Source organism: Triticum aestivum, chromosome 7B, assembly GCF_018294505.1.
Source record: "Triticum aestivum cultivar Chinese Spring chromosome 7B, IWGSC CS RefSeq v2.1, whole genome shotgun sequence".
NCBI lineage: Eukaryota > Viridiplantae > Streptophyta > Magnoliopsida > Poales > Poaceae > Triticum > Triticum aestivum.
The window spans coordinates 9,766,853-9,838,941 of record NC_057813.1 but is presented as its reverse complement, the minus strand read 5'-3'; positions in this window follow the sequence as shown (position 1 = coordinate 9,838,941).

Below are 72,089 nucleotides of genomic sequence, written 5' to 3'. Positions count from 1 at the left end.
ATCCGAGGAGGAATTAGAGCGTCGTGCCGCGAAGATTGCTTCGAAGATCACCACCCAAGGCCATCTCATGGAAAATGTGGTTGGAAGCCTAAGAAAGGGGGTAAGCACTCGTAGACAATTAGCAAACTATTGTGAACATCCCGCGTTTGTCTCTTGTGTTGAACCCCAAAAGGTCTATGAGGCGCTGGAAGACTCGGATTGGCTCAATGCCATGCATGAAGAACTCAACAACTTCGAGTACAAAAAAGTATGGAGATTGGTGCCAAGGCCATCGGGAGACCACAACGTCATTGGAACCAAGTAGATCTTCAAGAACAAGCAAGATGCTCATGGGAACATCATTCGCAACAAGGCGAGATTGGTAGCACAAGGCTACTCCCAAGTCGAGGGTATCGACTACGGTGAAACCTTTGCTCCCGTTGCTCGTCTTGAATCCATTCGTTTGTTGATTGCTTATGCTTCCCATCACAACTTTAAGTCGCAACAAATGGATGTGAAAAGTGCTTTTCTTAATGGTCCTATTAATGAGTTGGTCTATGTCAAGCAACCCCCCGGGTTCGAGTACCCCTACTTCCGGATCATGTGTATCAACTCGATAAGGCACTCTATGGCCTTAAACAAGCCCCACGTGCATGGTATGATCTCCTTACCGAGTTGCTACAAGATCGTGGATTTGAAGTAGGACAAATCGACCCCACTCTTTTTACTAAGAAGGTCAACGGGGAGTTGTTTGTATGCCAACTATATGTTGATGATATTATCTTTGGTTCTCCTAACAAAGCTTTCAATGAGGAATTTGCCGCTCTCATGACCTCCAAGTTCAAGATGTCTTCGATGGGAGAGTTGAAGTTCTTCCTTGGTTTTGACATCAAACAAAGAAGAGAAGGAACCTTCATCAACCAAGCCAAATACACTCAAGACATGCTTAAAAGATTCAAGCTAAGTGATGTCAAGCCGGCTACTACACCATTGCCTACCAAGTGCCAACTTGACATTGATCCCAATGGTAAAGCGGTGGATCAAAAGGTATATCGCTCCATGATTGGCTCCTTGCTTTACCTTTGTGCATCTAGACCGGATATCATGTTGAGTGTGGGGATGTGTGCATGTTTTCAAGCCGCACCAAAGGAAAGTCACTTTGTGGCGGTCAAGCAAATCTTTCGATATTTGGCTCATACCCCAAACTTTGGCTTATGTTACCCAAGAGGAGCAAACTTCAAGCTTGAAGGTTTCACGGATTCCGATTGGGAGGGAGACAAAGTGAATAGGAAGTCCACTTCCAGAGGGTGCCAATTTCTTGGTTGCTCTTTGGTAAGTTGGTCTTCCAAGAAGCAAAGTTGTGTGTCTCTCTCGTCCACCGAAGCGGAGTATGTGGCGGCCGGTAATTGTTCTGCTCAACTCCTATGGATGAGGCAAACTTTAAAGGAGTACGGTGTCATTTGTGACAAAGTGCCTCTTTGGTGTGACAATGAAAGTGCCATCAAGATTTCTCTCAACCCGGTGCAACACTTCAAGACGAAGCACATTGAGATTCAGTATCACTTCATCCGGGATCACATTAGGCGTGGGGAGATCGAGCTCACGTATGTCAACACTCATGATAACCTTGCAGATATTTTCACGAAGCCCTTGGATGAAGCAAGATTTCGCGAGTTAAGGCATGAGCTAAATATCATTGATTTGAGCAATGTGGCTTGAAACCGTGCACCCCCTACCACACTCAACTTGTTGTCTAGTTTAGGTGTAGGCATGGACATAGGGGGAGTGTTGTTCTCTCAATGAACTCTCCCTCCCCCCCCCCCCATTATGCATAAATCGATCACCTCTTTCACATTAGCCATTTTTTATGGTACTTGTGCTTCAAAGACGAGTTTTGGTCATGGGCCCAAGGATAATTCTTCGCGGTGCCATACCATCCAACTCAAACATAGGTGGCTTCGGCCACCGCACTCTCTCCTCGAGAGGCTTTGTCGCTTGGCGGTTTCTTGTTGTCTTTTTACCTCTGGTCTGTGCGTGTTCTTGTAGCTTCTTGTGTGTGAAAAGTTCACGTGCAAAGGCTTTTTCCACTCTTGTTGAAACTTGCGGTGACTTGAGCTCACGGTACTACCGCGGCCAGCTACGGTACTACCGCAGCCAGCCATGGTACTACCGTTGGCGGGAGCACGGTACTACCGTCACCACGCGGTAGTAATTTTTTACTGCCGCCTGGTTGAGCGGTACTACCGCCTCGGCGCCGTACTTCCGCCCGAGCGGTACTACCGCGATGATACGCGGTACTACCGCGCCGGTTCGAGCGCGTGGGGATAAGGATAGGCAGGGGGAGTTCTAACTCCCCATACCCATTCGTTGTCCTCTCTCTCCACATCGTCTCCTCCTCTCCCTCGCTCAAGAACGGAGCCGGCGTTCGTCGCCGGATCTCCTCCACCGGCTGCCCTCCCGTGATTCCGACCGGTGGGATCGTTCCCCACCACATGCTCTTGCTATGGACCAAGGTTTTTCCCCAACTCCCTCTCCGTGTTGTTAGTCTTTGGTGTTTTTAGGTTTTGGGGGAGGCTTGTGTGTTCTTGAGATTCATAGGCTAAATCTCTGCAAGAATAGGATGAAGGAGTGTGGTATTGCATAGGAATTGTACTTGCATTGTTGTCTTGCGCTAGATCTGATCACCGTAGCACCGCCGTTGTTTCGCGGTTCTTTTTAGATTCAAACCGCCCGTTGGATCTGACGCGACGCGGTACTACCGCCCGTCCGGCATGGTACTACCGCTCGCACGGTACTACCGCCCTTCGGGAGCGGTACTACCGCGCTCTGTGCGGTACTAAAAGCTTACTTCCGCTCCAGCCACGGTACTACCGTGACCTCGCACGATACTACCGCGTTTGGAGCTGTACTAACTTTTTAGTACCGCAGACAGTGGCAGTTCTACCGTGGCTCACATCTATCGCATGCTAACTTTCTCGTATGCCTTCTATGTGTTTCTTGTGCTTTATCGTGGCCTTTGCATTGATCTTCTTTGTGTCTTTGGTGCTTTGCGTGTGTGTCTCAGGTGGTGGCTCTCGTCGGTCCAATCCCAGTCGTGACACTGGCTCCAAGCGTCTGCGCAACCCAGGTGAAGTACCAGAGGGATCGTCTGCCTCCAAGCGCAATGTCAAGACCTCAGCTAGCAAGCACAAGGAGCCCGCTAAGGGCATGGATGAGATAGCCCCCACTGAGTATGTCCATCTCAGGCAGCTTCACCCTTATGTGCATCCGCGTTCCACTGTCAGAGGCTGTGAGCTGTTCTGGAACAAGGCACAGACCAACATCTATTTGGATGTCATCAAGAACAAGCAGAATACCTATGTGGAGGTGAAGTGGATTGATATGCACCACATGAGGAAGGACAAGTTCCGTGACTACTTTGGAGAGGCTCTGGACTTGGTGGAGCAGTTTGGCATTGAGCATGTGATCTCCTTTCACCTGGACTCTGACCCTGAGATTATCTGTCTGTTCTTTGCCTCAGTGTACTTTCACCCTAATGAAGAGAGGAGGATGACTTGGATGACAAATGGCCGCCAACTGTCTGCTACCTGGAAGGAGTTCATGGATCTGCTTCAGGTTCCTGATGATGGGCTTAACACTCCCGTGGGTGTTTGCCCTCATGGCAATGCGGAGTCTGCCAACAAGGACAGGCTTACTCCGTTCATGGTTGAGAAGGCACTCGCCAATGGCAAGACAACGTTGGTGCTCAACCCCTTTTTGGATATCATGTATCGCATCTTCCGCAACTCCTTGTTCCCTCGCATAGGTGACAAAGGCAAGGTTCATGCCTATATGGTGGACATGATGCTCATTTGCCAGGAGGCTCGCTCGTCTCAGACTCAGCCACTTGATGTCTCTCACATCATGTGGTGTGAGCTTCGGTTTGCTGTGTTCAACCGCAAGGTGCCTATCTATGGGCCCTATCTATTTCGGCTGATTTCGAAGACTTGGGAGAAGATGTACCCTGATGAGGAGTTCCTTGCTCCAGACTGGATTCGCCATGAGCCCATTTGTCTACGTATCAAATCCAACTGGGCCAACACAGCTACTCGTGCCGAGGCAACTGCTGCTAGGGCTGCTGTTGATGAGGAGGATGTAGGCGCCAAGGATGTTGCTGAGGGCCGTACTGCTAGGCCCTCCCAGAGTGCCTCTAGGCCATCATGGGCCAAGAAGTTGAAGGATAAGATGAAGTCTCTTTTCTGCATGCAAGCCAAGGGGCAGTACAGGACTCACGTGGAGTCCAAGGAGAGTCGTCGCCGGCACAACAAGATCTTGCAGCTCTATGGTGAGGACATGTCTGGCGGGTCTGAGGAGCGCATCACTCCTGAGGCCAAGTGGATGGAGAAGCAAGGCTATAGGTGGACTGATTCTGAGGAGGATGTCGAGGAGACCATTCCAGCTGCAGAGGAGTCCGACGGAGAGGATTTGGACGAGTTCTCTACTTGAGCCACCTCTTGTGTGTGTAGGTGTCCTCTCTGCCTTTTTGGCGTCTCGATGCCAAAGGGGGAGAAAGTGTAGGGATTTGCGAGTTTGCGAGTCGTGTGTCTCGTGTGTTTGCTGCTTTCTCGGTTGAACTATTTGTTGCTTTCGCGTTTGAACCTTGGTTACTTTACTTCGTATGGTATAAGACATATGCACTCTATCTATCCTAGCAAGCTTGTGTTATATTGTGCTATCTTCATGCTATGCTATGCTTATTATCATGCCTTGGTCTCTAAAATAAAGGGGGAGTGTTGATCCTAGTCTGTGTGCTATGCAGTCCAAAGCATTCATCTAAAGTGCACACATCTAGGGGGAGCCCGTCTATATTTTAGAGAGGTGGGGTTTGCCCCTGCTCTCAATTATCTTATCTTTGTGCAAATCCCGTGTTGTCATCAATCCACCAAAAAGGGGGAGATTGTAAGGGCATATTTATCCCTTAAGGGTTTTGGTGATTGATGACAATGCTTTTGCGGACTAATCGTGTGCCTTGAGTTTCTCAGATACTTCATCACTAGGCACGAGACGATTCGGTGCCCCTCGGAGACTATTGAAGTCGGTGTTGTTCTACGTTTCTCTTTGGTGGATTTGAGTCGTAGGAGAGCCGTACTATTAAGAGGGGGTCCGCATCGGAAAGGTTTGGGTGGAATCAACACGTACACTTGTCCCTCCTTTCCCTGCACTTTGGAGCTGCCCTTCGTTATCTTGGTTGTGCGGAAACCTGACGACTACTGCTATACTTGCGGTAGTACCGCAAGTACAAGCGGTAGTACCGCTGTGTGTCACGGTAGTACCGCCCCTCTGGAGCGGTAGTACCGCGGTACCCAGGCCTTGTGCCGCTCCGGTCCGGTAGTAGGGGCGGATGTAATTTTTTACATCCGTGCCCCCCACGGTAGTACCGCTCGTCCAGCACGGTAGTACCGCGGGGGCCCATGGTAGTACCGCTCCCTAGGAGTCGTAGTACCACCTAGTACCGCAGTGTCATGGTAGTAGGCACGGATGTAATTTTTTACATCCGCGCCCACCACGGTAGTACCGCGCCTCACGAGCGGTAGTACCGCGTCGGGTTTTTGTACCACCCCAGTTTCAGCGGAAGTAGGTACGGATGTAATTTATTTCATCCGCGCCCTTCCCAGGCTGTGAATCTCCTGCCTTGCGGTAGTACCGCGAGGGGGAGCGGTAGTACCGCGCAGGCGGTAGTACTGCCCCCTAGTCAGGCAAGTTCCGGCCTGTGTTGCTATCGCGGTAGTACCGTGGTCCTCCACGGTAGTACCGCGCAGCCTTGCGGTAGTACCGCGCCCCTGGAGCGGTAGTACCGTGTGTCGCGGGCTGAACATGTGGATAACGGTTGGATTTTTCCCACGACTATATAAGGGGTGTCTTCTACCTCTAGTTGACTACCTCTTCCACCTCTAAGCTCCATTGTTGCTCCAAGCTCCATTTTCGCCCGATCTCTCTCCCTAGCCAATCAAACTTGTTGATTTGCTCGGGATTGGGTGACAAGGGCCCGATCTACACTTCCACCACAGGATATTTGATTCCCCGCACTTATCCCTTGGGGATCTTGTTACTCTTGGGTGTTGAGCACTGTCGGTGTCAAAACCGGCGGATCTCGGGTAGGGGGTCCTGAACTGTGCGTCTAGGTGGATGGTAACAGGAGACAAGGGACACAATGTTTTTACCCAGGTTTGGGCCCTCTCGATGGAGGTAAAACCCTACTCCTGCTTGATTGATATTGATGATATGGGTAGTACAAGAGTGGATCTACCACGAGATCAAGGAGGCTAAACCCTAGAAGCTAGCCTATGGTATGATTGTTGTAATGGTTGTTCGTCCTACGGACTAAAACCCTCCGGTTTATATAGACACTGGAGAGGGCTAGGGTTACACAGGGTCGGTTACAATGGTAGGAGATCTACATATCTGTATCGCCAAGCTTGCCTTCCACGCCAAGGAAAGTCCCATCCGGACACTGGACGAAGTCTTCAATCTTGTATCTTCATAGTCTTGGAGTCCGGCCGACGATGATAGTCCGGCTATCCGGACACCCCCTAGTCCAGGACTCCCTCAGTAGCCCCTGAACCAGGCTTCAATGACGATGAGTCCGGCGCGCATATTGTTCGGCATTGCAAGGCGGGTTCCTCCTCTGAATAATTCATGGAAGATTGTGAACACCAGGATAGTGTCCGGCTATGCAAAATAAATTCCACATTCCACCATAGAGAGAATAATATGTACACAAGTTCAATCTGCTGACGTGTTTTGTGGCATGACGTCATACCACCACCAAGCCTTTACTTGAATCATTTTTTTATTATACCACGAGATCTCGGGTAGGGGGTCCCGAACTGTGCGTCTAGGCGGATGGTAATAGGAGACAAGGGACACGATGCTTTACCCAGGTTCGGGCCCTCTTGATGGAGGTAAAACCCTATGTCCTGCTTGATTAATATTGATGATGTGTATTACAAGAGTGGATCTACCACGAGATCAAGGAGGCTAAACCCTAGAAGCTAGCCTATGGTATGATTGTTGTAATGGAGGTTATGTCCTACGGACTAAAGCCCTCCGGTTTATATAGACACCGGAGAGGGATAGGGTTACACAGAGTCGGTTACAATGGTAGGAGATCTACATATCCGTATTGCCAAGCTTGCCTTCCACGCCAAGGAAAGTCCCATCCGAACACGGGACGGAGTCTTCAATCTTATATCTTCGTAGTCTTGGAGTCCGATGGACGATGATAGTCCGGCTGTCCGGACACCCCCTAGTCCAGGACTCCCTCAGTAGCCCCTGAACCTGGCTTCAATGACGATGAGTCCGGCGCGCATAATGTTCGGCATTGCAAGGCGGGTTCCTCCTTTGAATAATCCAGAGAAGATTGTGAACACCAGGATAGTGTCCAGCTCTGCAAAATAAATTCCACATTCCTCCGTAGAGAGAATAATATATACACAAGTTCAATCTGCTGACGTATTTTGCGGCGTGACATCACACCACTACCAAGCCTTTACTTGAATCGTTTTTTATTATACCACCTCAGCGCGTTCAGCGAAGCGGTTTCCTTGGCACGTCTTGTCGAAGCAGAGATCGTGTTCCCCTTATTCCGGGATTCTCATCAATACGGACGTGGGTAACCCAACCGCGCCATTGATGGTGGCGCTTGGGAGATAAGCGAGTTTTACCAGGCTAGTGGGGACGCATAGTCTTCGTCTGCCTATATATAAGGGATAAGGATTCACCTTCTCACCTTCGCCTTCTTCCTCCTTTGCTTATCCATCTCCGCGCACTCGAGCTCCAGCGCCCAAGTTTGCGCATCTCGCCTCAACCTTCTCCGACCATGTCCGGAGCGGGAGGTAAATGGCTGGCCTCCACTGTTAAGGAGGAGCACATCACAAAGTTGCGCAGCGCCGGATACCTTTCCGGCGACGTCGCGCACCGGCTGCCCGACGAGGGGCAGCTCATCCCCACCCCCGGGCCCCATGAGAGGGTCGTCTTCCTCCCCCACTTCCTCCACGGACTGGGCTTTCCACTTCACCCCTTTGTCCGGGGGCTCATGTTCTACTACGGCCTAGATTTCCATGATCTGGCGCCGAACTTCATCCTCAACATCTCGGCGTTTATCGTCGTGTGCGAGGCCTTCCTCTGCATCCAACCCCACTTCGGCTTGTGGCTCAAGACCTTCAATGTCAAGCCGAAGGTAGTGAAGGGCACTCAAGCGGAGTGCGGAGGCGCCATGTTGGGCAAGATGCCCAACGTCCTTTGGTTTGAAGGGGCCTTCATGGAATCCGTCAAGGGGTGGCAGTCGGGGTGGTTCTATATCACCGAGCCGCGCGACCCTACGTGGGCAGCGCCCCCCGAGTTCAGATCTGGTATCCCCACGCAGCACACCTCCTGGAAAAAGAAGGGCTTGTTGTGGGGCAATTCGAAGGAGCTGACGGGACTCCAAGCCTGTATCCAGAAGCTGGTGAACAAGAAGCTCAGGCTGGTTAACGTGGTCCAAGTCATGCTCGTCCGCCGGATTCTCCCATGCCAAGAACGGGCATTCAATCTGTGGGAGTTCGATCAGGAACAGCACCAGGCGCTGCGCGGGCTCTTCGACACGACGTACGAAGGCGCCTGGAGGGTGCTGTTTAAGGGCGCCGAAGCCCCCGCATCCGCGACGGAAGATCGCGGATTCCACTCGCAGCGTCCAGCTGACGAGGTAAGTGATTCTACCCCTTTACAGGACACTTGTTGTTAATAGTTCGACCCTAAGCGGGTTTTAATCTCCTTTTTCCTTTGACAGGAATGGATGAAGAAGGCCGAGCAGCTCATCTGCCCGGCTCCCATGCCAGAAGACCCAGCGGACGCCCGTCTAGCGGGGTTGCTGGTTCCGGCACCGCACGTGGTGCCGGAGAAGAAGGCCAAGAAGGTGGCCACGGGTACTCGAAAGAGTACCCGTTTTCAGGTGTCCGACGACTCCGAGGCGGATTCCTCTCCCGAGAATGAGGAGGAGGAAGAAGACCCTCTCCCAGAGGAGGGAGAGAGAAAGAGGAAGGCCTCCCCAACAGGGGAGGCCGAAGGGTCCAAGAGGGGAAGGACTATTCCCCCGGACAGTTCCGCCAACACCAACGTTGGTGATGAAGAGTGGCCTTTGAGGGCCAGGCCTCAGGCGAGATCGTAAGTATCCGGATCCCTGAATGATTTACAATTTCTTTCTGTTCACATAATGTCCTTCTAATGCCGCATACTGCCTGTAGTCCGGCCGACGATGATCTCCCTGCTTCGTCGAGCGGGTCGTTGGCGGCGTCGGATGTGGAATCCATTCCGACTCTCTCCACCCCTCGTGCCGCCGAGGATGCCGAGGTGGGATCCCGGGAAGGGACCCATCAGGAGGAGGCTCCGGAGGCGCCGCAAGGCATCCTCCCGGACTTTGCGCCAGACTCTACGCCGGAACCTATAGTGGTTCCAGAGTCCGGCAGGTGGCCCCTTCGCAAGAAGGGCAAGACCGTGACACCGGTGGCCCCCGCCCAACCGGAGGCGCCGGACAACTTGCTGGAGGCGCTCAAAGGCGCGTCCATCGAGGAAGAACACCGCACTATCATGAGTGCGGTGATTCAGAAGGTTCAGTTCGCCAAGAGCGGGCTGACCGAAGCCTGCAGCAGCCTTCTAACAGGCTTTGAGGGAAGAAGTTAAAATTATGTAATGTAATACCGCATAGACAGTAGCCCCTGATGCTCAGTTCGGTGTTCGGAAAGAAAAGCCGGACTGAGGATCTAAAAAGATATACGCAGGGTTGCTAAAAAGTATGTCAATATGGGTTTGCAGGCTGCGCTGCTGACCTCTGCCGCACTGACTGCGGAGGTCGGTGCTTTGAAGCAGGACCTCGAGCGGTCCGAGCAGGAGCTCGGCCGTGCCAAGAAGCAGCTCGGGGATAAAGAAGGTGAGTAACACCACTTTGAAATTTACCTTACAGAAAAGGATTTAGGTTGCCATAAGAATGACAAGGATAACGTGGGTACTGCAGGGGCCACTAACGAGGTGGCAACCCTGAAGGAGGCTGTGTCCGCGGCCGAACGTAATGCGGCCGCGGAACGGGCCGAGCGAGAGAAGCAGGAGGCGCGGGTGGCGGAAGTGCGGCAAGAGCTCCAGGCTCTCATGGAGAAGCATGAGAGTTTGGAGCGCGACTCCAAGACTCGAGAGTCCGAGCTCGCCTCGGCTCTCGAAAGTGCCAAGTCTGCCAAGGCCGAAGCCCATAAGGCCCTTCAGGAGATTGAAGATGTGAAGAAGATAGCGGCGGGTAAGGCATTTTTCATGCAAAGCAAGCATGTTAATGTAAACTACCTGACACTTACCCGCATTCGGAGCTCTCGAGGGGCATTTGCAGATCTGCCGCGCAGTGTATCTGATGCCGCCGCATTCTACCGTGGCCAGGAGGGGAGCTCAACGGAGAAGGTCTTCTGGTCTCAGTACGCTAAGGCCGGCCATCCGGTGCCCCTTAGCGACCAGCTGAAGCAGCTGGTCGAGCTCCACAAGGCGGCTGAGGAGGCCATGAAGGGCTCATAGTCCGGCTGTGGCCTGGACAGGCCATGCCTGGGAGCTACTTCGGCCTCGTGCGGCGGCTGGTGGATGCGTGCCCCTGGGTGGAGGTCGTCAAGCGCTCCGCCTGTATTGAAGGTGCTCTTCGGGCCCTTGCCCGCGCAAAGGTGCACTGGGGCAGGCTGGATGCGGAGAGGCTTCTTACTGACCCGCCGCCAGCGGGCAAGCAGTATCGTACGCCTGAAATGTACTATAAGACTGTCCTGAAGGGTGCCCGCAATATTGCGGATGAGTGCCCTAGAGATGTAATTATTGAGTAAAACTCGCTATGTATTATCCTGTGCGCCGAAAACTTTGTTCATATGCGCTTAAGCAACGCTTGTTTAATTTAAAATATTACCTTCTGTGCGGCCGTTTATAAAATCTGAGAGATGGCAAGTCGTTGGCTTTAGCCCCCGAGCCGTAAGTGCTGGGGTGTTCGGGATAAGTTGAGCACTCTTGTTCCCATTTTTGGGTCCATCTAGGGAGGCGCTCAACACAACGAACAAGGCAACCGGACTTATAATGCTTGAACACTTTCACTTAGCCATAGAATTCTATAATTTAAATTTTGGCGAAGCCCCTAGTATTCGGAAGACCGAACCGGGGCGCTATCCAGACCTTCGTCGGACATTATCCGGTACTTCGCTCGAAGCGGCATGAGTCTTTAAGGACCCGAAAAAACCTCTCAAACAGCGACCAGTCTCTCGCCTTATCATGCCAGTCAGTTTTAGCTTTCTCCACTGAGGCGCTCGCCCAGCTCAACCGGGGCGCAATCGCAGTGGTTCTCCCAGTGCCACCTTAGCCGACAGAACGGAACGTAAGGCACCAAAACGTGGGAGCCGGGCAAACCCAACTATTGACCCAAGACATGATTCGGAGCCGATTCATATAATGCTATAAGTTCAGGGTGCCGCACTTGTGAAAGTGTTCGGACTTATCACACCATAATGCGGGGAACGTGAGCCCCTGGTGTATTCGGCCGTACCAAAATATACGGGTGCAAGATGTCGTTAATGAACATATGTGTAAAGTAATGCAATAACAGGCAAAAGAAGCTGCATTATTTATTCAAAGAATTATGCTATGAATGCGGAAGGATACAAATAGTGCGGTAAGAAAGGGATTGGACTAAATAAACATGTCCCCCTCCAGGGGTGGGCTGCAGACTGGTGTATATAATCGAATTTAATGCTCATAATGGAGACCACCTGAGTGTTCGTCACAGCCTTCTTCCCTCCCTGACTGTTGCATCGTGAGTTCGGCGGATTCGCCGCTGGACAGGACCTCTGGTGAACGGAGTCCTGTGTATCCAAAGAAGAAAAATAAAAAAAAAGGTGACACACTTGTGAGCCCCTGGTGTGGTCGAGCCGCACTATGGGTCTATTGTGGTCGTGCCCCTCCCCAGGCCCATGGTATCTCCAGAGCGTAATGATGTACGCGGAGGGTTGGCCTTGCAATCATGCGAGGGCTGGGGTTGGGGCCGCATTGCTACGCGTGCTCGGAATGTGCCAGGTGGTCTTGGTTGATGTTGCTCCGGGCGCGTTTGGCCGTGTCCGGTCGTTTAACGGCCGGACTCGAAAATTGCCTTAGAAGGCTGCTCTGTACTTCTGCCGCGAGAGCCGTTGTATGTTCCTCCGTTCGGAGGGAGCGTTCCGTATTTCCGTTGACCGTGATGACTCCACGAGGGCCCGGCATCTTGAGCTTGAGGTATGCATAATGCGGCACTGCGTTGAACTTTGCAAACGCGGTTCATCCGAGTAGGGTGTGATAGCCGCTGCAGAACGGGACTATGTCGAAGATTAACTCCTCGCTCCGGAAATTGTCCGGGGATCCGAAGACCACTTCCAGTGTGACTGAGCCTGTACAATTGGCTTTGACACCTGGTATGACGCCTTTAAAGGTCGTCTTTGTAGGTTTAATCCTTGAGGGGTCTATGCCCATTTTGCGCACTGTATCCTGATAAAGCAGGTTCAGGCTACTGCCGCCGTCCATCAGGACTCTCGTGAGGTGGAATCCATCAACGATTGGCTCTAAAACCAATGCGGCGAATCCGCCATGGCGGATACTGGTCGGATGGTCTCTTCGATCGAAAGTGATCGGGCAAGAGGACCATGGATTGAACTTGGGGGCGACTGGCTCCATCGCATATACGTCCCTTAGTGCACGCTTCCGCTCCCTCTTGGGTATATGGGTTGCGTATATCATGTTCACCGTCCGCACTTGTGGGGGGAAGCCCTTCTGTCCTCTACTGTTCGGCGGCCGGGTCTCTTCCTCGTCATCGCTATGCAGCCCCTTGTCATTGTTTTCGGTAATTAACTTGCCTGCCTGCTTGAATACCCAACAGTCTCTGTTGCTGTGGTTAGCTGGTTTTTCCGGGGTGCCATGTATCTGGCATAAGCGGTCGAGGATTCGGTCCAAATTGGACGGACCCGGAGTGGTTCTTTTGAATGGCTTCTTCCGCTGACCGGGTTTAGAGCCTCGGAATCCGTCGTTGACTGCCGTATCCTCCTTGTCATCGCCGTTAATACGGCGTTTATTTTTGCTTTGACGTGACCTGCCATTGTGGTCCTTAGTATCCGGACTGCCATAATTTTTACTGAGGTTGTTGCTGCGAGCTAGCCAGCTATCCTCTCCCACACAAAAGCGGGTCATTAATGATGTGAGGGCTGCCATGGATTTCGGCTTTTCCTGTCCTAGGTGCCGGGCTAGCCACTCATCGCGGATGTTATGTTTGAAGGCTGCGAGGGCCTCTGCATCTGGACAGTCGACGATTTGGTTTTTCTTTGTCAAGAACCATGTCCAGAACTGTCTGGCCGATTCGTCTGGCTGCTGAATTATGTGGCTTAGGTCATCGGCGTCTGGTGGTCGCACATATGTGCCCTGGAAGTTGTCGAGGAATGCGGCTTCCAGGTCTTCCCAATACCCAATTGACTCTGCGGGCAGGTTGTTAAGCCAATGCCGAGCTGGTCCTTTAAGTTTGAGTGGGAGGTATTTGATGGCGTGGAGATCGTTGCCGCGGGCCATGTGGATGTGAAGAAGATAATCTTCAATCCAAACCGCGGGGTCTGTTGTGCCATCGTAGGATTCAATGTTTACGGGTTTAAACCCTTCAGGGATTTGATGATCCATTACTTCATCAGTGAAGCATAGCGGGTGTGCGGCGCCTCTATATTGAGCGATATCACGACGTAGCTCGAGTGAGCGTTGTCTGCTGTGTTCGGCCCGGCCGGGGTTGTTGTATCCGGCGCGACGGTATTCGTCGTGGGTCGTGGGGCGCCCACGTGATCCGTAGATGGATCTGGATTGCCTTGCTTTGTCCTCCAATATATCTCGCAAGTCCGGCGCGTTCCCTCTTGGCTTCGCGCTTTTGGAGCGGTGCCCGAGTACGGTCTTGGTGGAGGGCCTGGGTGCCTCTCTGTCCCGACCACGGGGTGGTTGGTCGGCCGTATTGTGCACAGGTGATGAAGGTATGTATGCTTCCTCCTCTAATAGGGGGAGCAACTTGCGTTTTGGGTAGCTCTTGGAGGGGCGTTCGAGTTCATACTCTTCGGCCGCGAGGACCTCGGTCCATCGATCGGCCAGTAGGTCCTGATCAGCTTGAAGCTGCTGCTGCTTTTTCTTTAGGCTTTTTGCCGTGGCGATAAGCCTGTGTTTAAAATGCTCTTCTTCGACGGGATCCTCTGGCACGACGAATTCATCGTCGTTGAGGCTTGCCTCGTCTTCGGAGGGAGGTATGTAATTATCATCCTCGACCTCTTCGTCTGCCGCTCTCTTGAGAGGGCTTGCTTCTGCATCCTCCTGCGCTGAATCTTGCTGGAGGCGATTGTCTTCGGCACTGTCTGGAGTGTTATTATCTCCTGTGCCGGAATCTCCATTCTTGTTGTGGCGGGATTTAGAGCGGCGCCGCTGACGACGGCGCTTGGGCTGTTTCTTTAAGGAATCTTCCTCCGCTGCTTCTTCGCCGTCCCCATCTTTTGGGGTGTCCACCATGTATATGTCATATGACGAGGTGGTCTTCCAGTGCCCTGTAGGTGCTGGTTCCTGTTCGTCTCCGGCATCGTCGTCCATACCGTCGATGTCTTCGGAGTCATAGTCTAGCATGTCGGTTAGATCGTCGATAGTGGCTACAAAGTGGGTGGTGGGTGGGCTCTGAATTTCTTCGTCGTCCGTATCCCAACCATCCTGGCCATAGTCCGGCCAGGTCTCTCCGGATAGCGAGAGATGTTTTAGCGAATTTAGGATGTCGCCAAAGGGCGAGTGCTGAAAGATGTCCGCCGCGGTGAACTCCATGATCGGCGCCCAATCGGATTCGATTGGCAGGGGCGCAGGAGGTTCGGAGTTCGGCAGGGAGTCCGGCACCTCGGAGTCACGAGATTTATGGGGGACAAGGTCAGAGTTCAGCTCCATCGCCGCGGAAGCTGCAGCCCCCGAGGCGGTGTCCAGCCACCGGTCCTCGATCTGGGCGATCAGCTCCGGACTGAGGGCCGGAGCGGTTTCGTATGCGGCCACCAAGGCACTGTCTGGCGGCAGAGCTAAATCATGCCCATCGTGACAGCGCGGCACGCTCGGCTATGGCTCGGGTCCGTCGAAGATCAAGTCTCCGCGGATGTCGGCCGTGAAGTTTAGGCTTCCAAATCTGACCTGATGGCTAGGGGCGTAGCTTTCGATCTGCTCCAGATGGCCAAGTGAATTGGCCCACAGTGCAGAGCCCCCGAACACGAAGATCTGTCCGGGGATAAAAGTCTCTCCCTGGACGGCGTTGTTGTTGATTGAAGAAGCCATCAAGCCTATCGGTGATGACACAAAGGAACTCTCAATGAAAGCACCAATGTCGGTGTCAAAACCGGCGGATCTCGGGTAGGGGGTCCCAAACTGTGCGTCTAGGCGGATGGTAACAGGAGACAAGGGACACAATGTTTTTACCCAGGTTCGTGCCCTCTCGATAGAGGTAAAACCCTACTCCTGCTTGATTGATATTGATGATATGGGTAGTACAAGAGTGGATCTACCATGAGATCAAGGAGGCTAAACCCTAGAAGCTAGCCTATGGTATGATTGTTGTAATGGTTGTTTGTCCTACGGACTAAAACCCTCCGATTTATATAAACACCGGAGAGGGCTAGGGTTACACAGAGTCGGTTACAATGGTAGGAGATCTACATATCCGTATCGCCAAGCTTGCCTTCCATGCCAAGGAAAGTCCCATCCGGACACGGGACGAAGTCTTCAATCTTGTATCTTCATAGGCTTGGAGTCCGGCCGACGATGATAGTCCGGCTATCCGGACACCCCCTAGTCCAGGACTCCCTCAAGCACCCTAGACGGTTGAGGTCACCTCGAAGCCATACTCCATTGTGGTGAAGCTTCGTGGTGTTGTTGTTGTTGGGAGCCTCTGATTGTTGTGGAGATTTCCCCAACCTTGTTTGTAAAGGTTCGGTTGCCGCCTTCAAGGGCACCAATAGTGGAATCACGGCATCTCGCATCGTGTGAGGGCGTGAGGAGAATACGGTGGCCCTAGTGGCTTCTTGGGGAGCATTGTGCCTCCACACCGCTCTAACGGAGACATACTTCCCTTTAAAAGGAAGGAACTCTGGTAACACATCCTCGTCTCCACCGGCTCCACTCTTGGTTATTTCGTGCCTTTACTTTTGCAAGCCTACTTGTTTTACATCCTTCGCTTGCTTGTGTGCTAGTTGTTATTGCATCATATAGGTTGCTCACCTAATTGCACATCTAGACAACTTATTTTGTTGCAAAGTTTAATTTGGTAAAGAAAAGCTTAAAAATTGTTAGTTGCCTATTCAGCCCCCCTCTAGTCAACCATATCGATCCTTTCAAGGTCGACAGTTATGCCTCGGGACACCAGATCAGGTTTGGAAGCCTGAATTACATCGCCGATATCCGAGGAGACCTGATATTCAAGGGGTTCGCGACCTCGATCTCCACCTCTCGCGCCCATGAAGGATGCTCTTCAGATCCGCTCTTAGATCCCGTCTAGGGGTCGACACTCACACCCGCCTCGGCCTTAGATCCGGAGCGGGTAGTATCGTACGAAGACGGGAGGATCATCCTCGTCGAACTCTTTTCCACCCGAGAACTTCCGACCGGAGACCCAAATGCGGTTTTGGACTCGCCTCGGGACGACAGCTCCGAACCGTCAAGGTCTGCGTAGATCGGGCCCGATCAGGCGTCTGTCACCGAAGTCAGCCCTTCAGATCCGCAGACTCTCGCGCAGCTTTCGCCCTTAGACAAAGCACTGGGTTTGATGTGATTTCTCGCAATTACGAAATCTCTGCCTCTGAACCGCACCCTACATAGGCTGGGGCCTGGGAGTGGGGAATTTTATGACCCGCCCACCACCCACTTAATAGCCAATGTCGAGGATTTACCCGACATGCTGGACTACACGTCCGAAGACATCGACGGTATGGACGACGATGCTGATGCCGAATCAGGCCAAGCATCTAGAGGCCATGTGGGAGTACATGGTGGGTTGTCTCATTGAAACCGTCCTCAGGAACTGAGTTCTGTGTTTTTGATCCAAGACAGTTACTACCACACATTAAGTTCCAATAACTCGACCCCTCTCGGCTTATTAATCGCCTTGTTCTCCTTCCAGGAGTTGCAACTAGTTTCTGGTGTTTGTAGGTAGTGCTAGTAGTCTACCAAGTGGCACCCGATATAGGTGGGCTTGGGACAGACTAGGCACAATGGCACGGTGTACCAAGTGGCACCAAGATGGTGGGCTTGGGAACTCTACTCACATCGTTTGGGGCCGTAGTGGAAACCTCGGTCGAACTTCCTTGCGGATGGAACTCGAATAGGCGATAAACCTGGACTAGAGTCTTGTGTGGTTAGTCAGGCCGTGGCCGACACCCCTCGCCAGGCTTCCGCTTGAAGGTTGCTGAGATACATGATGTGTACATGGAGGTAAGTGGAAAGAGCGTGTGTGAATAAGTACAACCCTACAGGGTAATATGATCTATTCGAATAGCCGCGTCCGCGGATATGGACTACTTGGAAATCTTACATTGTTCATAGATAACTTGAAGTGTGTACTCTAAAATGCACAAGATAAGCGTGAATGCTATGGATGGCCCTCTCATAGGGAGCGGGAGTGAATCCATAGTGGTGTATTGATATGGTGAATATGTGGACTTGTGTGCGCCACCTCAAAGAATGCTGCTAGTCGGAGTATAGTATAGCCACTGAGTCAAAGCTAGCTTGCTGCAGTTAAACTACACCACCCTTTGTTGATACTGATGCATGAGTAGCTAGTTCTAATGTAAGTCTTGCTGAGTACATTTGTACACACGTTTGCTTAATTTATGTTTTTGCAGAGAGACCTCGTTCTCACTAGTAGTTTCACGTGGGCTTCGACAATTAGCTTTGGAATCCCAGACAGAGGTCTGGTTCCTATGGAGGGTCTTGTAGATAGTCAGGCTTTCCAACCTTCATTCTTTTTAGCTGTCTGTACTCAAACATGTTTAGGCTTCCGCTTGTTGTTTGTATGACTTGTTTGTTGGGTCATGAGACCCATGTTTGTAATATCTGGCTCCTTGGAGCCTATTGAATAAATACATTCAGTCGTAGAGTTTTGTTGTGGTGCCGTGTTGTATTTACACATATCGAGCATATTGTGTGTACGTTATTGAAATGCTTGGTATGTGTGGGATCCGACACCTAGTTGTTTATTCTTGGTAGCCTTTATTATGGGGAAATGCCTCCTAGTGCTTCCATCCGGAACACATGGATTGACTCGCATGTGTCCTTCTTTGCTCCTGTGTGTATCCCTATGTGGAAATGTCACACGGTGTTTACCGGAGTCCTGATAGCTTGCTACAGCCCAATTAGACTCGCTGTTGACCGACACGTGCATTGCTGGGTCATGTATACATGTCCTTGTAAGTTTGTGCCACCTTGGGTTTATGATTAGTCATGTCGGCCCGGGTTCTCTGTCATGTTGATGGTAGCAACACTATCATATACGTGAGCCAAAAGGCACAAACGATCCTGGCCCAGGTAAGGTGGTAGCCATGGGTTACCGTGCGTGAGGCCGCAAATTGATATGATGTGTTGCATGCTAGATCGGTGTGACTTAGGATCGGGATCCTGATAGTTATGATCAGCAGTATTAGTTGAAATAGCTTCTACCCACTTAGTAACATAATCAACAACAATCAAGATATGTGTATACCCATTAGAGGAAAGGAAAAGGTCCCATATAATTAAATCCCCAAACATCAAATGGTTCAATAACAAGTTAATAATACATAGGCATTCCCTGATGTCTAATAATATTTCCAATTCTTTGACATTCATCACAATATAAGAAAAACTTACGAGCATCCTTGAAAAGAGTAGGGCAATAAAAACTAGATTATAACACCTTGTGTGCAGTTCTATCTCCAGCATGGTGTCCTTCGTAAGCTTCAGAGTGACACTTTTGTAGGATTTGTTCCTGTTGATGCTCAGGTACACTAGGATTTGTTCCTTTTCATGCTCAGGTATGCAACATCTAATTATACCATCTACTCCTTCTTTATAAAGATGTGGGTCATCCCAAAAGTAATGTCTTAAATCAAAGAAGAACTTTTCTTTTGTTGGTATATGAAACTAGGTGGAATAAATTTAGCAACAATATAATTAGCATAGTCTGCATACCAAGGAGTATTACTAGAAGCATTTATGACAGCTAATTGTTCGTCGGGAAAGCTATCATCTATAGGTAGTGGGTCATCAAGAATACTTTCCAACCTAGACAAATTATCAGCTATGGGATTTCAGTTCCCTTCCTATCAGTAATATGCAAGTCAAATTCTTGTAACAGTAGAACCCACCTAATGAGTCTATGTTTAACATCTTTCTTTTCCATAAGGTATTTAATAACAACATGATCGGTGTGAACAATTACTTTATAATCACCAATGTAAGACCTGAACTTATCTCAAGCAAGCACAACTGCTAGAAATTGTTTTTCTTTAGTAACATAATTTATTTAGGCACTGTCTAGAGTTTTACTAGCATAATGGATAACATTTACTTTCTTGTCAACTCTTTGTCCTAGAAAGCAACACTGTAACATCCCAAATTTTCAATTTGGAATGTTATACAAATAGATCATTATTGCATATCATATTTATTGCATTTCTGCTCGATCCTAGTAATTCTACGCAACTCAAGGACCCACGGAGAGAGTTGGGGATTTCGATAATTTCATATTTGAGTTTTCTCAAATTTTGAAAATAGGATCATTTGATTTTATTTATTTTATCTTCAATTATTTCAATTATAAAAATATGAGAGAGGGAATAAAATGAATTTCCCAAAATAAAAAAATATTGAGGATTTAATAATAAAATCAAATAAGATTTTATTTTGGAGTTTATGGCTATTTTATTTGAATTTAGGAAAAATGCGTATTTTTCAAAATTGCATTTAGGCCCCAAATAAATGTTCATCTAAACCGGCTTGATTTTAGGAGTCGGGCAGAATTTATTTCGGGATTTTTGGAGTCTGTTTAATATTTCTTTTAATTATTTTTCTGCGTGTAACGTTTTTTAGAAAAAAAACGAACCGACCTAACCGGGCCGTGTCCGTCCGGTACTCCGACCCGGCCGGCCTTTAAAGCCCGAGGAGCCGAGCCGCCCCAGCCCAGCCGCCCCGCCCCCGAACCCTAGCGCCGCCGCCGCCAGCGCCGCCGCCGCCGCCCGCGCCACGCCGCCCGACAGCCCCGCCGCCGGATCCCCTCGCCGCCGCCGCCGCCTGCCCGCCAGAGTTCGCCGCCGACCCCTCCGCCCCGCCGCCCGAGGTAGCCGCCGCCGTCATCGGTTTTTCGCCGGATAACCACCCGTTTTTTTTTAAACCGCGTTTTTTTATTAGATCGGTTTTTTTCCCAGTTTAGTTATTTAGCGAACGCCCGTTCGTTCGTTCGTTTTAACGAACGATTTTTTTTTTCGAAGACAGCGAACGTTCGTTCGTTAGCCTGTTCGTCAGTTTGTCTTTTTATCGGATTTTCCGCGATTATTTCTGATCGCGATTTCTGATCCGATTTTCGTTCTAGTATAACGTTTCGCTCATTTATCGGAATCAGGCGATTCAAGCGCCTAGAGTTTCGTATCGAAACCCTCTTTCCGTTTAGCCAACTCAAACAACTTTTTGCTACTGTAAAGTTTGACTTAGGTCCAGATTAGTAAACAAAGCTTGTTTCTTTCGCTGTTTGATTTTCGTTGCTTCGTTTGATTTGATTCTTTTGGCAAACCGGAGTTCTTAAGTTGAACTTTCTGGTTAGATCTCTTATTTGATTTTTACCTGTGCATTAGATGAGTACTTATTGTATGCTTGTTTGTTTGCGATAGAGTACCCGGAGTGCGCCGCTTGCTACTTCGAATCTCTAGGTTTCGCGGATCATCAGCAAGGCAAGTAACACTTTGATCATACCTTTTTACTACCCAGTTTTATTACATTAGATCAATTCTCAAACAATTGCATGATTAGGACCTGATTAATATGTGGGTTTTTGGGAAGTAGATGAGGTAGTACCTATTACGTGTTTTATTATCAAACCCTTGGGAGTTACTCTACGTTTGCTCATTATGCCATGCTATGCTAGTAGACGTGGATTGGGTGAGTGTATCCATGACAGATGTGAGATTGTTAATTTAATTGTTTATTTAAGGTGGCAACTTAAAGACACATCTGGGTGGATTGAGGTACCTGGGTATTCTGGGATTGCCTATTGTTTTTCTTTATGGACCGCCACCTAGGCTCAAAGGGATCATGGATTATTCATGCTAGAAACTTCCGTGTGCAGCCACAAGCTACTATGGGCTCTAGCATAGTTGACTAAGTTGTGCGAACTCTTACAGTGGTAGACTAGCAGATGTAGGGGATGTAGGTTGGTATTGTCTACCCGATCGTAAGGTGCTAGCGCTTCTGAAAGACTATGTCTCGGTCATCCGTTTCTCAAACATCATGTAGTGCGAGAATCCCAACGGAGGAGATCAAGTCTTGTGGGGAAAAGTGCGCAAACCTCTGCAGAGTGTATAAACTAATCATAGTTAGCCGTGTCCCCGGTTATGGACATCTTGAGTATCTAGTACTTGGATTATCATGTGAATCTCGACATGTTACTTTAATTAATATTGTTGGGTTTGTTTATTGATGATATTCTAATTGGGATTGAGAATGCTTTCAACCATTCTCAATGTTTAACAACCACCATGATAGTTAAATAAAATTTATTCCTTTGAAGTAGGGAAAAATTGGCTTTACGCAAAACTGTAACCATAGAGCTTACCACCAGCCCTATATGCATGTAGTATAGCTTTATTCTTTCATTACTCTCTATGTGTTACATTGCCAGCATATTCCATGTGCTGACCCGTTTCGGGCTGCAATGTTCATGTTGCAGACTTTTTAGACGACGAGTAAGATGCCTTAGGATCGTGGTTCTATACTCAGTGATGCCGTTGGAGTTGATGGACTCACTTATCTTCCAAGCCTTTCGCTGTTATCGTTATTAGATGGCCTTAAGCCATATTTATTGTAATAAGTTCTCTTTGGAGACATTCGATGTAATAAGTGTGTGATTGCTACTCTATTATAAATCCTTCAAGTACTATGTGTGTCAGCATTACTGATCCAGGGATGACACTGATGCATAGAGATCAGACTATTTGACGTTTGGTCGCTACAAGATGGTATCAGAGCACACACTGACTATAGGACACGACCACTAAGCTAATGCCCTATATCACTACTCTCTCTTCTCATTTCTGACTCCTCATCTTTTCTACTCTTTTAGGATGGCGGATGCAAGGAACAAGTTCACGCAACCGGATGAAGAAACACCCTTTGGATGATACCTGAAGGAAGTTACCAAGTACCTGAACATTGGAGTACCAAGCTTCACCGGGACCTACAATGCCACTTTACCTGAAGAGGAGCGCTGGATGATTCAAGTTCAAGTTCCAGGAAGGACGTTCATGCCCGTCACTGAGCCCATAGAGTTTTCCTTTGATGCACCGACCTGGAGTCTAGGAAAGAGCATGGCAGCCCACATCACCATGGGACGTATTGGAGAAGTTTACCACAAGGAGCTTAAGGATACTATCTACCAGATTTGTGGGCGCCGAGATGAGCAATGGGAGATGATCAACACCAGGAAGGACAGATCAATTGCAGCTTTCATCCCGGAGTTAAACCAGCACATTCGACGCCAGGAGAACCAGATGTGTGCAGGCATGATGGATCTAAAGAAGGCCATGACCAAGATCACGAAACTGGAGGAAGAACTCAAGTCTACACGCGATGGATATGAGGAGGAAATAGGAACACTAGTAGAGAAGAATGATGATCTGAAGAAGAAGCAAGAGTGTTTATGGGATTTCCCGCAACTGGAGAAGACGAAGATTGCACTTGTCCAGAGAACTACATCATCATCGACGACACCGACTCGGACCCAGACGATAGCGATGATGACTATGTTGATGAAGCTGGAGCAGATATCATGGAGTCTTCATCGGAGCAGTTTTTCTAGTCGGCCACCATAACAGTAGTAGTATTCCCCCATGTATCTAGTATAGTCCGAGCACTTTTGTAACGATAGATAGACCGTTGTATGCCCTTGCTTGTTTGAATGAAGTGTTTTGATTAAAATTTGTCTCATGTGCATATGGGTAGTGTTTTCCCTCTAGACCTCATTCTATTCCGTATTCTCATCTTTTCTAAACCCTCAGATGCCTCCGAGATGTGACAATGGATTTACTTTCCCACCGGAGCTCACTCAGTTGATCCAGCAACAGAATGCATTGATGGAGATACTAGTCCAGAATCAGAATCAGGGGAACAACAACAACAACCCACCACCACCACCACTTGTGGATCACTTAACCCGTTTTCTTAGGCTGAGTCCGCCGGTGTTCCCCATTAGCACCAAGCCGATTGTTGCAGATGATTGGCTTCGCAAGACAGCCAGGGAGTTGACCACTACAGGATGCACAGATGCGGAGAAGGTGCGATTTGCCGCACATCAGCTTGAAGGACCCGCAACATCATGGTGGGAGAATTTCACAGCCACCTATCCAGTAGACACTGTCACATGGGATCAGTTTCAGTAGGCTTTCCGTACTGCCCATGTTTCAGCAGGAGCTATGGCATGAAGAAGCGTGAGTTTCGCAACCTACGCCCGGGAGGACGTACAGTTGGCCAGTATGTGGATGACTTTAGTAAGTTAGCACGTTACGCCCCAGATGACGTTGCTACGGATGCAACTAAGCAAGAGAAGTTTCTGGAAGGACTGAATGATGAGCTGAGCATGCAGTTGATGGTAGCAAGTTTCAATAACTACCAGGATTTGGTAGATAGAGCTCTCATGATTGAAGGGGCAACAGATTGAGAACCGCAAGAGGAAGTATGGACAAGGGAAGTACAATTCGGCAGCTCAGTAGAAGCCACGTTTTACCCCGAAATCGAGAGGACAGTTCCAACATACCCATGGAGGTGGTAGTTCACACAACCATAATGGTTCCAAGAATGGTAATGGGAATGGAGGAAGGAATGGCCAGAACCATACCAACCCTCAACACCAGCCAAGAGAGACCTGAGCCAAGTCACTTTCTATAAGTGTCAGAAGACTGGACATTATGCCAATGAATGTCCTGAAGCCCAGAATGGAAATGGCAATGGAAGCTCTAGGAAGAAGCCAAACCCTTTCAACAGAGGACAGGTGAACCACGTTAGCGTGGAGGAGGTTGAAGCCCAGCCCGATGCAGTAATAGGTAAGTTTTTGGTTAAGTCATTTACTGCACTCGTTCTTTTTGATACTGGTGCATCGCATTCATACATATCAAGGGGATTTGTGGATAAGTATAAACTGCCAACCCAAGCCCTTAGGTCACCCATGTTAGTAACCTCGCCTGGAGCAGAATATATGGCTAGTCTATGGTGTGATCGGTTACCATTAAGGATTGATAACTATGTGTTTCCCTTGGACCTAATAGTATTGGAATCACAAGGATTGGATGTGATATTAGGCATGGATTGGTTATCGAAGTATGGAGGGAACACTGAGTGCGCTAGTAAGACAATTTTGCTCACAACGCCAGAAGGAAGAAGGATCAAGTATCTATCCCGGCATGCGCTGAAGAGGACTCAAGTAAATTCCTTATCAGGAGTTGTGCAGGAGGAAGTACCAGTTGTGAAGGATTTTCCTGATGTATTTCCAGAAGAGTTTCCAGGCATGCCACCGGATAGAGACATTGAATTTTTAATTGAGATTTTGCCAGGCACAGGGCCGATATCCAAGAGACCATACAGGATGCCTGCAAAAGATTTGGAGGAGATTAAGAATCAGATTAAGGAGTTACTGAATAAAGGCTATATTCGCCCAAGTTCTTTGCCTTGGGGATCGCCAGCACTTCTAGTGGAGAAGAAGGACGGATCATTGAGGATGGTTGTTGATTATCGAGGATTGAATGCAGTAACAATCAAGAACAAGTACCCACTGCCGATGATCAATGACTTTTTTGACCGATTGCAAGGAGCAAAGGTATTTTCCAAGATCGATTTGCGATCAGGATACCATCAGTCGAAGATTCGAGAGCAGGATATACCTAAGACGGCTTTTACCGCCAGGTACGGGCTGTACGAGTATACCGTTATGTCATTTGGTCTGACTAACGCACCTGCCTATTTCATGAACATGATGAACAAGGTATTTATGGAGTTTCTGGATAAGTTCGCCGTGGTGTTCATTGATGATATTTTGGTCTACTCGAAGAACGAAGACGAGCATAAGGAGCATTTGCGTTTGGTACTTGAGAAGCTCAGAGAACATCAGTTATATGCCAAGTTCAGCAAATGTGAATTTTGCTTGAAGGAAGTTGCATTCCTCGGACATGTTATATCCGGAGAAGGAATAGCAGTAGATCCCACCAAAGTGGTCACTGTGACCAATTGGGTAGCATCAATGACAGTTGGAGAGATCCGGAGTTTTCTTGGACTGGAAGGATACTACCGGAGATTCATTGAGAAATTCTCGAAGATTGCGAAGCCCATGACGGAGTTGTTGAAGAAGGATACCAACTTCAAATGGACTGAGGAATGTGAGGCCAGTTTCCAGGAGTTGAAGGAACGTCTAGTTACCTCGCCAGTGTTGATTCTGCTAGATCAGAGCAAGGATTGCGAGGTGTATTGCGACGCTTCACATCGAGGACTTGGAGCAGTGCTTATGAAGGAAGGGAGAGTTGTTTCGTATGCTTCACGACAGCTTAAACCTCATGAGTTGAATTATGCCACACATGATTTGGAGTTAGCAGCCGTAGTGCATGCGTTGAAGACTTGGAGACATTTTCTTATCGGAAATCATTGTAAGGTGTACACGGATCACAAGAGTTTGAAGTACATTTTCACGCAGAAGGAGTTAAATCTCAGGCAAAGGAGATGGTTGGAACTCATCAAGGATTATGATATGAGGTTGCAGTATCACCCCGGAAAGGCTAACGTAGTAGCCAATGCATTGAGCCGTAAGAGCCGTGTCAATACACTCATGACTGGAGATTTACCGAAGGAGTTAGCCGATGATCTTCGCCAACTATGTTTGGAGATAGTTCCGAGAGGCTATGTAGCAGCATTGGAAATTCAATCGACTTTGATGGATAAGATCAGAGAAGCTCAGAAGGCCGACAAGGAGATTGCCGAGATAAAGGAGAAGATGAGCAAAGGAAAAGCTAAGGGATTTCGTGAGGATGAGAACGATACCTTATGGTTTGAGGACCGTGTCTATGTGCCTAATGACCCGGAGATCAGGAAGTTAATTCTACAGGAGGCCCATGATTCGCCGTATTCGATTCACCCAGGAAATACCAAGATGTATTTGGATTTGAAGGACACTTTCTAGTGGACCGGAATGAAGAAAGATATTGCGGAATATGTAGCAGTTTGTGATGTATGTCAGAGACTGAAGGCAGAGCATCAGAAGCCAGCAGGATTGTTACAACCATTGCCGATACCCGAATGGAAGTGGGATAAACTAGGCATGGATTTCATTACGGGATTTACCAGGACTCGTTCAGGCTATGACTCAACTTGGGTTGTAGTCGATCGTTTGACAAAGGTAGCTCATTTCATTCCAGTGAATACCACTTACACCAGTGCTAAGTTAGCCAAGATATACATGACCAGGATCGTATGTCTGCATGGAGTTCCGAGGAGCATTGTATCAGATAGAGGAACCCAGTTTACCTCAAAGTTCTGGAATTAGTTGCATGAAACTTTGGGTACCAGGCTAGAGTTCAGTACAGCCTTTCATCCGCAGACAGATGGACAGACAGAGAGAGTCAATCATATTTTGGAAGATATGCTGAGAGCTTGTGTGCTAGATTACGGATCTAGTTGGGACGAAAATTTGCCATACGCAGAGTTCTCTTACAACAACAGTTATCAATCTAGTTTGAAGATGGCCCCTTTAGAAGCCTTATACGGAAGGAGGTGCAGGACCCCGTTATCGTGGGATGAAGTTGGAGACCGCCAGTTGTTTGGACCAGATTTGATTAAGGAGTCTGAACAGGAAGTGAAGTTGATTCGTGATAGGCTCAAGGTAGCCCAGTCCAGGCAGAAAAGCTATGCAGATTCTAAATGCAAGGAGACTGTTTACGAAGTCGAAGATAGAGTCCATCTTCGTGTATCTCCACTTCGAGGAGTTAAGCGCTTTGGAGTTAATGCAAAGTTAGCACCACGTTTTGTGGGACCATACAAAGTTTTGGAGCGTATGGGAGAAGTTGCTTACAAGTTGGAATTGCCTGAGGGATTGTCAGGAGTTCACGATGTGTTCCACGTTTCCCAGTTGAAGAAGTGCCACGCAGAGATGGCCGATATACCACTGAGAGATACAGTGCCGCTGGAAGCGATTCAGTTGGACAGTGATTTGGCCTATGAGGAGAAACCAGTTAAGATTTTTGAGTATGCCAGCCGAGTCACCCGCAACAAGGTTATCAAGTTTTGCAAAGTTCAGTGGAGCCACCACACAGAGGATGAAGCCACCTGGGAGCGAGAGGAAGATCTGCTGAAGGACCACCCTCACCTATTTTCTAGCCAACCCGAATCTCGAGGGCGAGATTCATCTTAAGGGGGGTAGGTTTGTAACATCCCAAATTTTCAGTTTGGAATATTATACAAATAGATCATTATTGCATATCATATTTATTGCATTTCTGCTCGATCCTAGAAATTCTACGCAACTCAAGGACCCACGGAGAGAGTTGGGGATTTCGATAATTTCATATTTGAGTTTTCTCAAATTTTGAAAATAGGATCATTTGATTTTATTTATTTTATCTTCAATTATTTCAATTATAAAAATATGAGAGAGGGAATAAAATGACTTTCCCAAAATAAAGAAATATTGAGGATTTAATAATAAAATCAAATAAGATTTTATTTTGGAGTTTATGGCTATTTTATTTGAATTTAGGAAAAATGCACGTTTTTAAAAATTGCATTTAGGCCCCAAATAAATGTTCATCTAAACTGGCTTGATTTTAGGAGACGGGGGAAATTTATTTCGGGATTTTTGCAGTCCGTTTAGTATTTCTTTAATTATTTTTCTGCGCCTAATGTTTTTTTAGAAAAAGAAAACAAACCGACCTAACCGGGCTGTGTCCGTCTGGGACTCCGACCCGGCCGGCCTTTAAAGCCCGAGGAGCCAAGCCGCCCCAGCTCAGCCGCCCCACCCCCGAACCCTAGCACCGCCGCCACCGCCGAGTTCTGCCGCCGGAGTTCGCCGCCGCCGCCCGCGCCCCGCCGCCCGACAGTCCCGCCACCGGATCCCCTCGCCGCCGCCGCCGCCGCCAGCCCGCCGGAGTTTGCTGCCGACCCCGCCGCCCCGCCGCCCGAGTTACCCGCCGCCGCCGCCGGTTTTTCACCGGTTAACCGCCCAGTATTTTTTTTTAAAAAACCACGGTTGTTTCTTTTATTAGATCAGTTTTTTTCCCGGTTTAGTTATTTAGCGAACGCCCGTTCGTTCGTTTGTTTTAACGAACGATTTTCGTTTTTTTCGCACACAGCGAACGTTCGTTCGTTAGCCTGTTTGTTAGTTTTTCTTTTTATCGGATTTTCCGCGATTATCTCTGATCGTGATTTCTGATCCAATTTTCGTTCTAGTATAACTTTTCGCTTGTTTATCGGAATCAGGCGATTCAAGCGCCTAGAGTTTCGTCTCAAAACCCTCTTTCCGTTTAACCAACTCAAACAAGTTTTTGCTACTATAAAATTTGACTTAGGTCCAGATTAGTAAATGAAGCTTGTTTCTTTCGCCCTTTGATTTTCGTTGCTTCGTTTGATTTGATTCTTTTTGCAAACCGGAATTATTAAGTTGAACTTTCTGGTTAGATCTCTTATTCGAGTTTTACCTATGCATTAGATGAGTACTTATTGTATGCTTTTTTGTTTGCGATAGAGTACCCGGAGTGCGCCGCTTGCTACTTCGAATCTCTAGGTTTCGTGGATCATCAGCAAGGCAAGTAACACTTTGATCATACCATTTTACTACCCAGTTTTATTACATTAGATCAATCCTCAAACAATTGCATGATTAGGATCTGATTAATATGTGGGTTTTTGGGAAGTAGATGAGGTAGTACCTATTACCTGTTTTATTATCAAACCCTTGGGAGTTACTCTACGTTTGCTCATTTTGCCATGCTATGCTAGTAGACATGAATTGGGTGAGTGTATCCATGATAGATGTGAGATTGTTAATTTAATGGTTTATTTAAGGTGGCAACTTAAATACACATATGGGTGGATTGAGGTACCTGGGTATTCCAGGATTGCCTGTTATTTAAGTCTTGCGAACTCTTACAGTGGTAGACTAGCAGATGTAGGGGATATAGGTTGGTACTGTCTACCCGATCGTAAGGTGCTAGCGCTTCTTAAAGACTATGTCTCGGTCATCCGTTTCTCAAACATCATGTAGTGCGAGAATCCCAATGGAGGAGATCGAGTCTTGTGGGGAAAAGTGCGCAAACCTCTGCAGAGTGTATAAACTAATCATGGTTAGCTGTGTCCCCGGTTATGGACATCTTGAGTATCTAGTACTTGGATTATCATGTGAATCTCGACATGTTACTTTAATTAATATTGTTGGGTTTGTTTATTGATGATATTCTAATTGGGACTGAGAATGCTGTCAACCATTCTCAATGTTTAACAACCACCATGATAGTTAAATAAAATTTATTCCTTTGAAGTAGGGAAAAATTGGCTTTACGCAAAACTGTACCCATAGAGCTTACCACTAGCCCTATATGCATGTAGTATAGCTTTATTCTTTCATTACTCTCTATGTGTTACATTGCCAGCATATTCCATGTGCTGACGCGTTTCGGGCTACAACGTTCATGTTGCAGACTTTTCAGACGATGAGTAAGATGCCTTAGGATCGTGGTTCTATACTCAATGATGTCGTTGGAGTTGATGGGCTCACTTATCTTCCAAGCCTTCCACTGTTATCGTTATTAGATGGCCTTAAGCCATATTTATTGTAATAAGTTCTCTTTGGAGACATTCGATGTAATAAGTGTGTGATTGCTACTCTGTTATAAATCCTTCAAGTACTGTGCGTGTCAGCATTATTGATCCAGGGATGACACTGATGCATAGAGATCAGACTATTTGAGGTCTGGTCACTACAAACACCAACATAATCACTAGCATCAAACATAATTTCACAAGGCAAGTTCCAATCAGGTGGTTGAACAATAAGTGCAGAGGTTAAGGCTTTCTGAAGTGTTTCAAAGCATTCTACATAATCATCATACAAAACAAATGGAACATCCTTTTGCAAGAGATCAGTAAGAGGCCTAGAAATTTTGGTGAAATCTTTAGTAAACATCCTACAGAAACCAACATTACCAAGGAAACTTCTAATACCTTTGATATCTTTAGGACATGGCATTTTCTCAATTGCATCAACTTTAGCTTTGTCTACTTCAATACCTCCTTCAAAAATTTTATGTCCCAAAACAATACCTTCATTCACCATAAGTGGCACTTCTCCCAATTCAAGACAAGATTAGTTTGTTCACATCTCTACAAAACTTGATCAAGGTTGCTTAAGCAATCATCAAAAGAAGTTATGTAAACGAAAAAATCATCCATGTAAACCTCAACAACGTTTTTAGAAAATTCGGAGAATATAGCAGCCATACATCTTTGAAAGGTAGCAGGTGCATTACATAAACCAAAAGGCATATGTCTATAAGCATAAGTTCCGAAAGGACAAGTAAAAGTGGTTTTCTCTTGGTCAGAATGTGATACAGGTATTTGAGAGAAACCAGAATATCCATCAAGAAAGCAAAAGTGTGTATGCTTAGACAATCTTTCTAATATTTGATCAATAAAAGGTAAGGGGCAATGATCTTTCTAGTAGCTTTATTTAATTTGATAAAATAAATTACCATCCTATAATCAGTCACAATTCTTATTGGAATAAGTTCATTTTTGTCATTAGGAACAATTGTAATGCCTCTTTTCTTAGGGACATATTGAACATGACTTACCCATCTATTATAAACTATGGGATAGATTATACCTGCTTCCAGGATTTTTAATATTTCAGTTCTTACCACTTCCTTCATCTTAGGATTTAATTGTCGTTGATGATTGGCAACTGGTTTAGCATCAGGCTCCATATTAATCTTGTGTTGACATAGAGTGGGACTAATGCCCTTAAGATCATCAAGAGTATATCCAATAACAGCACTGTGCTTCCTCTGAGTTTTAAGTAGTCTCTTCTCTTCATGCTCTGTAAGGTTAGCACTAATAATAACATGATATATTTTCTTTTCATCAAGATAAGCATATTTCATAGTATCAGGTAATTGTTTCAATTCAAACACAGGGTTACCTTTATGTGGATTGACCTCCTATAGTTTCAACAGGCAAATTGTGTTTAAGGATAGGTGGTTGATCAAAGAACATCTTATGTATTTCATTTCTTTCATTTATGTGCAAATCATTTTCATTGTCTAGCAAATATTGTTCTCACGGATTAGTAGGAGGTACAACAACAGAAGCAAGACCAAAAATTTCATCTTTACTAGGCAATTCTTTATCATGAGGTTGTCTACGAAACATAGAGAAACTAAACGCATGAGTATACATCACCAAATTTAACACTGACTGTTTCTTTAGTGCAATCAAACTTAGCATTGAAAATATTGAAGAAAGGTCTACCAAAAATTATGGGACAAAAATCATCTTGTGGAGAACTAAGAACTAGAAAATCAGTAGGGTACTTTATTTTTCCACACAAGACTTCAACATCTCTAACAATCCCAAGTCATGTAATTGTCTCTCTGTTTGCAAGATTAATAGTAACATCGATATCTTCTATTTCAGCAGGAGCAATATCATTCATAATTCTTGATATAAGGTAATTGGAATAACACTCACAATAGCACCCAAATCACATAAGCCATGATAACAATGATCTCTTATCTTAACTGAGACCACAGGCATGCCAACAACGGGCTTATTCCTATCATTAGTATCGGTTTTGGAAATTCTAGTAGCTTCATCACAGAAATACATAGCATACCCATCTATATTATCGACCAAGAGATCTTTAACCATAGCAATATTAGGTTCTACTTTAATTTGTTCAGAGGGTCTAGGTGCTCTAATAGAACTTTTGTTCACCATGGTTGAAACCTCAGCATGTTCCTTTATCCTAACAGGGAAAGATGGTTTCTCAATATAAGCAGTAGGAACAAATGAATCAACATTGTAAATGGTAGTTTCATCTTTAATTATAACATGCTCCTCAATATTTTATTCAACATGGGGATGATATTTGAATCACTTCTCCTTAGGAATATCAACATGAGTAGAAAATGATTCACAAAATGAAGCTACTATCTCAAAGTCAAGTCCATATTTAGTACTTATGAAAGGCATCGGTATCCATAAAAGATCTAACACAATCGAACTCAAGTCTTATACCTGACTCGTTACCTTTGTCGATTTCCCAATCTTTAGAGTTGTGTTTAATTCCTTCATGAATGTCCCATCTAAATTCAATAGTCTTCTTCATAAAGGAGCTAGTAGAAGAAGAATCGAGTATGGTTTGATCATCATGAGAAAGCCGGGATAAAAATTTTGTAACATAATTTCCTTTGGGAGTTCATGATTGGGACTTGTGTACATCATGTACTTAAGCCACCCCCAAGCTTGAGTGATGCTTTCTCCTTCACGAGGCCAAAAATTATATGTATAATTCTGATCGCGATGAACCAGATGCATAGGATAAAACTTTTGATGAAATTCCAATTTCAACCGATTCCAATCCCACGTTCCGATCATCACATCGCCTATACAATGTCAATGCCTTTCCCTTCAAAGATAAAGGGAATACCTTCTTCTTAACTTCATCCCTGGGTAAACCTGCAAGCTTAAATAATCTACAAATTCATCCACATAGATTAGCTACATATCAGGATGTAATGTTCCATCTCCTGCATAAGGATTAGCTAGCAGTTTCTCTATCATACCCGAAGGAATCTCATAATAAATATTTTTAGTAGGTGCAGTAGGTTGAGGAGAAACTCTTTGTGCTTCTGTTCAAGGTGAAGATACCCCGAACAAACCCCTCAAAGGATTGTTTTCCATAGAAACAAGTGACAGTAAATTTGCATGTAATATAAATGTTTCCCTACCAAATTCCACTTACCAGAAGCGCTTCACTCCACGAAAAGGTGCCAGAAAGGAGTCTGGATGACCCACAAGTATAGGGGATCTATCGTAGTCCTTTCGATAAGTAAGAGTGTCAAATCCAATGAGGAGTAGAAGGAAATGACAAATGGTTTTTGGCAAGGTATTGTCTGCAAGTGCTGAAATTATCGGTAACAGATAGTTTGATAGCCAGGTAGTTTGTAACGAGGAAATAATAGTAACGGTAACAAAAGTGAAGGAAGGTAGCCCAATCCTTTTTGTAGCAAAGGACGGGCTAGAACGATCTCTTATAATAAGCTAAGCATTCTTGAGGACATATGGGAATTTCATCTAGTCACTTTCATCATGTTTGTTTGACTCGCGTTCGCTACTTTGATAATTTGATATGCGGGTGGACCGGTGCTTGGGTGTTGTTCTTACTTGAACAAGCTTCCCACGTATGATTAACCCCTCTTGCAAGCATCCGCAATTACGAAAGAAGAACTAAGATAAATCTAACCATAGCATTAAACATATTGATCCAAATCAGCCCCTTACGGAATAGCGCATAAACTAGGGTTTCAGCTTATGTCAATCTAGCAACCCATCATCTAATTACTATTCCACAATGCATTCCATTAGGCCCAAAGATGTTGAAGTGTCATGTAATCGACATTCACATAACACCACTGAGGGAATCAACAACATACATATCATCAAAATATCGAAGGAATACCAAATTCACACGATTAATTATGACAAGACTTCTCCCATGTCCTCAAGAACAAAAGTAACTACTCACACAACATATTTATGCTCAAGATCAGAGAGGTATTGAATAGCATAATGGATCTGAACATATAATCTTCCACCAAATAAACCAACTAGCATCAACTACAAGATGCAATCAACACTACTAGCAACCCACAGGTACCAATCTGAGGTTTTGATACAAAGATTGAATAAAAGAGATGAACTAGGTTTTGAGATGACATGGTGCTGGTGAAGATGTTGGTGAAGATTGGTCCTCCCATGATGAGAGGGTTGTTGGTGATGACGATGGCTTTGATTTCCCCCTCTCGGAGGGAAGTATCCCTGGCGGAATCGCTCCGCCGGAGTGGAAAAGTTCTCCTGCCCAAGTTCTGCCCCGAGACGGTAGCGCCCTGTCCCGAAAGTCCTCTTCTTATTTATTTTTTCTAAGGCAAATGGGCTAAATCAGAAGATGTGCACCGGGGACTAGCCAGGGGACCCACCACGCACTAGGGCACGCCTGGCCCTGGGTGGCCCCCTTTGGTACTTCTTTGCTCCAGTATTTTTTATTTATTCCAAAATAAATCTCCGTAAAATTTCAGCTCATTTGGGGATGTGCAGAATAGGTATCTCTGACGTAGCTTTTTCAGGTCCAAAATTCCAGCTACCAGTAATCTCCCTCTTCGTGTAAACCTTGCATATTATGAGAGAAAAGGCAATAGAATTGCTCCACGAAGTGTTATATTGATTGAAAACAGTAAAAAAAACCGTAGGAAAACATGATGCAAAATAGACGTATCACACCTCCATTACTTCTTTCTTCTTGTCCATTACACATCTAGTTTTAGGTCTTCTAGGCTTTATAGCCATTTGAAGCCCTTCTTTCTAGGATACTGAGTGCATGCTGGATAGAATTGCAGAATCCTCATCTTGCAAGCAAATGGAGGTGGCCTTATTATGTTCCTTTTGAGCTTTCTTGATTGTGTCTTGGACCTTATCTTCAGGAATAGTACAGCCTTTTGGTATGCATATGCATGTGCATTTAGCTGCTTATATGCGTACAGGGAAACTTGGATGTGAATATGCTCGCCATCCATCTTATTAAATTATTATTTGTTTTATTTATTATTATTATTATTTTGGTGGGGCCTTCCCTGCCCATATATTTGATATTTCCATATCAATATTTGGTAATATTCCACTTTATAATATTCCAGATTTTATCAATTATTCGGGTCATGTGTGTGTGTGGATGTATATGGCAATGGAGATAAAAATTGTGTGGTAGCGACATGACAACCTGTGACTCGAAGTCAAATCTCTAAGTGACTAGACGGTAAGACCAACGACTCGACATGAAGATGCAACTGCAAATTCAACAAAGAAAAACACTGAAAAGCAAAATGCAAAAAGCTCAGATTGGTTCGAAGATGATGATCTAATCCTTTTTTTGGCTTTTGGTGGACTGTAGGTAGGAAGAACAGATGCAATCTAGACTATGAAAAACTAGTAAAATCTCATCGAGCAACTTGGAAATATGATACCACTTGATAGATGCAAATGTGTCCCGTCTTTCAATGAGATGATGACTATTATTTTCGGTGGACTAGACTTTTACGATCCCACTATGAACATGTGAAGACGTCGCGCCTTAGCAATCACTAAACCAACTCTGAGAGGTTATTGACCACGCCATAGCACAATCACCCAACCACGAGGGTCTATTTCCCGCACGCAAATGAAGAACAATCAATCACCTGACCATGAGGGTCTATTTCCCGCGCGCAAATGAAGAGCAATCAAGAAACTGATATTGCAATCTAGATATTGTGAATGTAAGAAAAATTAATTAATTATCAAAGTGTGGGGCTATGTGACGTCTTGACGTAGTCGTTGGACACAAACGAAGCACATGAGTTGCAACCATGGAAAATTGTAATCTAAACAAAACCCAAATCTAAACGACGCCGTAAGGGCTGTATTTAGAGGGGAAAGGAGAGGGAACTTCATCCACCTTTCGTAAGGTGGGACTCAAATCCCTCGTGAGTTGTTTCCCCTACAATGCAGACTCTAAAAATAACCTATGAATTAGTATTTCAAAACTTCATGGGCCTGGCGCAAAAATAAGGTGGCGCAACACGTATAATGAGCTATGGACAAAATTTATAAAAGATTGTCTTGTACATTTCATCCATGTCCTTGTATGTCATCCACTAGAAACTCTGCTCTTGTTCCCTTCATATGCACCTTCATCTCTATGCTTGATCATGCTCCAGTGTCCCTCTTGTCCATGTTGGGGGCTTCATTCCTAAACAACACAAATGTATCCAACTTAGGTAGCATCATATTCTAATGAACACTAGAGTTATTACCAAGAAACGAAAGTACCTGATAATTTAGTTGGCGTGCACGAGCTCTAGTAGTCGGTCCCATATATGTTGTAATGGGGGCTATGTGTGTAACTGTAGTAGTGGTGTCATCATCAGCTATTTTTCTTCAAGCTATACATTGTAGATGGGAGGCCAAAGATGATCAAGTGTCCACAACAACACAATACCACCCAAGCCTTAGGGAGTATCTACAATGCTAAGCATTTCCAACATGAAGAAAATCTTACTAGTGTAGATATTCACTAAGGCTTTAGTGCTTAAAGCTTTATGTGTACATCTTGTCTTTTGCCGGTGTAAATCTTCAGTTCGAAGCAACAAACTTACTAGAGATTCTAAAATCTCCACAACTATTGCATATTTTTTTCTCAGTTTTTTATTAAAAGAATTGATTGTGTATCATTTTATTTCAAAGAAAAATGTAGAAGCTCATAAAATTCTGGAATCTTGTACGGAGTTGAGTGGCAATTAGCAAAACCAAAAATAGAAATTGCATCGGCTGCTGAATTACGGGACATACTAAGTCACATATGATAATTCACAAGGAAGTACAAGGAATGGTTGCACAAGAGCACGTGCGCAAGCCAACATGTAGGTGATGACCCAAGCAGAAGACATGGGTTGCTCAGCCCAAACAGAAGCAAGCCAACTACTCAGACTTGCTAACCCTATGGCTTCCACCTTGGCCCATTGCCGAGCGTTCATAGACGAAAATTTGTATGGTTATAAAAATTCCAACTAATAAAGAGTAGTACGTTAGCGTGTATATACTTGTCGAGAAAAAGGGTGAATCAAGTAGCACACACATCCTTTTGCATAAACCTACTTTTGATTGGAGCTATATACATTGTTGATTGGCGATGGGAGGCTCAAAGATGCTCAAGTGACATGTTGCCACAACAATGCAATACCACCAAGCCTTAGGGAGTATCTACACTGTTAAGTATTTCTGGCATGAAGAAAAAAACTTACTGGTGTAGATATTCACTAAGGCTCGACTGCTTTAAAGCTTTGCGTGTACATCTTAACTCTTGAAGCAACAAACTAGCCCACCATGCATTGTAAAATCTCTAAAACTACTGTGTATTGTTTCACAATTTCTTTGATGTGAAGAATTAATTCCATATATTAGTCCAAAGGAAATACATATGCTCATAAGATTGTGGAGTCTTGTACGAAATTCTCAGTTGGCTGGGCGTTAGCAAAATAAAAAATAGAAACTGCGTCACATTATTTGTTTACCTGTTTACAAAATGTTTGTTTTTTGTAGGGCATCACATTATTTGCCAGCAATTCACTGCTGATTTACTTTAACCATTAACAAGAATTTGCATCGTTATAAAAATAAAACAAATAAATAGTAGCATATGCATGAAGCTAGCAACCATATATATTCCTTCATGTACCTGTCGAGAAAAAAGGTGAATCAAGTAGTATACACATCCCTTTGCTCTACACTGCCGACGGGAGGCCAAAGTTGATCGAGTGGCCACACAACGCAATACCACCCAAGCCTTAGGGAGTATCTACAATGCTAAGCATTTCAAACATGAAGAAAAACTTACTAGTGTAGATATTCACTAAGGCTTAATTAGTGCTTAAAGCTTTGTGTGCACATCTCGTCTTTTGTCGGTGTAAATCTTCAACTCGAAGCAACAAACTTACCGGCAATTCTAAAATCTCCAAAACTCTTGCATATATATTCTTTCTCGGTTTTTTATTAATAGTGGTGATTACGTATCATTCAAAAGAATAATACAGAAGCTCATAAAATTGCGGAATCTTGTACGGAGTTGAGTGGGAATTAGCAAACCACAAATAAAAGGATTACGTCAGTTGCTAAATTCACAGGGCGTACTAGTCACACACATCTGGTAATCCAGTGTCTAGCTTGCACATCTGACATATGAACGCGCATTGCTGTTTGCATGGATGTTACCTGATGGAGAGCGGAGGGAGAGAGGCAACGTGTGGTGTGGGGAGCCAAAGGCTAGTGCCTACCACAGCCGGCTACTCTTGGTGTTGCTGCTGCCTCTGGGCGATGCGGGCACGTATATTTATGGGCGGGAGATGGCCGTACGTGGGCGCGGATCGGGCCCGGCCGTCGCCGTGGCTTAGCAAGATAATCAATCAGCAATATCTGCAAGTGCCGACCGACGGAGGAATCCAGCGGCGGCACGTACGCGGGAAGGAGCTCGGGAGATAGAATGCTGCCGCGTGCTGCTTACCCGACGCCCAACAACTTGGCCTCCGTGACTCCAACGGATGGATGGAGTCGAATACGAGCTGCTTGGCAAGTGGCGTGCAGCTTTTAGCGCAATTGGCACCTAGTAGCGCGCTTTGTTTGTTCGATTGCCAATATGGCACCATTCATGGTTGTTGTCGCACCTTGGTTTCCCGTCTTAATTTCAAGGCAAAAATGCATTCGGGGTAGGTGATGAGGCCAATGATCTGGCCAGGTTTACGGTGCTTTAGAAACACGATACGGACGTATCGTAGTTAAGGAGAATGCATGCCGTCTCTCCCTAAACGAACGACACCGAAAAGTCAGACAAATCCAGAAAAATACAAGCAATATTATATTATTATGTCAGATAATTGAACCGGAAGAACTCAATCCACAACCATAAGGAAACTAATCCCTGAGCAACGCTCAAATTCGCCGCTAATTTCCGTGGAAGGGAGGATTGTTTTTTGATAACATGGAGACTCACTACTGATGCTCTTGCTATGCGTGCGAATATTCTTCTTCTGGAACATGTTTGAGATTTCTGGCCATGCTTTTGCCATGTGGCTGCTACGAATTCGAACAGATGGCGCAGGGACATGGACATCCTACCCACTTGCTCTATTTGGTGGTATACAGTGAGTCCGGGGTCGGCTTTCACGCGATGGTATATGCTGCTCAAAAGCTAGCGCTTTGAATTCTGCACTAGGGCAATTGTGTGGTGTGGACTCTGCCGGCAGAGGAATTTTTCTGATCATTGAAGTGTGCCCCCTCGTGGAGCCGTGGTATGTGGTGGTGATGCTAGTTTTAATCTACGCTGTCCCCGCCAAATAAAGTTTTAATCTACACTACATTTCTGCTTGCTTTCGTGCAATTGCAGGGAACCACAAACACGAGGATCAAGTTGGGCCGTCGGCTTGCAAAATTCTTGGATAACTGAAACGTCGAGGATGGGATGATGCTCTCTTTTAGACAATTGAAAGAAAAAAGTGGCAGGCCTTAGAATCTCTCGTGTGTAGTCACTCCAATGCTAGACTTGAGATTGGATTTATTTCTGGTGTTTCGGAATTGTGTGTTCAGTTGGAGAAGATGTTCCCATCGACTATGAAGGCGTCCGTGATGACTTCTCAATTTCAAAATAATGTGCCGGATGAGTCTCTCAGAGATGCTCATAAATTATGCTTAACTGTTACATTCCTCAATTGTGTAATTGTCTCAATCTGTACGACTCTCAAACTAAGTCAAGAACACATGGTGAATTTCGTCAAGATGATAAGGGTCAATTTCCTCAACTGGTTTATTTAGAAAAACAGCTGAGCACGCATGTGACTCTTTCCACTTTCCTCACAACTATACTTTGTTCAGAGGTACACATGTCTGCTGACGAATCTCTAGGTTCTCGTCAAATTAATTCATTTGCAGCATTGCTTGACAAAAACCATCAGACATCTTCAGAGTCATCAAAAGCTTAAAAACCTTAGTTGAAGAAAATGGCTGATGGTAAAAAGCTTAGAAAGGAGGAAAGAGAAAAGGCAAACAGACAGCATTCGAGATCCCTGATGACTTGTACCCAGACTACTGCATGCCTGATGAAGAAATTCATGGCAAATAGACTGACAAGCAGCGCAAAACACGCATGCAGAAAATCAAGAGATATTGGTCCTATGAGTGAAGAGACTACCACTATGTTACTCCAAAATATATGGACTTTGTTGTGAAGCCTCCGTGCAAGAGGCCACCACTTGGTGAAGGACAGGTAGCTGATCCCTCAAGTGTGAGAAGTGATAAAGAATTCACCAACGAATGGGCTAAGCATCAGTCCACGCTGGCCAAGCAGGCCAAAAAGGCCGTTGAGGAATTCAACAGGGCCTCAAAGGTCTCAGCTGAAGCAGGTGCAAGTGCGAGTGCAAGCGCGCTGAAAAAGTCTATGCCAAAGAAGGCTGCTCACAAGCCAAAGCCTTCAACTCCAAAGCCCTTAGTGGCCAAGCCGACTGCTTCAAAGGCTTCAATGCCTAAAATTGCACAATCTTCAGTGCCTCCTTCAGCCACAAGTTCGTCAGTGGCAGTAGTAACTGCTTCAGCGCTGGTTGTGATCGCTTCTTGCCAGGGCACCAAAGGCATTCAAACGGTCACCATTGCTGCATCAAATGCCTCAGCTAGTGGGCACATCTCTTCATCAACGCCCAAGCTGAAGACAAAGATCACTGCAGGTCGTAGCGTTAGGCCAACCCCCAAGAGCAAACCAGTTGTGCCGCCAGCTGATGAACATGACATGGCTGGTGAAGAAGAGCTTGGGGAATTACACATAAGGAAACAAGAACAAGTCTCCATTGCCAAGAATACTTCAGCCCCGCTGCTGCTGGATCCAAAGAAAATCCTTGACTTAATCGAGATATGAGTGAACAAACCAGACACTGCACTTGCGACCTCGATCTACCTCCTGGTCAAAGCCATGTGCTCACCTCCTTCGTCGCAATGGAGAAGCATAAAATTGAACAATCTAAGATGGTGAAGAAATAGCAACTTCAGAAGGAGAACGAGTTGAGGAAGAACATGCTTTCTATATCTCCTCAACAGCTCGTTTCATTACAATCTTAAATACAATAGTTGTTTGAAGAATCTGATCGCTAGTCAAGTCATTGTTGCGGGGTGCGCGACAAATTCGTCAACACCACCAATCAGGTTGTTGCAGATGATGTCTACTACACAACTTATTCTTGTAGACTCGTGTTAGGCCTTCAAGCGTAGAGTTTTGTAGAACAGCAGCATATTTCCCTCAAGTGGATGACCTCGAGTTTATCAATCCATGGAAGGAATAGGATCAAGATGGTCTCTCCCAAACAAACCTGCAATCAAATACAAGAAATCTCTTGTGTCCCCAACACACCCAATACAATGGTAAATTGTATAGGTGCACTAGTTCGACGAAAAGATGGTGATACAAGTGCAGTATGGATACTAGATATAGGTTTTTATAATCTGAAAATAGAAAAACGGCAAGGTAGCAAGTGATAAAATGGAGCACAGACGGTATTGCAATGCTTGAAAACAAGGCTTAGGGTTCATACTTTCACTAGTGCAATCTCTCAACAGTGCTAACATAATTGAATCATATAACGATCCCTCAACGTGCGACAAAGAATCACTCCAAAATTCTCATCAAGCGTAGAACATAAGAAGAAATTATTACAGGGTACAAAACCACCTCAAAATTATTATTTCCAATCAATCTATTAAGCTATTCCTATAAGTATCGCAAACAGCCATAGAGTTCGTACTAAAATAACACCATATGATACACATCAATCAACCCTAATGTCACCTAGGTACTCCAATGTCACCACAAGTATCTGTGAGTCAATTATATGATATGCATCAAACAACATCAGATTCATAATATTCAATCTAATGCAAAGAACTTCAAAGAGTGCCCCAAGATTTCTACCGGAGAAAGTAGGACAAAAACATGCATCAACCCCTATGCATAGATTACCCCAATGTCACCTCGGGAATCCACGAGTTGAGTGCCAAAACATACAACAAGTGAATCAATATGATACCCCCATTGTCACCAGGGGTATTCATATGCAAGATATCAAGTGTTCTCAAATCCAACAAGTATTCAATCCAATAATAGTGAAACGTCAACAGTAAAAACTCAATTCATCACAACAAGATAGAAAGGGAGAAACACCATATGATCCCACTATATTAACAAAGCTCATTGTACATCAAGATCGTGCTAAATGAAGAAAATGAGAGAGAGAGAGAGAGAGAGTGTGTGTGTGTGTGTGTGATCAAACACATAGCTACTGGTACATACCCTCAGCCCCTAGGGTGAACTACTCCCTCCATGTCATGGAGACCGCCGGGATGATGAAGATTGCCTCTGGTGATGATTTCCCCCTCCGGCAGGGTGCCGGAACAGGGCTCCAGATGGGATCGCTTTTGTACAGAGGCTTGCGGCGGCGGAACAACTCATCTAGGTTAATTTTCGGGGGTTTCTGAATATATAGGAATTTTTGGCGTTGGAATCATGCAAAGAGGGGCGACAAGGCACCAGGGCACAGCCACTCCCTAGGCGCGCCCTGGTGGCTTTTGGGGCCCCTGTGGGTCTTCTGGTATTCTCCTGAAGCTTCCTAGGTCCCTTCTTTCCAGAAAAAATCGTCAAAAACTTTCGCTGCATTTGGACTTCATTTGATATGGATTTTCTAGAAAACGAAAAACAAGCAGGAAACAACGACTGGCACTGGGCACTAGGTCAATATGTTGGTCCATGAAAATCATATAAAAGTGCACCAAAACCACATAAAACTATTGTATACATGGAATGAATACTTCCTAAATTATAGATACGTTGGATCCGTATCAGCATCCCCAAGGTTAATTCTTGCTCGTCCTCGAGTAGGTAAATGAAAAAAGAAATAATTTATGAACAGTAAATGCTATCCTAGTGCATAAGTTTGATCAATGATAATTTCAATCACTTTTCCTAGCATCATAACAGCAACTCTTTCTCATAAAACTCGTCATGATAAAGTAGCAATCAATTCACATGTTATGGTAAAAAATAGTGCATTCCCTTGAAACTTAACAACCTATGTTCTTAGTCACCAAACCATTGCAATTCAACTTATCTTCAACAAAGTCTAAGCAAGAGCTCCAGATACTCAATTATCAATTAGTCTTCTATGATTGCTAATACTCAAAGCATATTTTAAGAACAAATAGCATCCATCAAACATAGAGAACGATAGGGGCTTAATGTTTCGCCTCCCAACTAATTTATCATAGAGATAATTGTCAACAATAATAGTTCATGATCAAATATATTTAAATGGCCATATGTGCCTGGATCTTTCCCCACCACATGATGCTTGCCAACTGAAGAATAGGTTTTGAAATAAGAAATTGACTCAACAAAAATTAAATTAACATAAAAAGTAAAAGATAAGCCCTTCACAGAGGGAAGCATGGATTTGCACAGGTGCCAAAGCTCGAACCTTAAAACAGAGATGAATATAATTTTGGGAGCCTTTCCTATCAACATCACGACCAGGAGTTCTTAATATCTTTCGTGCTAAACACATTATAAGCAGTTCCCAAGCGGGAAGGTAAAGTTTACTCCCCCTCAACCATTCAAACACAACCCATGGCTAGCCGAATCCTTGGGTGCCCTCCATACAATCAACTTTCCTGGGGAGTTTGCTTCATTATTATTTTTTACCGTCCGTGGCAGATGGCAAAGGCCCATTTGTCGTCGGTGGCGGATGGCAAAGTGCTTGTGTAGTTATTGTTTTTTTCTGTTTTCTAATATATCCCTACATTTTCAAAAGTTATAGCCCATGTATCAAACATCTAGCAGTCCATCAATGCAATAGAACACATAGGGTATTAACGGATCCAATACATACATAGTTTCACGAAGTTCATCCATATATACACATACATAGTTTCACGTTGTTCATCAATACAAATGAAAACAAGAACTAAACACTAGTAGTCCATCAATGTTGCTTCCATGAAGTGAATCAAACCTGCAAAAATGAGAGTAAGAAAGTTTGAAGAAGAAGAAGATTATGCAATCTATAATCCTTCAACTAATCTTCTTCTTCTTCTTCTTCTTCTTCTTCTTCTTCTTTACCTCGGCGTCGATGGAAGCCTAAATTACAGCTATTTAGGTTAGGGGGTGCCTCGGCGTTGACGGAAGAATAAATGACAGTTCTTTAGGTTAGCAGGTGCCTCGTTGTCGACGAAACCCTCAATGATCACTCTTTAGGTTAGGTGTTGTTGTGGGGGATGAGCAGTGCGAATCATTTTTTTACAACTTGGCAGTGGCATCCTGTTGTAAATATTTAGTTAGGTTGATGGGAAAACCCATAATTGTATGTCACTCATCTTTGGATTTAAACGTGCACTTGTTTCATCACTGCGAGGGTCTGGTGTTCGACGAGCTCTGCCCCTGCGTTCGTGGGTGAGCACAAATGACATCTCCTCCTCCCCCCTTCATTATTTGCTCTGTTCCGGTCTTCGTGCCGATGAAACTTGCTAGCTATAGGTGTCTTCAATCGTCAGTATGCCTGACCAGTATGCATCTCCTGTTCGAAAGGGTTACAGTTATAAATATGCATGCATTTGCATATTTATAACCATGATTCTTTCAAATTGTCCAACGTTATCCATGGACAGCCTGAGTATGTGTAGATTGGGTTCGTTTTCCCATATGCTCTGCTCCGGATCCGATGCATATTTTTGTCGGTGCCTCCCTGTTGTTCTTCGGGTACACATCCTCTCTGTTTATCAGGAGTACAGCGGGGAGGTGCTGCCAAAATTTTGCGCTGGATTCGGAGTAGAGCATGGGAAAATGAATCCAATCTACACATACTCGTGTGGGATTAGGACCTATTTGTACCTATTAGAGTGTAGGTTGCATGGACGTAATAAAATTGACAAACTAGATTAACTGATGAATATACATGCTGAATTATATATATATATATATATATATATATATATATATATATATATATATATCGTGTGTGTCCAGTAGCTAGGCAAGATGATTGATCGTGCGTGGATGTACAACGGTCACACAAGTCAGAAAGACATGACCAATGAATGGTTAACAAAAACCAAGGGGTTTGTGAGAGCCGCATTTGCAAATGGCCAGAGAAAAACCTGGTGCTCCTGTGTCCGGTGCGACAATTGGCACAAGAGGACAGAGGATGAAATGGGTAAACACCTGTAGAAGAGTGGTTTTACACCCGGTTATACGATATGGACATTTCATGGTGAGTCTGCCCAACATGCCAAAGCTGAGGTGGTTCGTCGTCGCACTAACGAGCATGGTACCGGGATGGAAGACATGGTGCAAGACTTTGATGATGCTTGGGATTCGGACGATGAGATGGAGGAATCTGCAAAGGCCTTCAATGAAATGTTGGAGTCTTAAAAACGTCCTCTCCACGAGCACATTGAGCTTTGTCAGCTGGATGCCATCTCACAAGTAGTGGCTCTAAAGGCTCAATTCAACTTGGGCAGAGAATGCTACGATGCGATGATGATAGTATTTGGACACTTTCTACCGAAAAGGCCATGTAATGCCTGCAAACCTGTACCAGTTAGACAAAATCCTCCGTGCACTTAAGATGACCTATGAGAAGATAGATACATGTGAGAAAGGGTGTGCCTTATTTAGGGTTGAGTATGCGGACTTGAACTATTGTCCCATTTGCAAGTCTTCCAGTTAATATTCCCCGTATGGGTGAGAAGATGCAGATGAAAATCCCCGTTAATATTCTTCAGTATATGCCAATCGTACCAAGACTTCAACGTCTTTTCATGGTCGAAGAGACGGCCAGACAATTGACATGGCACAAAATGGGCAAAAGAACCGAACTAGATGCATATGGGAATCTGATGATGGTACACACATCAGATGGTTCTACGTGGAAGTACTTTGATGTATTACATGATCAAAAAGTGGTAGATCCAAGGCATCCTCGAGTCGCCATTAGCACGGATGGGTTCGATGTGTTTGGTCTGACGGCAACCCAATACAGTTGTTGGCCTGTATTTGTCGTTCCACTCAATCCCAGCCCCCCCAGACAGATTATACAAAGAAAGAACATTTTCCTGACGTTGATAATTCCAGGGCTCAACTATCTGAGGAAGAATATGAATGTGTACATGCAGCCACTCAAGGATGAACTGGAAGAAGCTTGGGATGATGGGTTCAAGACATACGATGCCACTAGCAAACAGAGCTTCATAATGCGTGTCTGGTACATGTACTCGATGCATGACTTGCCGGCGCATGCACTATTCGTTGGCTGGTGTGTGCATGGAAGGTTCCCATGCCCCACATGCAAGGAAGCTCTTCAGTTTCGTTGGCTGCAGGCGAGTCACAAGTTTTCTTGCTTCGACTTGCATAGACAGTTCCTGGATCCTCGCCATAAGTTCAGAAAAGACAAGAAGAACTTCATCAAAGGTAGAGTTGTCAAAATCTCTACACCAGCTGTGTTGACATCCACCAGACCCTGGATCAGTTAAACACTCTTGAGCTAGATCCAGAGTGTCCAGGGTATTTCAAGGGGTATAATTCGAAACACACATGGACTCACAAGACATGCTTGTGGGACCTGCCTTACTTCAAAGACCTCCTTTGCCCACACAACATCGACGTGATGCACACTGAAAAGAATATTGCTGAGGCCCTTTTTGGTACATTGTTCGGCATGGAGGGGATGTCAAAGGATAATACTAAGGCTAGAGTCGATCGGGAGGCGCTATGTGATAGACCGTTACAAAACATGCAAGAACCGAAAGGAAAGCAGAATTGGACGAACCCAAAGGCATGGTTCAATCTTGGAAGGCCATCTATGAGGGAAATTATCTTGTGGGTGAAAATACAGTTGATGTCCCTAGATGGGTATGCAGCGAATCTAAAGAGTGGGCCTGAGTCTTGAAAAATGGAAAATATTTGGTCTCGAGAGTCATGATTGGCTCATATGGCTTGAGCGGGTAATGCCGGTGATATTGCATGGCTTTATCCCTGAGGATGAACTGCTAGTACTGGCAGAGCTGAGCTATTTCTCCCGTGTTCTTTGTGTGGAAGAACTATCGCTTGGCATGCTAGAACAAATGGAAGAGTTGGCGTCGGAGTTGAACTGCAAGTTAGAAAAGATCTTTCCACCAGGCTTCTTTAATCCAATGTAGCATTTGATTTTGCATCTTCTGAACGAAGCAAGATTGGGGGGGGGGGGATGCTTCGAGCAAAATGTAAAAATAAACGTAGAATTGAAGCATCGATGGCCGAGGCATTCATTACAAAGGAGGCGGCAAACTTCGTGACAGTACACTACGAAATCAAAAATCGTCATTTGCATAATCCGAAGCCTCGGTACCATGCTGGCGACCCTAAAAAGGTGGATCCAACCTCAGCCTATTCAAAGGGAAGCTCGCAACAGTCGGTGCTTCGAAACCAATATCGTTGGATGTCGAAGAATGGCGGACCATTTCATTGTATATCTTAACCAACCTAACAGAAGTGCAGCCGTACATCGAGTAAGTTCTCTGTACATTGTTTCGCAACTTCTCATACCTTTGAACTGCTCTTATCCCCGGATATTTGATAAAGTCGATACGTCACCAAATTCTTGGATGGAGCTGTGATCCAAAAGGAATCCATCGAAGAGTATGAGGTTCTGGCAAAGCATGGAGGCGGCTTTCCCGGTTACATCTCTTGGTTCAAAAAAATGGCAATTCCCATTGGACCATTTCATTTCTTCGTCTAATTTGCGACTAATGTATCAATCCTTTTGTATTAAACTTGTAGGCTAATTCTGAGTCTATGGACGCCGAACTGAGACAAGTCACTAATGTTTTGACTATAAGGCTCGTTCATTTGACAAATACGACATCAACGGGTATCGCTTTTGTACCTTTGGCAAAGAGCTATCTATGGCCGACCGAAAGTATACAAATTGTTGTGTCTCTACTATCGGCGAAGGAGGTACCGAGTATTATAGCAGAGTTGAAGCAATTTATGAACTTCTATTCTATGGTGAAAACCCACCGAAAGTCGTAGTCTTCAAATGTTATTGGTTCCAGCCGATGGAGACTAGAAGGACTTATGAACATATAGGGCTAGTCAAAGTCAAACAAAGCACGCATTTAGATGTTCCCGATGTCTATATTACAGGTCAAGAGGCGACCCAAGTTTTCTATCTACCGTGGACCTGCCAAACTGATCCAAATCTGAATAGTTGGGATGTCGTTTATGAAGTGCCGCCACATGTTAGACCACCTCCCCCCAATGAAGAGGATTATGAACCTCACATTAACACAAACACATATGAAGGAGAATTCTTCCAAGAAACGCATCTTTCCAAAAAACGTTTCAAGAACCGCTCTACTTCACCCTAGAACATTGAAGTAGACAGCGACAGTGAATTCGACTTCACCCCTGAGCCAGAACAAGAAGAGTCGGAACAAGAAGAGTCGGAACAAGAAGAGCCGGAACAAGAAGAGGCTACTGCTGAGGATGGCATGTCAATGCTTGACCGATTACAAAAAGGTGGCTCTCCACATGTTGATGCCGCTGAACCCGATGAGCACGTCATTCATGATTGTGATGATGATGATGCATTTATTGATCCCGGAGCATATATAGACGATCAAGATTATTATTAGTTCATGTCAGGTATTCAATTTGTATTATATACATATATATTATTAGTTCATGTTAGGTATTCAATTTTTTATGTTGTACTTGATGATGATACACTTATATACATATTATTATTCATGTCGGTATTAAAAAAATATGCTGTACTAATTTCATTTACTCTTTGTCATGGCAGGTGTTGAAAGATGGTGGGTGCGGGTCCGGACCGCTCCGACGCTCCTTCTTCATCGGCGCGTGGTGGGAGGGGTACTTCCATTCCACCCCAGTCTCTTCGGAGAGTGTTGCTCGACAGTATGCAGACACCGGTGGGCGCTTCTTCATCGGTGTCGTTGCCCACCGGGAGAGGAGGTCGGGGAGGACGTGGCCGCGAGAGAGGTAGGACGGCTGCTACTCCTTCCTTGCCGCCACCCCCAGCTGATTCACCCGAGAACATGACTACTAGGGTGGACACGTTTGAGGAGGAGGCTACACGGACTCTGGTCCACGAGCCTCGGGTCGACGGGCCTTCGGCCCACGAGACTTCGGACTAGCCTACGTCCCAGGAGACATCCGGATGGGGTACCTGGCCGAATCCGCCTGAGGACCGAGTTCCCATGCTGATGGTGGCGGAGATCAGAATTCTGATAGCAAGGGCAAGGTGGTTGAGGAGGGCACCGTCTATCAGCGTGGTAGTACACGGCTCCCACCCATGTCGATGACCCGCGAGCAGAGGTGGTTTATTTGGCCTGATGGGAGAGGTAAGTGCATCTACTCTTTTTGTACCTTTTGCCTTCATGTTTCTTCAAATATCTAATGCGTTGGCCTTGTCATACTACAAGGGTTGGCACCATGCTCAGAATGTTTGCAGGCCCAACACCGTGATTTGCCAGCAAAACTTCCCGGGGTTTGTCAGGTTGCTCGATGAGGGTCAGCTTCCATAGCTAGGATTGAGCTGGCAGCACTACTTGGCTGCCCTGGCCCCACCGGAGGAGATGATCGACGGTGTCTTGTGCCACACGAGGGCAGACATGGTGATCAGAAAGTTTTTGGTAATTTCTCCTTTACACAATTAAAAATCTTCAAATAGCTAGTTATTGTACTAATCAATGTTGTCTTGTTTGATTGTAGACCTTCTACAGGTGTGACGAGGGATACGAGGAGACCGCGGCACAGGTTATCGATGACGAGTGCAAGCACCTACTACAAAACATACGGCACGGTGCTCGGGTGCGGGCTGTTCGAAACTACTACGCCTCGCATGGTATTAAGAAGGAGCAGTACATCAAGATAATTACCTATTCTTAAGGCCTTGTACTTAGTTTTCTTGATTTGATTCGCAGGCGTAACGCTCAAATTTCTCTTTACTAACTTAGGTGCCCCCGAGATGGTGTGCGGATAAGATGGATTGTTGGGAGGCGTTGGTGGATGAGTGGTGCTCAGACCAATGGCTAGCCCTCCACAACAATGCCAAGGACCAGCGTGCCCAAATGGAAGGTGTGCCACACCATCAAGGTAGCGCCAACTTATATCAGTTCGCGCAGAACTGGGTATGTTGTTTGCTTCATGATTCATGTAGTTCATTCTTCATGCTAGCTTGAGCCCTTTAATTACTAATTTACTCTTTTCCTCTCTTTTAGGCGTGATACAATAAGGCGGAGGTGCCAGAGGTGTATGACCTCTATGCCATGGCTGATACTGCCTCGTACAAGAAGGCCAAGGCATTCTCTATGTCTGACCTCGATCATCTAGAGAGCTTCACCAACATCTCCTCACACAACAAGCTCGTGAGGTACAGAGATGAGGGGAAAGCGGGGAAAGGGGAGGACTTTAACCTGAGCCAGGGTCCCATTGATCCAGATCTAGTGATGACAGCTGGTGGCGGGAGGTCCCATGCTCGATAGCCATTGGAGATGGACTTATACGTTGTCCTCGCACTCTCCCGTAGATCAAGGCGCGCCAAACGAGCTCCTGTCATAAGATAAGGCCTCGTCCACTACCAATGGAGCTCGCCTTCAAGGTTAGTTATACGGACTCACATATCTTTCCTCCATTACATTGCGTGTGCGGCCATCGATGATTATTACAATGCTAATGAGGAGTGGTGTTACAGGCTGCTCTTCAGAGAGAGAGAGAGAGAGAGAGAGAGAGAGAGAGAGAGAGGGGCAACCAAGGAGCTTCTGTAGGAGAGGGACCGACAGGCGGTGGAGAAGGAGCGGGAGTTGGAGGAGAGGAGGGCTAGGTTGTTGGAGGAGGAGAGGGAACGGAATGACATGGCGAACCGGGCCTATGAGCTCCTCATGGTAAGTTTCTTCTACATATTAGCCAAATCATGCACGTAATGTTCATATCATTACTAACTAATATGTCTGACTCGTCCAAACAAAATGTGCAGTGTGTGTGTGAGAAGACCCGTCAGACCCCTCTGTCGATGCCAGTTATTGCTCTGGGAACCACGGTGAGTTTCATTTGAATGGCCGTTAGTTACTGGTCTTAACATTTGAGTGTCATCATGCTAACGAGACACTGCAAATGATCTTTGGTGTAGCGTAACTCCAGACAAGCATCGCACGATCCTTCTCCAGGTGGTAGCGGCACGAGCAACCCTGGTGCTTCACCTTCGTGATGACGGTAAGTTTTCTCTAGTGTTTTGCTTAACAAATGCATAATGACCTATACTTCGCTTATTTAGTTCATTTATGACATAATTAGCTTACTTAAGTCAAAAATTGCATAATATCCTTGGTTAGCTCATAAATGTCATATACTTAGCTTATTTTCCTCCAAAATGATATAATAAGCTAATTTTACCTAAGTTAGCTCTAAAATGACCTGTAGTTAGCTTTGTTTCCTCCAAAATGACCTAAGTTAGCTCTAATATGCTTAGTTACCTAGCTAAGTTAGCTTAATAATGAACTATACTTAGCTTACTTATGTCAAAAATGGCATAATTAGCTTACTTAGGTCAAAAATGGCATCATAACCATGGTAACCTCATAAATGCCATATACTTAGCTTATTTTCCTCCAAAATTTCATAATAAGCTTAATTAGCTCCAAAATGGTCCATTTTATCTAAGTTAGCTCTAAAATGACCTATACTTAGCTTTGATTGCTCCAACATGACCTAAGTTAGCTCTGATATGCAAAGTTAGCTCTAATATGCTTAGCTACCTAGGTTAGCTCAATAATGAACTATACTTTGCTTAGTTATGTCAAAAATGGCATAATTAGCTTATTGAGGTCAAAAATGGCATCATAACCTTGGTAACCTGATAAATGCCATATACTTAGCTTATTATCCTCCAAAATGACATAATAAGCTTACGTAGCTCCAAAATGATCCATTTTACCTAAGTTAGCTCTAAAATGACCTGTACCTAGCATTGTTTCCTCCAAAATGACCTAAGTTAGCTCTAATATGCAAAGTTAGCTCTCATATGCTTAGTTACCTAGGTTAGCTCAATAATGAACTATACTTAGCTTACTCATGTCAAAAATGGCGTAATTACTTACTTAGGTGAAAAATGGCATGATAACCTTGGTAACCTCATAAATGAAATATACTTCTTCTTCTACTTCTTCTTTTTCTTCTTCTTCTTCTTCTTCTAGTCTTCTTCTTTTAACTTTCTTATTGCCCATTTTGCAAATTTGATTCACTTCACAGAAGCTTGCATTGATGGACTGCTTGTGTTTACTTTCCGTTCTGATTTTGTATCAATGAACAATGTGGAACTTGCTACCTATGGATGAAACCATGTATGTATGGATGAAACTTATGTGTTGGATATCATATATTTGTTGTGAGACTTGCTCATATTGTTTGCCCTGTGAAATATACATACATACATACATACATACATACATACATATATATATATCATATATTTGCTATGAAAATGCTTGGATATAACAAGAAAACAGAATAAAAAGGGGTAATATAGGCACTTTGCCATCTACCACCAACGGCAAAGGGCTCTTTGCCATCTGCCACCGATGGGAAAGGGCTCTTTGTTGTCTGCCACCGATGACAATGATGACACGTGGCAGCAACCTGTGCAACCTAGGAACATTGGGTCTGACCTATTTGGTCACTTTGTCGTCAGCTGGCTGACGGCAAAGGCGAGAGGTCCTTTGCCGTCTACTAGAGGATGGCAAAGAAAAAGAGCAGCAAATGGCAAAGAGTAGGGAGGAGTGACGTTAACCACGGGTCTGCTGACGTCAGGAAGCAGACGGCAAATGGGAGGGCACGTTTGTCGTCGGCCGATAGACGGCAAAGTCTCCCGTTAGCCACCTAACGTGGCTAACGTCTATTCCTTGCCGTCCACATTATTTGTCGTCTACTTAGCTAGGAAACCTGACGTCAAACTTCTCTGTCGTCCACTGTGCGAAAACAGACGGCAAAGAAGCTCATTACCGTAACTTTCAATGCGGGGAAAATTTGTCGTCTGCGGCAGACGGCAAAGACCTTTGTCGTCAGCATGCTGGTACTTTGCTGTCAACCATAGTAGATGGCAAATCAGCTGATTCCTGTAGTGTATATTTTTATTCACCACATCATATGTGTTTTGCTTGGAGTATCTTGTATTATATGAGTCTTTGATTTTTAGTCTGCCACAATCATCCTTGTTGTACACACCTTTTGAGAGGGACACACATTAATTGTGAATTTATTAGAGTACTCTATGTGCTTAACTTATATCTTTTGAGCTAGGTAGTTTGTCTAGCTTCACTTATATCTTTTTAGAGAACGGCGGTGGTTTTATTTTGAAGAAATTGATGAACTCTCATGCTTCACTTATACTATTTTGAGAGTCTCAAAAATAGTATGGCAATTTTCTTTGGTTATGAATTTAGTCCTAATATGATGGGTATTCAAGAGGGATATAATAAAAACTTTCATGAAGATCATTGAATATATGAGAAGTTTGATTCCTTGCATTTGTTTTGAGATATAAAGATGGTGATATTAGAGTCATGCTAGTGAGTAATTATGGTTTAGTAAGAATATTTGTGTTAAGGTTTGTGATTACCGAAGCATGCACGTATGGTCTCTCGTTATGCAATGAAATTGGAGCATGATTTATTTTTTATTGTCTTCCTTATGAGTGTCGGTCGGGGAAGAGCGATTGTCTTTTCCTACCAATCTATCCACCTAGGAGCATGCGTAGTAGTGCTTTGCTTCGAGGGCTAATAAACTTTTGCAATAAGCATGTGAGTTCTTTATGACTAATGTTGAGTCCATGGATTATACGCACTCTCACCCTTCCACCATTTCTAGCCTCTTTGGTACCGTGTGTTTCCCTTTTCTCACCTTGAGAGTTGGTGCAAACTTCGCCGGTGCATACAAATCCCGTAATATGATACGCTCTTTCACACATAAGCCACCTTATATCTTGCTCAAAACAGCCACCATACCTACCTATTTTGGCATTTCCATAGCCATTCCGAGATATAATGCCATGCAACTTCCACTATTTCGTTTTATTATGACACACACCATCATTTTCATATTGCTTTGCATGATCATATAGTTGACATAGTATTTGTGGCTTGGCCACCATTCATATCTTTTATACATGTCAAGCTAGATCATTGCACATCCCGGTACACCATGGAGGCATTCATATAGAGTCATATTTTTGTTCTAGTATCAGGTTGTAAGTAAATAAAAGTGTGATGATCATCATTATTAGAGCATTGTCCCATGTGAGGAAAGGATGATGGATACTATGATTCCCCCACAAGTCGGGATGAGACTCCGGACTTAAGTAAAAGAATAGAGGCCAAAGAGTCCAAAATAAAAAATAAAAAGGTCAAAGAGCCCAAAATAAAGAAAAAGAGAAAAAAGAAAGAAATAAATAAAAATGAGAGAAAGAGAGAAGGGACAACGTTACTATCCTTTTCCACACTGGTGCTTCAAAATAGCACCATGTTCTTCATAATAGTGAGGCTCCTATTTTGTCACTTCATATATTACTAGTGGGAATTTTTCATTAGAGTACTTGGCTTGTATATTCCAATGATGGGCTTGCTCAAATTGCCCTAGGTCTTCGTGAGCAAGCGAGTTGGATGCACACCCACTTAGTTTTCTTTTGAGCTTTCATCCGCTTATAGCTGTAGTGCATCCGTTGCATGTCAATCCCTAGTCCTTCCATTGACATCAATTGATGGGCATATCCATAGCCCATTGATTAGCCTCATCAATGTGAGACTTTCTCCTTTTTGTCTTCTCCACACAACCTCCACCATCATATTCTATTCCACCTATAGTGCTATATCCATGGCTCACGCTCATGTATTGCGTGAGAGTTGAAAAGGTGTAAGAGTGTTAAAAGTATGAACCAATTGCTTGGCTTGTCATCGGGATTGTGCATGATAAATACTTTGTGTTATGAAGATAGAGCATGACAAGAGTATATGATTTTGTAGGGATAACTTTCTTTGGCCATGAATTTTGAGAACACATGATTTCTTTATTAGTATGCTTGAAGTGTTATCGTTTTTATGTCAATATTAAATTTTTGTTTTGAATCTTATGGATCTGAATATTCATGACACATAAAGAAAGATTACATGATAAACATTTTAGGTAGCATTCCACATCAAAAATTCTTTTTATCATTTACCTACTCGAAGACGAGCAAGAATTAAGCTTGGGGATGCTTGATACATCTCCAACGTATCTATAATTTTTTATTGTTCCATGCTATTATATTATCCATCTTGGATTGTTTTATATGCATTGTTATGCTATTTTATATCATTTTTTTGGGACTAACCTATTAACCTAGTGCCTAGTGCCAGTTGCTATTTTTTCCATGTTTTTATCTTTTACAAAAAATCAATACCAAACGGAGTCCAAATGAAACGAAACTTTTTGATGATTTTTCTTGGGCCAGAAGACAACTAGGAAGCTTTGGGAGGAGACCAGAAGGTCCACGAGTGAGGCACAAGCTCACTAGGCGCGCCCTATGAGCTTGTGGGGCCCCCATGGCTCCTCTAACCCAAATCTCAGCTCTAAAAATACCCAAATATTCCCCGTATACCAGAGGGCGCACCAAAAATACTTTTCCGCCGCCGCAAGTTTCTGTCCTCATGAGATCCCATCTGGAGACCTATTCTGATACTCTGCTGGAGGGGGATTCAATCACGGAGTGCCTCTACATCAACCTTGCGGCCCTTCCGATTAAGCGCGACTAGTTTACCACAGACCTATGTGTCCATAGCTAGTAGCTAGATGGCTTATTCTCTCTCTTTGATTTTCAATACAATGTTCTCCTCATTGTTCTTGGAGATCTAGTCGATGTAATCTTCTTTTGCCGTGCGTTTGTTGAGATTCGATGAATTGTGGATTTATGATCAAATTATCTATGAATATTATTTGAGTCTTATCTGAACTTTTCTATGCGTGATTAAGATAGCTTTGTATTTCTCTCCGATCTATTGATTTGGTTTGGCCAACTAGGTTGATTTTTCTTGCAATGGGAGAGGTTCCTTGTTTTGCGTCCAATCTTGTGGTGTCCTCACCTAGTGATAGAAGGGGTAGCGAGAACGTATTTGTATTGCTGCCATTAAGGATAAAAGATGGGGTTTATTTCATATTGATTGGATATATCCCTCTACATCATGTTATCTTGCTTAAGGCGTTACTCCGTTCTTGTTAACTCAATACACTAGATGCATGCTGGATAGCGATCGATGTGTGGTGTAATAGTAGTAGATGTAGGCAGGAGTTGGTCTACTTGTCATGGACATGGTGCCTATATTCATTATCATTGCCTTGGATATCGTCATAACTATGTGTTTTCTATCAATTGCTCAAAATTAATTTGTTTACCCACCTTATGCTTTCTTTCAAGAGAGCAGTCTCTAGTGAAAACTAAGGCCCCCATGTCTATTTTTATCTTATTATTTTCAGATCTACAAAACCAAAAACCCAAAAATGCCTTGCTGCAATTTATTTACTTTTACTTTGTTTTGCACTTTTATTTATCTTTTATACCTATCTCTATCAGATATCATCCTTGCAAGTAACCGTGAAGGGATTGATAACCCCTTTATCGCGTTGGGTGCAAGTATTTGTTTGTTTGTGTAGGTGCAATCATTGGTGACACGTGTGTTCCTCCTACTGGATTGATACCTTTGTTATCAAACTGAGGGAAATACTTATCTCTACTTTGCTGCATCACCCTTTCCTCTTCAAGGGAAAAACCAACGCAAGCTCAAGAAGTAGCATGAAGATGGCCTCCGGCGATGATTTCCCCTCCGACAGGGTGCCGGAATAGGGTCCCGATTGAGTTTTCATGGATACAGAGGATTGCGGTGGTGGAAATTCTCATCTAGGGTTCTTTTTGGGGGTTTAGTTATTTATAGGAATTTTTGGGCGTTGGTCTCACATCAAGGGGGGCCATGAGGGAGCGACAAGCTCGGGAGGCCCTCCCAGGGGGGTAGGGCAAGCCTAGCGAGTTTGTCGCGCCCTTGTGGGTATTCTGGTCCTCCCACGAAGCCTCTGAGGTCTCTTTTGGTTCACAAAAAATCACTAAATTTTCAGCCCATTCCGAGAACTTTTCTTGCTATACAAAAAATGACACCACGGTAGTTCTGCTGAAAATAGCGTCAATCTGGGTTAGTTCTAATCAAATCATACCAAAACCATATAAAACTGTTGTAAACATGGTGTGAATACTTCATAAATTATAGATACGTTGGAGACATATCAGCTGCCAAGTTTGGCACTAGGGGCAACTGAAGAAGTTGCACCTGAAGAAACTGCTAGGGCGACTGCATCAATCATGCCTGATGAAAATGTACCACCAAGTTCCTCAGCTGCAGCGCCACCCAAGACTTCATCTATGATGATCATCACTCTTCCTTCTGCATCATAAGTGAAGAAGACTAGGGCAACTGAGAAGGAAGCCAGAAAGAGAAAATCTTCAGCTCCCCCAACATCATCTAAAACTGAGAAATTGAAGATGGCCCCATTGTCTTCAGTTGAGCCAATTGATGCGATTCCAATCTCATAAGTGGCCCCTGCTCTCATAGCTGAAGATCTTCATATCATTCCTTTTGGGGTGGAATATGTTATTCCTCCAGCTGATGAAGAAGAAAGAGAGAAAGAAACCCACTCTGCTGCTACCACAGAGACGGTGGATGAAGAAATTAAAGTTAAAGCGCATGCTTCACTTGATCAAGTTTCATCACGGAAGCCTCAATCAATCCCGATGACTGAAGAAACGGATGCTTCACCTGGAAGCAGTGAAGAAACTGAAGAGGATGTGGATATTGATGGTTTCACAATGCCACTCATCCATGACAAATTTTGGGATGCATCTCATCCAAATTCATCCATCACCACACCTCTGAGGCAAGTGCCACGGTTGCCCCCGCGCGCTGAAGAAATTCACACTGGTTCTGAAGAACATTGATACGTCTCCGTCGTATCTACTTTTCCTAACGATTTTCCTCTTGTTTTGGACTCTAATTTGGATGATTTGAATGAAACTAACCCGAACTGACACTGTTTTCAGCAGAACTACCATGGTGTTGTTTTTTGTGCAGAAATAAAAGTTCTCAGATTGGAACGAAACTTTGCGAGGAATTTTTATATAATAAAAGAGATTTTATGGAGCCAAGAACCACCGGAGGGGGCACCTGGGTGGGCACAACCCACTAGGGTGCCCTCCCCCCCTCCAGGCACGCCCAAGTGCACCTGGTGGCCCCGCAGACTCCAACCCTTACACTACAAAATCACATATTTGGAGAAAAAATCAGCGAGAAAGAATTATCGCAGTTCAAGAGAAAGAGCCACCGCCACCTCCTGTTCGTCATTAGGAGGTCAGATCTGGAGTCCGTTTGGGGCTCCATAGAGGAGGATCTTCGATCTTCGTCATCACCAACCCATCTCTATCGCCAATTACATGATGCTCCCCACCGGGAGTGAGTAATTCCTTTGTAGGCTAGCTGGTCGATCGTGAGGAGTTGGATGAGATTCATCATGTAATCGAGTTAGTTTTGTTAGGTCTTGATCCCTAGTATCCATTATGTTCTGAGATTGATGTTGCTATGACTTTGCCATGCTTAATGCTTGTCACTTTGGGCTCGGGTGCCATGATTTCATATCTGAACCATTTATGTTATCACCATTATATGTATGTTCTAGATCCGATCTTGCAAGTTATAGTTACCTACTACGTGTTATGATCCGGCAAACCCAGAGTCACAGAAGTCGGGACACTTTCCGGTGATGATCGTAGTTTGAGGAGTTCATGTATTCACCGTGTGTTAATGCTTTGTTCCGGTTCTCTATTAAAAGGAGGCCTTAATATCCCTCAGTTTCCAATAGGACCCCGCTGCCACGGGAGGGTATGACAAAAGATGGCATGCAAGTTCTTTCCATAAGCATGTATGACTATTTACGGAATGCATGGCTACATTATATTTATGAACTAAAGCTAGTGCCGTATCGCCCTAGGTTATGACTGTTATATGATGAACATCATCCAACAAATTCACCGATCCAATGCCTATGAATTTCTCTTATATTATTCTTGCTAAGTTGCTACTGCTATTGTTATTGTTACTATTGTTGTTGCTACTACTATCAAAACTATCATACTACTTTTCAACTGATCACTTTGCTGCAGATAATTAATCACCAGGTGTGGTTGAATTGACAACTCAGTTGCTAATACTTGCCAATATTCTTTGGCTCCCATTGTGTCGAATCAATAGATTTGGGTTCAATACTCTACCCTCGAAAACTATTGCGATCCCCTATACTTGTGGGTTATCAAGACCTTTTTCTGACGATGTTGCCGGGGAGCATAGCTATATTTGTTGAATCACTTGGGATTATTATCAAATTATCACTATGAAGAATCTGAAGGATGCTAGAATAAGATTTTTTTTTCGTCTAAGATGAGGGGAGGTAAGGAACTGCCATCTAGCTCTGCACTTGATTCACCTTCTGTTATAAGTAAACTTGCAACACCACCACATGTTATCATTTCTGATATGTAGCAAGTTATTGATGATGCTACTTCTGCTATGAATGCTACTCATGATGATGCTAGTACCTTACTTGATGATAAAGTTCCACTAGGTGAATTTCTTGATGAACAACTCGCTAGAACTAAAGCTTTTGAGAATGCTGAAATTGATGAAATGGTTGAAACTGATGAAGAGCTTGCTGAAAATCTTGAAACACCTATTTGACCTAGCTCTCCTAGATATGAATTACCTAAAGTACCTGAAGGTTATGTTATGGATGAGGAATGATAGAGATGATCTTAAGAAATTATTCTGCAAAACTAAAAGAGAAATCTTTGAATGCTAGAACAAAATGTGACCCCCAGTTTGCTACTTCTCCTATCTTTGTTGATGATAAGGATTATGAATTCTCTATCAACCCAGAGTTAATTACTTTTTTTTTGAATCTGATCCTTTCCATGGTTATGAAACTGAAACTGTTGTGGCACATCTTACTAAGTTGAATGACATAGCCACCATTTTTGCTCATGATGAGAAGACTCGTTATTACTATATTCTTAAACTATTTTCGTTCTCATTAAAGGGTGATGCTAAGGCTTGGTATAATACTCTTACTCCTAGTTGTGTGCGTAGCCCCCAGGATATGATTTATTACTTCTCTAAAAAATATTTTCCTGCTCATAAGAAACAAGTTGCCTTACATGAAATATGTAACTTTGCGCCAATTGAGGAAGGGAGTCTCCCACAAACTTGGGGGAGGCTTCTCCAATTGCTTAATTCTTTGCCTGATCATCCTCTTAAGAAAAATGAAATACTTGATATCTTCTATAACGGACTAACTGATCCTTCTTGGGACTTCCTAGCCAGTTGTACTGGTTGTGTTTTCAGGGAACGAACTGTTAAACAAGCTGAAGAATTATTGAATAAGATATTGAAAAATTATGATGATTGCATCCTTCCTGAACCACCACTTAAACCTACTCCAAACAAGAGGTGTATCATATATCTCAGTCTTGAAGATATGCAAGAGGCAAAGAAATCTATGAAGGAAAAATGTATTAAAGCAGAAAATGTTAAAAATTTACCACCTATCAAAGAAATACATGGGCTTGAAACACCACCATCACCTAAGGTGGTAGAGGTAAATTCTTTACTAAAGTTCGATGAAGGTGATATTCATTATAATAAACATCCTAGTCAATGCCTTTATGAGTTTGATAATCTATTATATAATTAAAACAAGAGTCAAACAAGCTATTACGTTCGTCCACACAGATTAAATTATTTTCACCGTTTGTTTTAGATATTAACGGCCAAGATCTAAAGATATAACGTTACATACAAATATTCTTATGTAGAAACAACTCAAGATGTCCAAACGTGATGGACGGGAGAAGTCATCGGACCAATTCAGATTAACCCAAAAGGTACATGGCAAAAAAAAAAAGAAAGATTGACAGTAAAGGAAAGGTTATTTTGGAAGGAATAACTCAAAGATAAAGGACTTCAACTTGCTCTATCGTAAGTGCTTAGGCAAGTCAATATTTATTATGAGTTGGACAAGGTTAGATAATTAGCGTTTCTCTATATCGATTGTTCATGTGTGCCTAGGGTTTTCGGCTTCTTGAAGCAAAAGCCGAGATTCATGACATCCCCATGCTCCACGCTATCTTGCCAGCGAACCGACGCAGAAGCTACTGCCACGCAAGCGACAAAACATCCTGCTCAATGATCTGCTGCGATCTCGCCGGTGTATTGACGCTGAGGCTGCTGCCGTGCAAGAGGGAGAACAGTATGACAACAAGACGTATGTGATCGTACAACCGCCATGAGAAGGAATATGAAGACACCTCTGTTTAGGTACTGGCTGGATTGCTGTTTATGATCGTACAAGCTAGCCTACACGTGTGTGAGCGACGACGACGGCGACGGCGACAGTATAGGCGCGTGCCGCGGGACAGGAACGCATTGGCTGCTGCGTGGCCGCTGACTCGCGGTTGTGGCGGCAGTATCAAGTCAGACTCAAACGCGACCAGAAACTTCGGCCGATCAGAACTCAAACACTCACGTACGCATCGTCTACATGCATGTGCATGCATGTGAACAGGTGCGCTGATTGATTCTTCATGTTACCAGCTACAAATACGTGAGCATGCCAGATTTGAGTACATAGCAACTGGGCTATCATCATCGTTCACTGGACTCGAAGAGATGAAGTTTTGCAGATTAGAAAAAATTTGTCGATGAAAAACAAGGGTAAGTGATTATATATGTCATACAAATAAGTTATTTTTGGTTTACACGAGGACAACATAAAATTTGGTGCATATGGTCGAGCAAGAAACCTCACGAATCTGACAACCTATATATAGAAAGAAGAATGCAAAACAGAGAACAACATGACACAAGCATAGTGTGGATGTCCCAAAGCAAATCTGCAAAATCTACTACTCCATATTGCAAACAGAGTATGGTCCTATGCAAATGTGTAATAAAAAGTAGTTGGCATTAATAGTCAAATTTGTACAGATTCAGGAGCATAGGAAATCTATCCAAGAAGTTTATTAGTGCTACAAAAAGCAGCAGGATACACGAATAGTGTAGATATATCCCAAAGCAAATCCATGAAAAAACAGAAGATGTATTTTCGTTAAATAAAAGTAAAACAGAAGATGTGTTATTATGCTATATATACGACCAACCCCTCCAGCAAAGGAAAACCAATCACAGCTAATGGTTCGTGTTGACCTGCACCAGGGCAATCTCAGCCTCGCTATGCCTCTACACATCACGGGGCTGGCACGGCCATCTCGATGTCACAGGAGCGCGTCAAACAATGGAGTCAAACAGGGGAGTTTGCAAATGTGTCCGCAAGAGACACTCAGCAGCCAAGATCGGGCAAGTTTGCTTGGTATATGCTCCTTCAACATCAAACATTATGAAAATAATTATATACTAAAATATACAATGCGAGATACTTCATATAGCCCTTTGCAGGAAATATATACAACCTTGGTTTCTGAATGACGTTTTAGAGATTTCAATATGGACTACATATAAATGTATATAAAAACATTTAGAGTGTAGGTTAACTCATTTTGCTCTGTATGTAATCTATATTGAAATATCTAAAAATGCTTATATTTTGGAACAGAGGGAGTAGTTATGTGTAGACGGAACATTAAATTTTTAACTATAATATGTATAAAAGTAAATGAATAGAACATAGATAAAAATATTGTGGTATTATACGTTACACAGTTGATTTGTGCTATACAGTACTTTTTAAGGCAACATTCCAAGCAACATTTACAATAAAATCGTGTACATGGTCAATTCGTGGACCCCTTATATTTCCCAGCTAAGGGATTATTTAATCCCTTTCGATAATTATATTCAATTGATCCATTTCTTTAGTTATATTCAGCGCCGTAATTGTACGAGATTCAAATCTACCACTGTAAATCTATGACTGGACAGAATATATAAATAAATAATACTGTCTATTTTCCAAAATGATAGTAGGTACGATGTTTTTATTGGAAACATGTTCACGGATGTTATGGACACCACCACATGCATGGAATCATAGAGACCTTTCTAATGGACTTCATAGCTTCACGTTGAGGGGACGAAACTTTCTTTAGTTAAAATAAAAAGCGAAAAGTATAATTTTCACAGGATATTCAAAAAAATATGAGGGAAAGAAGAAAGTTAGAAATTTGATTTTCAACTACCAATAGATTATTTTTAGAATATAGTTATATAAAACCAAGCAATTAGATTGCACATCCCAGTACAGAAAAACATTATATTCACTTATCCAACCAAATAAGCTAGGATCACCTGCTGATAATTAAGCTCTATGTGTGGGCAAGTGGAATAGAGAAAACACATGCACATAGTCAAAAAGGGGAGCTTTGACAGAGGTAGATACAATCAACTTTTATGTATAGATAAGTAATACATATCTATTTCAAAATTGATAGTAGGTATAATGATTTCTACAAAAACACCACATTCAGTATAGGCGCACATAGTATGGAAACCACCACACGCACAAAATCAGGAAGAGTTTTCTATCGACCAGAATCACGGAGCTTCATGATTGACAGGACATAGCCCTCACTGCATAGATAAAAAAATACAAACTATATTTTTAACATAAATTTGAATAAAAAGTAAAATATAAAATTAGTAATTTTATTTTGATGCACTTTAGCAACAAAACTACCTTTAATAGCTAAAAATTCTGAAAATATTTTATAAAAGACCATGAAATTAGGTTATACATCCACTCAACCCAAATAAGTTAGGTTCAATTCCTGAAAAATAATGGGGAAAATAATGCACACATTGTCGTAAAGATAAGCTATAATGGGAGTAATTAAGAGGGCGTTTAAGAAAATTTAAGCCACAAAAATAGTTTCACGCAACAAACAATGTTAGGTATATAATAAGAAATTTTGTTTCTGCTCATAAAATATAAGAAAACATAAAGAACACAAGACATGATTAAGAAAAACAATGCATGGAGACAGACGAATCAAGATGGGAAGGAGCGATATATAATATTCAACTTTTGGAAAGCCAATTAGAGTAAGATGAACTTCCATGGAATTATTGTAAGGCCATGATATTCTATTGGCGATAAACACCAACTATATATAGCCGATGACAAAGCGATTCGATCAATACATTGAGTAACTTCAAGCTTGAGCTTTCATTCTTCAATTTAATCTTGAGTAAACTATTCCTCCAAAATTTATTAGTGCACATGTAGATGCCAAAAGAAGAGGGAGGGTAGAAGAGATAAGTCCAAGACATGAGTTACACAATAAGCTGAATGTCCCAATGCTATGAGTCTTGCACCAAAAATAGTTACTTTTTGCAAAGCACAACTATGTTTCCACAAAGGATGTATATTGGTCACATTTTGAATGATAATTTACTAATTGTCTTCTAGATAAAGAAATCTCGGTAGAAAATATGCATTAAATCTAGCCGCGCAATTGCGCGGGTCACACTGCTAGTTACATTAGAAAGCAAGATCATTTCAGTACAAATGTTATGAAACAATTGAAATACAATTCTGATATGATTGCTCGCTTGAGTGACTTGCTATTTAGACTCTCCAATGATGTTAGAGGTCTAGGAAAGCATGCCTCGATGGTTCAAACTCAGTTAGAACAAGTTGCTAAATCTCAAAGAGAGTTGTTAGATGAAATGAATAATAATATCAATGATCATGTTGTTAGAGTAATGACTAGAGGAGGTAGAATGACTCAGGAACCACTTTATCCTGAGGGACACCCAAAAAGAATTGAACAAGACTCTCAAAGAGTTAACATTGATGCACCTAGTCCTTCTAAAAAGGAAAAGAAGAAGAAAAATGATAGGACTTTGCATGCCTCTAGTGAACCTGAAGTAGAAAAACCTCTTGATAATGATAATGAAGTCTCTATCTATGATGCTGAAACTCAATATGGAAATGAACACTCACCTTCTGATGATGAAAAAGATAATGATGACATTCATGAAGACACTCCAACAAATAATAAAGAACCATATAATGATGTTGAAACAGAACCAATTGTTGATCTTGATAACCCACAACCCAAGAATAAAAGATATGATAAAAGAGACTTTGTTGCTAGAAAACACGGTAAGGAAAGAGAACCATGGGTTCAAAAACCTATGCCCTTTCCACCTAAATCAACTGCCATACCTATCGGTATTTGTGAGGATGTGCCCGTTGTTGTTGCAAACATTACTATCTTAACTGACTTTGTTGTACTTAAGATGCCCAAGGACGCAACATGTCGATTATCCTCACTAGACCCTTCTTGAATACTGCATGAGCTGTTATTGATTACAATAAAAGCAAGGTCACTTTTCATATCAATGGTAATGAGCATACGGTGCACTTTCTGAAGAAACAATTCCAGGTGAATGGTATTAATGTTATTGAAAAATCTCTAGCAATCACTATTGTAAGTTTTCAACTACCTCTACCTACTAGAAAAAGAAATATCAAATGCTTATTGTTGGGGACATTCATATCCCCGTTGTGTTAACTTAGTGTTTCACGAAAGTTCTTCAGTTTCATGCTAATCGGAAGTGGTTCTTAATAAGACTTGATCCACCTTATTAATGGATCATTTTTGAGAAGTATGAAGTTGATGAATTGAGGAAGCAATACCTTCTGTCCCTACCTTTTGTTTTCTATTTTTATTAGTTAAATAAATTAAAATGTCATGTTTTGTCTATTTTCTGAGTTTTCCGTGCAATAAAAAATGACCCAAAAATAAAAGTTCTCAGAATACCTTGAAAATTTAATGCTATTTTTTTAATATTTTAGAATTTTTAGTGTAAATAATATCAGAGGCAGGTGCTCCAGGTCGGCACAACCCACCTGAGCGCGCCAGCACCCCCAGGCGCGCCCTGGTGGGTTGTGGTCCCCATGTGTGCCCCCTCACTTATCCCTTCATCCCATATCACCACCTACCTCCAGAAAACAATCAGCATTGCTCTCTCTCTCTCTCGTGTTCTTACTCTCAAACCCGCGGATTTTGATCTCCTTGCTCGAAGCTCCATTTTCGAAACTATTTCGGGCGATTGTTGCTTGGTATGTGCCTCCTCCATTGGTCCAATTAGTTTTTGCTTTAGTGGTTTATATTTTGAATAATCCGTTACTCTTGGTGCTGTTGTAGATGGGCTTGCATGTTAAATTCTTAGAGTTCTAAGTAGTTTTAATGCTTGATGTGGCCTCTATGGATCCCTATGAGTAGTTGCTATCATTCTTATAAAGTTTTGTTGACAAAAAATTGCGACCCAAAATTTTTCAGAAAATTGTACGCGAATATGATGAACCTCTTTGGAAGGAGTTCTTCGAGGCAGAGATCCTCGGAGGCATCTTCTAGTAACTACTCCATTCATGGGTCCTAGGTTGAACCAAGTGAAAATTCCATTCGAGATACCTCCACCAAATCATGTTTGTGGCCATGCAACGATTATATGGTGCGTCTGGGCATTAAAGAAGAATTTCAGCAATATGTTCACAATGTCGAGCTCGGTCCCTACATTGCATATAAGTGCAACCAACACCTCAGCCTCACTGAATCATTTACGGAAGAATTTAAATGCCATCCTCTTGAGTCCAGAGTATCATTTAAACTATATGACAATTCATTTACTATACCTCTAGAGACATTTTCTAATCGCTGCAAAATTCCATTTTGGGGTTCATTGGATGAACCATCAAGGTCGGAGTTTGAGATATTCTTGACTAGACTTTGCTATGGTGAGACTAGAGGAGTGACACAAGGTAGAATAAAGAGCATTCATTTTCCCTCAATCCAATACTTTGCACTATTTAATGGAAAATGCATTGTAGGCAAACAAGATTGTAGTACACTTTATGCTCCAGATCTGAGCCTTATCTGCACCGCTCTCACCGGTGACAAAATTTATAACCTTGGAGCAATAGTGGCACGTAGATTGCAACACAATGCTGGTAGTTGATATTTTAATGGTGGAATTTATGCCACACGCTTAGCAAGAGAGCTTGGTGTTTCACCTTGGCCTTATGACCCCATCCTACCAACGCAGTACCTTGACTTCGATGCTATGAAACGTCCTAAGATCCTTAGTGGTGAACCCCATAATTTTACTTATAACATGTTGTTTACTAAAAGGTCCATTGTGGACACCTTTTGCCTCCACCTGCTCTCTTTGATGTTCACAGCAAGGGAAGATATTATGTTCTTGAGAGCGTGGCCCGAGCACATAATGTAGCGGTTGTGGCTGCATGGCGAGCTGAGGTGTCTGCACCCCGAGCCTCTGTGAGCTATCACTCCGACCATTATGTAGTCTACTGATGGAGATTACCAAGTTAGGCCAAAATCCAAAGCATGGGGGAGTACGTATTTCCACCGACATTACTTTCATGTTCACACATTTCATTCCAGTTATTGGTGTCAACACTTTATCCATGCTAGATTTATTTTCTCGCCTTCATTCTTGTGTGTTTGAAAAACTTTGAGAAATACAAAAAAATATTTCCTCCTTCTTTTTGATTTTTCTTTCTAGTGTAATTAGTTGTAGTATTTGAAAAGAAAACCCAAAAAAGATTTCCTGGCACTTCTTTTGCTTGTTGGGAGCCCTCCCGTGTAAATAGTTTTTCTCGTTTTTGTTTTTCTTTCTTTAATTTGTTTACTTCTAGATAAAAACCAAAAACTCCAAAAATATTTTAGTGCGTTTCTCTGAATTTCTTATCCTTTTGTTGAGTCGTACCGAGGAGAAGACCGCGATGAAAATGTTGAGTGGCTCTTATATGCATTATTGTTGATCTAACAGAGAACCCATATTACCTTGTTTTCTTCTTTTTGAATAAAATGTTTGCAGATTCCAACTTAGTCCACGACACTGTTGCACTATTATTATTTTCATACCGTTCATTCGTGCAAGTGAAAGGCAATAATGCGATATTTGATGAACTGGTTGTGGAAGAGAGAAATGGGTATGAACTCAACTTGTTCTGTTTTTGTAAATATGTTTAACCTAGTATCCATGATTCAGGTTATTATGATCAAACATGTTTGCAATGAAAATTAGAGATTATAGTTTCTCATGCCATGCTTAAGTAGCTAGGAGTGGATAATGATTTATCTTAGATGTCGACATTGCATTAAAATGATTGTGATGTAGTATGATGATATGCTATCCTCCTCTGAATGTTTGAGTGGCTTGACTTGGCACATGTTCATGCATGTAGTTGAATCAAAACCAACATAGCCTCTATGATATTTATGTTCATGGTGTTCATATCCTACTTATGCTAGTACCCAATGTTAGTTATGCATAATGCATGTTCATGACCATTTTCCCTCTCTAGCTGGCCGCTTCTCAGTCTAATTGCTAGCCTTGGCTTGTACAAAGTGGGATTTCTGCTTGTGCATCAAAACCCTGAAACCCAAGTTATTCCAGATGAGTCCACCATACCTACCTATATGCGGTATTACCCTGCCGTCCTAAGTAAATTTGCATGTGCCACCTCTAAAAACTTCAAATAAATATCCTTTTTGTGTGCCTAGATTGTTCATAGAGCGACAGGAGGTAGTCAGTATTTTCCATGCTAAACGGGTTATTCTCATGATGAGTGTTTATTCACTCGTCCTTGCACGAGAGGGGTGGTAATCAGGATTCCTAGTCCCAAACTCAAATAAAAAATAATTAAACAAAACTCCCCCAGGACTGTTGTTGGTATGGATGGCACCCGTTGTTTCGGATAATCCGTGGAGTGTGATTGTTGGTGGAGGGGGAGTAAACCTTTACTTTTATCGCTTGGGAACCGCCACTAATGTGTTTAGCATGGAAGATGCCAATAACTAATGGTCGCGAAGTAAACAAGAAGGGTGCATTTCTCAAAATTTCATTTAGCTCTGTTTTAAAAACTTGAGCTCTAGCACCTCTGCAAATCACTGCTTCCATCTGCGAAAGGACTATCTATTTACTTTATGTTGTGTCATCACCTTCTCAAATAAGTGTTAGAACCTGAGAGCACTATTTTCATCCTCATGCATTGTGTGTAGCTAATGTTGGGTGCATCATGACTGAATCTTTTCTACCATGAATTACAATGTTTAGTCGCTGCTTGAACTTTGGAGGTGCTCTGCATTTATGTTTTGCGGTCTCAGAAAGGACTAGCGAGATACCACTATTGTCATATTATATCATGGTTGTTTTGACAAAGTGTTGTAGTATGAGATATCTTATTATTGCTCGCTAGTTGATTATGCCATTGATATGAGTTAATGTAATTTTTAAGAGTTACTGTCGACATGGTTAGTTAGAATATTTGTTGAAAACCTGGGTGCTAATTAAGCTTATTTATGTAAAAAGAGCAAAAGAGTTCGTACAAGTTTTTCTTTTTCACTTTCAGTTTATCAATTGAATTGCTTGAGGACAAGCTAAGGTTTAAGCTTGGGGGAGTTGATATGTCTCCGTCGTATCTACTTTTCCTGACGCTTTTCCTCTTGTTTGGAGTCTAATTTGCATGATTTGAATGAAACTAACCCGGACTAACGCTATTTTCAGCAGAACTACCATGGTGTTGTTTTTTGTGCAGAAATAAAAGTTCTCGGATTGGAATAAAACTTTGCAAGGAATTTTTTATATAATAAAATAGAATTTCTAGAGCCAAGAACCACCGAAGGGGGGAACCTGGGTGGGCACAACCCACCAGGGCACCCCCCCCCTCCAGGCGTGCCCAGGTGGGTTGTCCCCACCTGGTGGCCCCGTAGACTCCAACCCTGATACTATAAAATCACATATTTGGAGAAAAAAATCAGGGAGAAAGAATTATCGTGTTTCATGAGAAGGAGCCGCCGCCACCTCCTATTCTTCATCGGGAGGGCAGATCTGGAGTCCGTTTGGGGCTCCGGAGAGGAGGATCTTCGATCTTCGTCATCACCAACTCTTCTCCATCGCCAATTCCATGATGCTCCCCACCGGGAGTGAGTAATTCCTTCGTAGGCTTGCTGGTCGGTGAGGAGTTGGATGAGATTCATCATGTAATCGAGTTAGTTTTGTTAGGGCTTTATCCCTAGTATCCATTATGTTCTGAGATTGATGTTGCTATGACTTTGCCATGCTTAATGCTTGTCACTTTGGGCCGGGGTGCCATGATTTCAGAACTGAACCGTTTATGTTATCACCATTATATCTATGTTCTAGATCCAATCTTGCAAGTTATAGTCACCTACTATGTGTTATGATCTGGCAAACCCAGAGTGACAGAAGTCGGGACACTTCCTGGTGATGACCGTAGTTTGAGGAGTTCATGTATTCACTGTGTGTTAATGCTTTGTTCTGGTTCTCTATTAAAAGGAGGCCTTAATATCCCTTAGTTTCCAATAGGACCCCGCTACCACGGGAGGGTAGGACAAAAGATGTCATGCAAGTTCTTTCCATAAGCATGTATTACTATTTACGGAATACATGCCTACATTATATTTATGAGCTGGAGCTAGTGATGTATCACCCTAGGTTATGGCAGTTATATGATGAATATCATCCAACAAATTCACTGATCCAATGCCTACGAACTTCTCTTATATTGTTCTTGCTAAGTTGCTACTGCTATTGTTACTATTACTATTGTTGTTTCTACTACTATCAAAACTATCATATTACTTTGCTACTGATCACTTTGTTGCAGATAATTAATCACCAGGTGTGGTCGAATTGACAACTCAACTGATAATACTTGCAAATATTCTTTGGCTCCCCTTGTGTCGAATCAATAAATTTGGGTTGAATATTCTACCCTCAAAAACTGTTGCGATCCCCTATACTTGTGGGTTATCAAGACCTTTTTCTGGCGCTGTTGCCGAGCTATATTTGTTGAGTCACTTGGGACTATTATCAAATTATCACTATGAAGAATCTGAAGGACGCTAGACTAATATTTTTCCCTCTAAGATGAGGGGAGGTAAGGAACTGCCATCTAGCTCTGCACTTGATTCACCTCCTGTTATAAGTAAACTTGCAACAACACCACATGCTATCAATTCTGATATGTCGCACGTTATTGATGATGCTACTTCTGCTAGGAATGCTACTCATGATGATGCTAGTACCTTACTTGATGATAATGTGCCACTAGGTGAATTTCTTGATGAATAACTTGCTAGAACTAAAGCTTTTGAGAATGCTGATGAAAGATCGAGGATGTCGCCTAGAGGGGGGTGAATAGGCGCTTTAAAATAATTATAGTTTAGGCTTGAACAAATGTGTAATAAACCTAGCGGTCAATTTGTCAAGCACAAAACCTAAAACAACTAGGCTCACCTATGTGCACCAACAACTTATGCTAAGCAAGATAAGCAACTATGTGATAGCAAGATATATGACAAAGAACAATATGGCTATCACAAAGTAAAGTGCATAAGTAAAGGGCTCGGGTAAGAGATAACCGAGGCACGCGGAGACGACGATGTATCCCGAAGTTCACACCCTTGCGGATGCTAATCTCCGTTTGGAGCGGTGTGGAGGCACAATGCTCCCCAAGAATCCACTAGGGCCACCGTAATCTCCTCACGCCCTCGCACAATGCAAGATGTCGTGATTCCACTAAGGGACCCTTGAGGGCGGTCACCGAACCAGTACAAAAGGCAACCCTTGGGGGCGGTCACCGAACCCTTACACTTTCACTACAAGAAATATGTCAACTTATGACCTTATGTCAGTGACCCTCGAAGAATTGGTCATAAATTTATGACCATTTTAGACCA